Here is a 71777-nt window from a genome sequence, read left to right on the forward strand (position 1 = left end):
GATTCCTGAGTCTTACAACTGAATGAAGTTAAAGTCAAAGTGGTGAGAGTTTAGTGTTTTACCTCCTGCAGAGTCAGAATAGGAGCTGGAGGACGCCCCCCTCCTGTTAGGAACCTTACAGTAGGAGCCGTTTGGATGAGGAGATCCTCGGCGGATGACCTCAGACTCAGCCGGGGTTCATTGTGAGAGCCGCTCCTGCAGGACAGAGCGAGTAAATTTAGTCTCTGGCTATTCTTATCCGGGAGGCGGCGGTCCTGGAGAGACGGGAGCGCTGCAGGGAAGAGGAGGCGCTCGCTCCGTTCGGTCCAGCTGTGAAATCACGTAATTAGGACTGAGGCGAGGCATTACGCCCGGCCTAATTGAATGAGAGAACGCAGGTGATGACCTGCATGCAAGTCCGCCTGCTGCTTTATGAGATTTGGACGAATGGATTCATTCTCCTTAATCACATTATGCATTCTGCAAGCACTGTGGGATGCTATTAACTCTGCAGATTGAAAAAAGCAACACAGGAGTTAAGTCTGGATTGAAATAACTGTTTTGTTTTCTTTCCAGAACACGACGCGATGTTTGGAGTCCGGCGTTTTTCCTGGTGTTAATCTGGAGATTACAGCTTCCCATTGGAATATGTTCTGGATGAAACATGCATCAAGAGACTGTTGGAATCAATTTTAATGGATTATCTCAAGAGTCCACGGTTCCACAAATGAGCTGCTGATTTTATCTGATGAGGGAGACCATCGGGCCGGACGATGAAGCCTTCTGCCTGACAGGACGTTGTGGAAGTCCCTGCTGACCATGCAGGACGCTGCGAGGCCTCGGATGCTTGGCTTCGCCCTGCTGTGGGGCGTGATTCTCCTACATAACGCGTCCGTGGCAGCGTGTCCCTCCAGCTGCCACTGCATGGAGAAGAACGGCTTGACGGTGGTCCAATGCATGTCCCGCAACCTGGAGAGGATCCCCCCAGACCTCCCCAGAGACACAGTCGTCCTGCTTCTGGCGGCCAACCACATCACCCACATCCCCAACCACGCCTTCAGAGAGCTGCACTACCTGCAGGAGCTGGACCTGTCCAACAACGACATCGAGACGGTGGACATGGGCGCCTTCCTGGGCGTCTCCGACAGCCTGCTGGTGCTGGACCTATCCAACAATCACATCCAGAGCGTCCCCAAGGAGGCGTTCGCCCGGCTGCGGGCCAAAATCAGCCTCTCCAACAACCCGTGGCATTGCGAGTGCACGCTGCAGGAGGTGCTGCGGGAGCTGCGGCTGGACCCAGAGACGGTCAACGAGGTGATCTGCCACACGGCGGTGCAGGAGGAGTACGCCGGCAAGCCCGTCATCCAGGTGCTGGACTCAGGGATCAACTTCTGCAACTTCCACCACAAGACGACCGACGTGGCCATGTTCGTCACCATGTTCGGCTGGTTCACCATGGTGATCGCGTACGTGATCTACTACGTCAGACACAATCAGGAGGACGCCAGGAGGCACCTGGAGTACCTCAAGTCACTGCCCAGCAACTCTCAGATCAGCAAGGACTTTGACACCATCAGCACGGTTCTTTAACAGGAGACGACGGCTGGAGGAAGCGTCTGGATACGCCGCGATGGACGCAGAGTTCTGGGAAAACAGTCCTGGTGGGGTCACCACGAACCTTTTCGGGTTGGTTGAGTCTCCTGACATTTTCCACCAGTCATGATAAAGGCTCATAATCTCTGTTTGCAAACACAACATTCAAACCCACAGAGTATTTTACTTGGGTCACATTAATAATCTACTTTGACTCTTGGTGGAGGGAAAATCCAGAATCGATCTCAACCTGTGAGTTGAGGACTTTTCCCCGAGTAGCTGCAGGGTGTGAGGTTTTTAAAACAAATCAGTTGATATCAGGCTGTTGTCACCTGGAGGTCCAGGTCTGTTAGGAACCAGAACATCTGCTCCTCCTCCAGCTGCTGTGGTTCTGAGTCAAACCAACCTGTTCTCCTCCTGGCCTGTGGGGGCGCTGCACCAAGAACCACTGAAGGAAACGACCCTAAAACCTCTGAAGAGGTCGCCTTTCTAACCTGTTGGAGCTAAACCAGCTCAGTACTTGGTGGAAGCTAATGCTACCTGTAAATTCAGCCATTTTGAGCAGTGAGCACTGCCAGGTAATATGTTGGATACCTTACAGCACTGAAACATTAGCTCAAGGAAAATAAGCAGATGGAACAAGTTAGGAAAAAAAGTATTTTATTAAAGAACATAAAACATTTTAGAAAACAACCTCCAGTCCACCTGATGGTCTGGCTGTCGACTCCAGAAACAAAAGCTCCAGGTGTGTGACGGCGAAAGCAGAAGCAGGGATGAGCTCAGAATCAAACTCTGCTGCAGCTGCAACTTCCCACCAGGCGTGGAGCAGCTTTACTGTTATTATGGGATGCAACTCAGATCAACACTATCTGCCAGGGGCTCAAGCTGCATGAAGCAGTGCTTTAATCCAATATATTCCTAAATCTGAACAATTTATCTAATCCACTGTGCAACCATTATGTAAACGTTCAGATTGGCTGCCAGTCTAATTTATCAAGCTGTTAGCTCATCAAGCTAGCACAGCATGGCTAACTAAGATCAGAAGGTATGAGGCAGCATTTATGCTAAAGGGTAATAATTACCGAACATCTTAAAAGTTGATGTTTCTTTACATATTGAGTCAATTTTGAGTGATGTGTTGGCAAACGACACTTCATTGCACTTTATTGTTGCTTTTAAGTGAGAAACGTTTTGCAGGCGAGTGCTGATGAGGAGCAACATGTCAGGAAGATTAAATAATCTGATGACGACCTCAATGAAAATGTAAGAGCTGAAATAAATGCTGACGGTTCCTGAAAGAAGCTCAGACATTACAGCAAATGATTTGGGGAATTTATTGTGAATAAAACAGATTGTTGTGTTTTAGCTAACTCAGAAAGATGCTAATGCGTCAAAAACCAACATTTTCAATGTTTATCAGCTCTTATTCTGAAATATGACAAATAATCTCTGATTTCTAAACCAAGTTCAACCAAAATGTCTGTGTTATAACAGCTGGAGAAGAAAAGCACAAAATAAACCTTCCCATTAGTTATGATGCATTTTTACTGAACACATTTCTGTTGATGCTTTGATGTGATTGAATCGTGGAAGTGGAGGGGAAGGCCGGAGTCTCCCGGTCGCTTTGCTGCGGCTGATTTATGCCGCAGATGTCCCAAAGTCAAGGTGAAGACGATTTTACGAGCTACGCGCTAATTTATGGAGCCGCTCCAGACGCTAGCATAAAACAGCAAAGCTTGAAATAAAGCGGAGAGCTCTTAGAAACGAAGCTCCTCGTGTCCCGCTGGAGCCAACGGATCATTTACAAAAGCAAAAGTTTCCAGATTTTTTATTCTTTTTAATGCGTTTTGAAATCATTGAGATTTTTCATTGTTGGGTTTAGAGTAAATCCTAAACGTCTCAGAAACGTCTTTGCCAGGCTGGGATTTGACGTTTTAATGCTTTAATGTGTGGTAATATATACAAACGCTCTCCACAGCCTTGGACGTTTCCAAATGTATGAACCTGCTTAATTCCTGCATATCAAATATGTTGGACTTTTTGGACTTAGTGCATAAATTACAAGCAAACAGCTGCTGACCTGGACAACAGGAGGACATGATGGTTCTTTTACAGCTGCCACTCTGGCCACTTTATCCGCCTAAGACTCCATTTCTTATTTTTTACTGCCAATATTCTGTGTCCTTGTAAAGATTAATGTGGTTTTAGCTGCTGTTTTATTTCCATAAAGTGGAAATATGTTTATTTAAACATAAATATGATTTGGAGTCTATGCAAAGGAAGGATTTATTTGTTGTAGCTGCAGCGATGAGCAGATGTTTGGATCTGAACCGTTAATTTTATCACATTGTAAAAAAACTGATTTAGGAAAATGCCAGAAGAAAAGCTGGAAATCTAAACAAAGTGATTCTGGTCGCTTCACCTGCTGCTCGTTTGGCTGCAGAACTTAAAATGTTCATGTTGAGTCCAGAAATGCTTCAACGGTCATTCTATGGAGGACTCATCCTGCCAAAATTACCAGGAAATATGGAAATAAATAAATGTCTTGAATAAATAATTAACAGTCCCTGAAGGATTTAAATTTGTTTCCCAATCAAAGTCACTGATTTTGTGACGTAACTTAGAAATATTTGCTATAATTTTTCCTCCACAATCGACATATAGAAAAAAACAATCTGACGGATTGGGCACACAAACATTTATATTCTTTAATTTGTGCTACGTTCCACAGCAATCACGAACTTTAACTTGACATCATGTAAAGCTGGTTTTATAAAGATGTTTAGATATTGATGACTAATTATGATTATTTATGCCCAGAAGAGAAGGGATGTTTTTTCAACTTACCACAAATTATCTCTAATTTATTGATTAAACAAAATATGCAAATGAAAATGTGAATTAGTTGGAAAAAAGCCATCTGCTACTCTCAGTGCTAATGCGCCAGTAGCAGAGCTAATTTTTTATTTTTTCTTAACGTTGAAAACGTTTAGCGCGATTAGCTTCCACGATTAGCTACAGTGAGGCGAGTCAGGTTGTTTGCTAGATAAAAAACTTTACATCACTTCAATAAATATAAATATAACAAAATGTCTCGGTGCTCAACCCTTTCAAATATTAACCATGAAAAAAAACAGCAGAGCAAAAAAACAGAATCAACTGCAGCATTATTAGAAGTAAAATAAAAAAAAGATAAAATGGAAACAATATTAAAACTATAATAAATCAAATTCAGCAATAAATCAAACCACAGACGGCAGAGAACAAGAGAAGAACAAATACGATACTTAGGGGCGTCAGAAAACATGCAAATTATGTCAAAATTTAATTTTTGCTCCAGGCTTGTAGTCCTTTAAGAGAGATCTAATTTGAAATGATGTTAGCGCTTTAGCATTAGTAGCTAGTGCTACTATTTAGTATACTAATGCTAAAGGGTTAGCTCTGTAGCGTTAGCGGGTCAAATGTTTTTGATCACTGGTTCATGATTAGAGCAACTAACTCTTTAGTTAGCTGCTGCCTCTCCCCACCGGATGGGCAGCTAATCTGGAATGAAGCTAGTTCTTTAGCATTAGCTTCTGCTAAACACCATGTTGCTTAGCGCTTTAATGCTAGCAGAACTCATGTTTTTCATTAGTGCTTCAGAGTTAGAGTTATGTAATCCATCTATATTATATCCACCACTGGGATATAATTTGAATAGAAGTTAGCATTTTAGCATTAGCTAAACACCATGTGCTTTAGCGCACATTAGTTGCTAACGCAGAACTAATGTTTATGATTTTCCTGGAAAGTTTTCTTTGATTTGTGGCAAACAGATTTTTATCTCAAGTCTGTCCAAAGAATTTATTTAAATAAATTCAGATTTTTGTCTCAGATTTTGCTCAGACTTTTGTGGCTTTTCTTGAAAAATGGTTTCCTTCTTCCAAACTGTTAAACCTCCATGTCATTTTCTCTTTAGTCTGAATTATTTGGTTATATTACTGAAATATTTCAATATTGTTGAAACTGGAAGTTGGAAACGTTGAGTAAAAATAAAAACGGAGAAAATCAAAGCTGATTTATGACTTGATGAATAAACTCAAACATAAATTCCAGCTCATCGTCGTTTCTGATGTTTTTGCCAGGTGGTTTTAGTGTTTCTGAGGTCGTAAGCTGGGAGTTTTTGTGTCCAAGTGCCTTTCCTCTGGGTTTCTGCACCGCAGCACTGTGCACTGCAGCCATCAGAGGCGGAAAACGTCCTGAAACGTTTCGTGTTTTTGTGCTCCAACTGTACCTGCTGTCATGTGCCGACCTGCGGAGTTGTTTAAATAAAAGCAAACTAATACTTTATGATGAATCAACACTAATTTCACTTTCTGTATCCCGTCTGTCAGTCTGTGCAGTTTAAACAGTCATGTTACGTATTCTCTGCTTTTCTCTGTTAAATGCTGTCTTTGGATACTTTGTTATGTACGTTATAAAGTAAATTGACGTCTTTACAGACTTTGGCTGGTCTGATTATATCTGGGGAATGAAAGGGCTCCTTTCATTCCTGTTTTCTATTTATTCCAATAATTACTTTGTTTTTATTTTTGTGGACCAGCAAAATAAAAAGTTTCTCCAACACAATTCAAAGCCTGATTTCATTTTATTTTTGTACTGATCATCGTTTCTCATTTGGAGTCCCATGAAGTGTGTCAGGATTTTATTCAGCCTGATTTATGTAAATCCTTCAACAATGCTACGCTAACGCGCTAATCGCAGAGCTAACAAACATTTCCTGAAGTTAGTTTCCTCTTAATTTTTTAAAATAAACAAATTTACTTTGCAATTTAAAAAATAACCAATACTATGACAACTGTAATGTTCTCGTAATATTATGACTTTATTCTGAATTTTATGTTTTCTTAGTAATAATATTCTGTAAAAACAACAGAAAAAATAAAACAAGGACAGTAAAAATAAACAAATATCTAAATGCATTAAGGAAAATGTAAATATTTTATTTTGTAAAACTAACATTGACATGATGGGATGTAAATAAACTTATATTTTGAGAGCAAATAAAAGCAAAATGTCTCTGAAAGACGGTTGGGGAAACTAAATACCAAATTAAAACATTTCAAGACGGAATCTGAAACTTAATCATTGATTTTATTGAATTTATTGATTTGTTTCACTTTGAGCTGAATGTTGGGGGATTTATTGAGGTTTTTACCGTCAAACATTCAGAGATCACATTTATATTGTGAGTTTTTCTTTCTGTTTTGCCAGAAGGATTTTTTAAACATTTTCATGAAGATGAAGATCCAGTTTCAGCTGGTTCGTGTCTGAAAAACGGGTCAGAACCAGGATGATCCGAATGCAGGAGGTTTTCTCCATCCCTGATGCGCTTCAGCTGTAATTTCAGGTAGAAATGTAAAAATATATCCAGTAGTGCTTTTATTTCCCAGCAAACAGAGTTTAAAACACAAACTCGTTTTTTAAAACTCTTCGTTATTTTATCAGCCTCGCTCAGGCATCTCGTTTTTTCCCTCACTTGTTTCCACATTATGCTTCCGCCGCGACCCCAACATGACCCCAATTTGGAGACATTTTGCTCCTTTCAGGCGTTTTCTGAATGAGATTCTTTACTTTGTTTATTTTTATTGGAGGTTTTCATTTCTGCAAAATGCAGAAGAAGTTTTTATATTAGACAAGCTTTTAGTTTGAATCTTCATCGACTGTTTCTGCTCTTATCTGAGGTATTTATTGTCTCGTTTGTTAAACCTTATTATAAAATAAAGTGTTTTCTCTAAGCTGTTAAGCTGATTTTAACTTTTAAAACACGATGGAGGGACTAAAAAATGAGTTTTATGGGAATATAATATTAAATTACCAACATAACCACAAGCCGCTTCTCCTGCTAGCTGCTGCTAAGCTAGTGTGTTTGTTTTGGATGCATTTACCCAGAATTCCCTGCTCTGGAATCCACTTCCTGCTTGGATGCGCTTAGTGTTCCCATTCAAACCGAACCAGAGTTCACTCCAACCGAACCCAGACGGAGGTTTGTAGTTCGGTTGGCGTTCACACCTCACCAACCGAACCGGACTCTCTGGAGAGGCGGACCGGAGTCGACTAAAGCGGCTGAAAAGGAGGAGTGTAAAAAGAGATGAATAAAAATATCCTCGGCACCTTCCAGACTTAAGCTTTTGAAAATCTTGGATTATTTTCCTTCCATCTCGCATTAAACTATTGAATAGTAAATTGTTTTAATGCCGTGACGGAAACGCCGACCAGAACCCGACCTTGTAACCTGCATAGATCCAGCAGCTGTTTGTATCTTCAGTGTTTGACTTTATTTCCCATCTTTGCTGATCAGTTTTATGAATCGGGTCGTTCTGGGTCAACGGCAGGTTTGAACCTCCTAACTGGCTCTCGACTTGCTCTCTGTACATTTGTGAACATCCAGAACAAACCTGAAAGTAAAAAGCCTCACAGAGGCGTTCTGCTGGCCCAGAACCAGCCGGTCCGATCGATGAAACACTCATTACAGGGAGCGGGGCGAGCCTGCAGAACGGCCCATTCAAAGGCCAGAGGTTCCAGCGTAATTACAGCCTTTGCTCTCCTCTCTGCTGCTGGACCAGGTTTCGCTTTCTGCAGCTGCTTTGCTTTTACTAATGATTCTGGCACAGAAACGCGGCCGGTCAGCCGGTTCCGAGTCCAGAGAGCCGGTTTGCAGAGCAGCAGCTCGACGAGCGTCGGCCTCGTTAGTCGACACCTGGGACTGCAGACTGCTCTGCTCCAGGGATCCATGGAGAACCGAACGGCGACCCGACCCGACCCAACCTGGCGTCCTGACCCGGTGCCCCGACCCAGCCCAGCATCCCGACCCGGCGCCCCGATCCGACACCCCGACCTGACCCGGCGTCCTGACCAGGTGACCCGACCCGGCGTCCCAACCAGGTGCCCCGACCCAACCCGACCCGGCATCCTGACTCGACCCAGCGACCCGACCCAGCGACCCGACCCGGCGTCCCGACCCGGCGCCGTGACCCGGCATCCCGACCCGGCGCCACGACCCGGCATCCCAACCCGGCGCCACGACCCGGCATCCCGACCCGGCGCCCCGACACAACCCGACCCGACCCGGCATCCTGACTCGACCCAGCGACCCGACCCGGCGTCCCGACCCGGCGCCCCGACCTGGCGCCCCGACCCGGCGCCGTGACCCGGCATCCCGACCCGGCGCCACGACCCGGCATCCCGACCCGGCATCCCGACCCGGCATCCCGACCCGGCGCCCCGACACAACCCGACCCGACCCGGCATCCTGACTCGACCCAGCGACCCGACCCGGCGTCCCGACCCGGCGCCCCGACCCGACCCGACCCGGCGCCCCGACCCGGCATCCTGACCCGACCCGGCGACCCGACCCGACACGGCGTCCCGACCCGGCGTCCCGACCCGACCCGACCCGGCATCCTGACTCGACCCGGCGTCCCGCCCCGACCCGGCGCCCAGACCCGGCATCCTGACCCGACCCGGCGACCCGACCCGACACGGCGTCCCGACCCGACCCAGCGTCCCGACCCGGCGTCCCGACCCGGCGTCCCGACCCGGCGTCCCGACCCGGCGCCCCGACCCAACCCGGCCTGGTGTCCTGACCCGACCCGGCGTCCCGACCCGGCGCCCTGACCCAACCCGGCGTCCCGACCCGGCGCCCCGACCCAGCGCCCCGACCCAACCCGGCGTCCCGACCCAGCGCCCCGACCCAACCCGGCGTCCCGACCCAGCGCCCCGACCCAACCCGGCCTGGTGTCCTGACTCGACCCGGCGTCCCGACCCGGCGCCCCGACCCAACCCGGCGTCCCGACCCAGCGCCCCGACCCAACCCGGCCTGGTGTCCTGACTCGACCCGGCGTCCCGACCCGGCGCCCCGACCCAACCCGGCCTGGTGTCCTGACTCGACCCGGCGTCCCGACCCGGCGCCCCGACCCAACCCGGCCTGGTGTCCTGACTCGACCCAGCGCCCCGACCCAACCCGGCCTGGTGTCCTGACTCGACCCGGCGTCCCGACCCGGCGTCCCGCCCCGACCCGGCGCCCAGACCTGACCCGGCGTCCCGGCCCGGCGCCCCGACCCAACCCGACCCGGCGTCCCGACCTGACCCGGTGTCGTGACCCGGCGCCCAGACCCGACCCGGCGTCCCGACCCGGCGCCCCGACCCGGCGCCCCGACCCGACCCGGCGTCCCGACCCGGCGTCCCGACCCGGCGCCCCGACCCGACCCGGCGTCCCGACCCGGCGTCCCGACCCGGCGCCCCGACCCGACCAGGCGTCCCGACCCGGCGCCCCGACCCGGCGCCCCAACCCGGCGTCCCGACCCAACCCGGCCTGACGTCCTACTCGACCCAACGACCCGACCGAGCGACCCGACCGAGCGACCCGACCCGGTGCCCCGACCCGGCGTCCCGACCCAGCGTCCCGACCCAGCGCCCCGACCCGGCGTCCCGACCCAGCGTCCCGACCCAGCGCCCCGACCCGGCGTCCCGACCCAGCGCCCCGACCCAACCCGGCCTGGTGTCCTGACCCAACCCGGCGTCCCGACCCGGCGCCCCGACCCAACCCGGCGTCCCGACCCAGCGCCCTGACCCAACCCGGCGTCCCGACCCGGCGCCCCGACCCAACCCGGCGTCCCGACCCAGCGCCCCGACCCAACCCGGCCTGGTGTCCTGACTCGACCCGGCGTCCCGACCCAGCGCCCTGACCCAACCCGGCGTCCCGACCCGGCGCCCCGACCCAACCCGGCCTGGTGTCCTGACTCGACCCAGCGCCCCGACCCAACCCGGCCTGGTGTCCTGACTCGACCCAGCGACCCGACCCAGCGCCCCGACCCAGCGACCCGACCCAGCGCCCTGACCCAACCCGGCGTCCCGACCCGGCGCCCCGACCCAACCCGGCCTGGTGTCCTGACTCGACCCAGCGCCCCGACCCAGCGACCCGACCCAGCGCCCCGACCCAGCGACCCGACCCAGCGCCCCAACCCAACCCGGCCTGGTGTCCTGACTCGACCCAGCGACCCGACCCAGCGCCCCGACCCAGCGCCCCGACCCAGCGACCCGACCCAGCGACCCGACCCAACCCGGCCTGGCGTCCTACTCGTCCCAGCGCCCCGCAGCTAAATGTTTTGTTTGTAGCTAAATAGCTAAAAGTGAAATACATAGTGAGCAAACTAAATATTGGCTTTGGAATTAAACAGAAAGGAAAATATTAGCTTCCTACCTAAGCAAATTGCTTCAAACTAAATAATTAGCTGCAATTTAAATATTTAATGAAGCTGAATATTTAGTTTACAAAATATTTTGCTGTGATTAAATATTTAACTTCAAACTACAAGTTCAGAGCAAAGAATGTTATGATGTTAGCTTATTATTCAGTTACCAACTAAATGTTTGGCTCAAAGCTAAACATTTAGTTTAAAAACTGACATTTATAATTGGATGAAATGTCTTTGAAAATCGAGTCCAGTTCGTTTTTTTAACCACTGGTCAAATAATCCAAATGATTTCTGTTAATTTTTACAGTGCAACTTTACGAACGGACACAGATTACCTGCATAAAGCAACACAGCGTCAGATTTTACATGTTTTCCTGATATATCAAGTAAAAACATGCAGCTCATCTTAAACCTCAGCCTCTCTGAGTGACGTATTCGGAGGTCAGAGGAGAAAATGTAAATCTGTCCATAAAACAAGCCTCAAATACTAATGTTGCTCCAAGTATTAATGCGCAGGACTGAGCGTAACCCCACTGAGCGCCTCCAGCATCGACCCTGGCATCGCCGCTGCTGCATGCTCAACATGATGCTGCTCAGTTCCTCCTGCAGAGCTGCAGCCAGCAGAGGTCATGACCTCCAGAGCCATTAAACATGTGGCCACGTTATCCAAAGTAACGCAGCTCTGCTGTAAGCAGCATCACCCAAAATGCTGACACACTCAACATTTAACAAAAATTGGTAAAACAGGAGAATACAATCCCATAAGGTCTTTAAGGTAGTACGTATGGAATGCCAGTAGTGCTGAAATCTGTGTTGGGATTTGGGATCAGTGCATAAAGATGGAGACAGTTCTTGAAAAAGTGTTTTAATTCTGAATGAAAACTAGAATGTAATACATAAAATCGCCTCCATTATCCTGCCTTAGAGAAAATGTCTTTGTTATTTATTATTTCACTGTATTGTACTTAAACAATGGTGTAGCATAATGGTAATACGCTCGGACGTCTTCAAGACAAAGTGCCAGTTGGAATGAATATTGCAGATAATGTACCTAATAAATGTCCTGCTGTATTTTCAGTTTTATTGTCACTTACTATAAATAGTTTGTCTTTAATACATAAATACACATTTTGGTGCATTTCTGAAACTATCGTAGGAAGCCAAGTTAGCTTCTCCTAAGCTAAGTTTACCTTAGGAGAAGCTAACTGGGCTAAAGAGAAAATCCAGATTAGCGTTTTCATGGGGAGAAGTGGTGAAAATATTTGGCCGGCTGTTTTGTGGGTAACATGACTGATTCTTGTTGAAGCAAACGCAAACAGAAACCCAGATTTGGGTGAAGTTTGATAAAAAGTTGCTGCTGTGGTTCAGGAAGTGGTGAAAGTTGTCCCACAGAGTCGGGGAACTAATTATAATGCAATTCTTTTCCACATATTGATTCCTTTCCCCGTCTACCTGAACAAAGTAATTACGTTTAACAGTAGCGCCGAGGCTTTAATTCCCCGCTGAACCGCCGCCATGCTGGGGCCGAGTGAAGCCGCTGGCTAATGGCCGCTCTAAGTGACAGCCCCCCTGCTGGGCCCGATCCTCTCTGTGATGAGCTTACCGCTCTGCACCTCAACGAAGGCCGTAATCATTTGTGATTAACATGTAGAACCTGGTTGCACGTCGCCTCGGCTTTCCAACCGGTTGCCATTTGGACCTTCTGCAAACCTCAACTTTTCTTAGAAAGGAATTAAAAATGGTCAAAAGTTTTCAGTAAAAATTTTATAACTTCAGACTCTGTCTGACAACAGGAAGTAGGCTAAAGGATCTCAAAGCAGCACAATTTCAGATGTAAAAAGGACAAAATGTGAAAGAGTTGAAAAGCTCTGAGGTTTTGGGACTCAACTTTTATCCACAGAAAAATAAAATATTTACTTTTTAAAGTATTTTTACCATGTTGTTCATTCATTTTTAAATGTCAGTTTGAACATAATTATTTTATTACTAACCCAAATATGTAGCTTAGAAACTAAATATTTGGCTCTGAACTAAATAGTTGCTATGCTAACTAAATGTTTAGCTTGCTAACATATTTGATACATGTTTAGTTTGAGGCTAAATATTTACCTAGCAAGCTAAATGTTTATCGTCAAACTAAATATTTTGATAAGAGAATATTTAACTTGCTAGCTAAATATTTAGCTTGATAAATCTTTGGTTCTAAACTAACTATGTTGTCTCCAAATACTTGGTCTGAAGCTAAATATTTAGTCTAGCTACATTCTTAGCTTACTAACTGAATACTTGTAAGCTAAATATTTAGCTTGGTAAATACATATTTAGCTTGAAACTAAATATGTTGTTTGTAACTAAATATTTAGTTTGGAGCTAAGTGTTTACTTAGCGAGCTACATATTTAGCCTCAAACTACACACCTAGATTGCTAGCTAAATATTGAACTTGCTAACTAAATATTCAAAAGCTAAATATTTAGTTTGAAACTGAAAAGTTATTGAACAACAAGTAAAAATTAATGTTTTTTCCCTTATAAAAACATAAATTTTTAAAGCTAAAGTTGTTAATTTTTGGCTGCAGATTTTATAAACGTCACCCAAAAGCTAATCCCAGATTAACGGCTAGCATATCCATATCTGTCTTGGCGTTGTGTTCACAAACCTGGATTCTCCAAAAGGTGGCTGGGAAAACCAAACTCCTGCTTCGTAGTTGGTAATAATCAGTTAATTCAAAGATTCGATCAGCAGCTGCTGCTTTCACAAAGCAGACAAGCTTAGAAGGGAAAGTGAGGACTTTCTCTTTTTAGCACGATATACCGGCACGCTAAATCTGTACATATCCACAAAGAGACGCTCGTTCATCAAATATTCACAGATTATTCATTCAACACTTATTAACTTCCTCCACAGAAGCAAACGGAGTCCAAAGTTGAAAGGCGGAGGTTTTCCCCGGCGGTAAAAGACGTGACTGTTCATAGTTTGAGGCGGTTTGTGTCTCGCTGTGACCCCGGCTCGCCCAGGTTTGGGCAGCCAGCGCCGTTTGGAGGGCGTTGGTAGCAGGTGGCGAGGCCGCTGCCAAGAAAGGTCGCAGTTTGATTTCCTGAAATGGTGAACGTGTCCAGGCGCATCATCACGTCCTTGAACATGGCGACAAGCGACCGCATGTCAAAATCTGTCCAGTGTCATGGATCATCAAGTCCTGGATGGTTTCAGACACTCAGACTCACAAAAGCCACGATTCATGATTTAAAAACGGTGGATTGACGGTGCAAGAGAAATGATTTCCTAAAGCATGAATTATAAGTTTATAAGTGCATGTATCTAAGAAATGTTGCATCTGTTGTTGAAATTTGGTCTGAAATGACATTTGATTTTTGTTGATGCAGCTAATTCTTTGTCTCAGATCTAAAGCATGCTCATGTAAGTAAAGCATTAAACATAGTCTGGATTATTGTAATCTGCATTATTAAACATAATCTGGCTTTAATGGTTAAAATATTAGCTTACCCAGTAGTGGTAACACTTCCGCTAACCTGCTAGTAGCAGGGCTAGCTTTTGAGGTAATTTTTCGTTTAGCATGTTAGCATTTAGCTTCTGCTAACTTCATGATTTAGTGCTTTTGTGTTTTTCTTTCAATTGTAATTGATAAAATTGTTTTATTTTTACCTGCCAACTACATCATAAGCTACCTGTGAGCACACTGCTGCTAATGCGCTAGTAACACAGCGAGTTTTTAACTTGATTTTTGTACATTAACTTTTTAAAACATTTAGCGCACACAACTTCCTTTAACTTAACTTTAATTTAATGCTTCAGTGTTTGTATCACTAAGAAAAAGTGTAGCACACTTCAGTATTTTCTTTTTCAGGCTGATCATCTTTTTCTAGATTTTTTTTGTGACTTTCAGCAATAAATAAGTAAACAACTTTAATATATTGCAATAAAAAGACCATACAGGCTAAACTAGAAAAATATGAAAACATTAATACACAGACTACATATAAACAGAAAATGTGTGCAAAAAAATGTCTCACTTGGATGTTTTGCAGTTTTCTGTTCCATACAAACTTTCAGCCCCATTACACTGCAAAAACAAAATATCTTTGTGGTTTTGTATTTTTGTAAGTCAATAATTTAACATTGAAGGACAAAGTTCTAGTTGGTTTTGAGAAAAGTTATAAATTTCCAAATTAAATGACATTTTCCATCAATATTAAATAATTATTGACTAAATAAGCTCCTGAAAAGTCAATTTTAAAGTAGTTTTGTCTTATTTCAAGTATATAAAGATATTTTCACTAAAATCCAGACAAAAATACTTAGTAATATTTTCAGTTTTTGCAGAATAAACTTTCACCTCAGTTAGCCGCCTGCTGCAGCTAACAGCTAGCATCCTTTCCACCTCTGCGGGTCCATTGATTGATTATCCCAGTTGATCAGGACTGATGGCCTGGCACGCGGCTGCAACGCGTTCACATTCTACCAGCTGCATGAAAGGTATTGATTGGTGAGTGGAAAGTTTTTCCCAAGATAAATAATTTTCTAGCGCTGCCTCCAGCCCTCCGGCTCCAGCAGTCACTCCCTCCCTTCTGCGTTGATTAATAGCTGTCTGTTAAGTGCCTGTGAACGTTTTCCATACATGACTTCAGATTTTGGAGGGCACGGCTTTTAAATCAATACGGAGTTTCAATAACATGATGTCAGGAGCTGACAGGCAGCGTGAAGCAGTAAATCAGGCTTTCAGTGGAGGAGGTGACCCGCTGCAGAGCAACGGCTGCTTAATGGATTTTATAAAACAGGGACATTCAGACGAGGAGATGGGCGCAGGGGGAGAACAAAGCGCAAGACGCAGCAACTCGCAGGCGCTCATCACGCCACCAGGTCGGAGCCAGGAGTTTATCCTGGCCGAACATTATACAACCATCTACATGGAAGAAACATGGACCAACATTCACCTTCATTTGTCTGGACTTTGACTAGGACATTCAAAAAACTTCATTTTAGCATTTTTTTTTTGTCTTACCTAATTATTTAAATCTGCGTGACTGAAAGCTTTTTAAATTTCTGCTGCCAGAAACAGAAACACTTTACAAAATGTAAACTTTGCATTTTGTAAAATTACACTGTAAAACATTAACTGCAACAATTTGGTTTATTTAATCTGACATAAGAAAAATAACGGTTTATATTTCACTGCTGCGTTTTCACATTAGTCATTTAAAAAGGTCAGTTTCAAACTAAAAATTTTGTTTAACTTATTTTACCAAATATTTAGCTCCAAACTAAATAATTGGGTATTTAGTTGGTACCAAATGTTTACTAAATATCAAATTGGTAAAGATTTAGCTCTAAACTAAATATTTGGCTCCAAATTAAATATTTGGCCAGTAAAATATTTAATTTTCATTTAATCTTTTCATGTCTGAATGAAACGTTTTGTTTTTTGAAATCTGTCTGCCTACTTCATGCTGTCAGAAAGCTTCTATTTAAGGAACTTCTGAACAGATGTTAACGTATCTCTGTCCCTCCTGCATGTTTTCCTTCCACTCAACTTTCTGTCGTGTTTGAATACAACTCTGTGAGTGAATAAAAATCTGTATCTATATATGACTTTTACACTGTAAAAATATCAGTTCAGTCCATTTATTCAGTCCATCTACACTGAATTAAGTAGCTCAACTATATATAAATATGTCTACAATAATTTAATTTTTTGAGTTGGATCAGAACATTTTGTAACAAACTGAACCAAAACCCATTAAAATGAGTTTAAATTCAAATCTGGCCCAATAAAACACCCTGATCCTCACCAGTATGACGACACAGAGCTGCTTCCAGTACATTTAATCTGTAATCCTGTGACAGATTACAAACAAATCAATAAAAAACATTTAAACGTTCTTCAAAAATATCACTTAAAAACCTAATTTTTCAGCTTTTGTTGGAGATCAGTTTAATAAAAACCTGTTTTCTTTCTGAGTGTTTGATGATTCGGTGGCGCTTCGTTAAAACGGTTCGTTCGTTCAGCAGGAAGTGGCAGCCGGGCCGCGGGGCGCCGTTCCTGCTCCTTCCTGCTGCAGCGTTCCTATTTCTGTGGCCGACATCGCAGCGTCTCACTCCTGACACCCGGTTCTTCTTCTGCTCTGAATTATGCATCTGTGTCCAAGCAGCCCAAGGCCATGATGGGCTGGCGTCAGATTGAACCACCGCTGTGACCAACACAATGTCAGCGATGTCGGGATTTATGAGGCCGGACAAGATGGTGGAGATGAGAAATATCATCATCCTCAGTTATTACCTCCTTCCAGTGTAGGTGGTTTCATTCAGCATGAATCTGCGTTCTGTCTGGTTCATGAAGTGTTTTCCTTCAATATTTACTTATTTTAGGAAATACTGAAGTTCCACTGCAGATTATTTCACTTACTGAACAAAATTAAACACATTTTTCATCAAAAATAAGGAACTTCTGACCAAAAGGTCCCATTTCTTGCTGAAAAGTTGCTTGCAAATTAATTGTGCCTTATTTCAAGTGAACCAAGTATTTGTACTAAAAACTAGACAAAAAAACATTAGACTCTGTTTTGTTCATTTCTGTTTTGTTCTTTAAAATATCAGAATTTTGTTTCTGTCTGATTAAATCGTCATTTACTCAGACGTGATGATTACACGGTAAATAGTTACCTATGTTAGGACTATAATTAATTATAAGGTCATTGTATTTAGTGGAAGCTAAAGCTGCTAAACACAATGTTGCTCTTATTCTTCACTTCAGAATAAAAGCATGAATGTCTAAAGACTTGAAGAATCCTTAACAGGAAACTTCAACACAGACGTTTAACTTCATTCAACTGAAACTTTACAAAACATCCAAGTAAATTACAGCCTTAGGATAAATTAATTCAGGGGAAGAGAAATCCTCCAAACTTTTCCAAAGTTAGCAGAAGCGCTAAGCAAAGAGTTAGCAGCTAAGCTATCAGCAGATTCATGACCCGTTGGCATATGAAGTAGCAGATTAGTACTAAAGTTTTGCTTCAGTTGGTTTGGTTTCTATTTCTCTTCTTTTTCCCCAAATTACTTTCAGTGTATTTATATTCAAAGGAAACTTCATTTGAAAGTTTTTGGCCTGTTTAATGAACTGAAAATCTGTTTAAATCCGTCTCCATCTTGGCGTCGCCTGATGCCGTTTGAGCGTTTTAAGACGGATCCCAATAATGTTCCACATCTTAATGAAATTAACCGTCAGACTGCGGCGCCCCCTGGAGGACCGGAGGCCTCTGCTGTTCACCAGTTCATCCCAGTACGCTCTCGGCAGATTTCACAGATTTAATCACATTTAGGAAAAAACAATGGATCAACTTCTGTCTGTGCAGTTCATATAAAACAATCTGATCTGGTTCAGCAAAGACGTTCGTTTCAGACAGAACGGATTCTGTTTGAAGTCTTTGCAGATCTCAATGACGTCTGCATGCAAATTAACAGAATTTCTCACATAAACCAAACATGAGTGGAAATATGGTGACTTTTAAGAGTTTTAGCTCCACTACAGAGTTTCACTGCGATGTTGTCCTTGTCCCGGGACACAGCAGGGTCGATTTATTGACCAAAACACATCAGCCTGAACTCACACAGGAGGCTTTCTGCCTTCTTCTTTCTCAATTAATCAAACTTTATTTACAGTTTTACTGCAGCCAGGTGTAACAATGAGCTGCTAACAGACAATAAAAACCAGAGAACAGAGTCTCTCTCTCTCTCTCGACCAGCACAGAAAAAGGCCCAATATATATAATTAATATATATATAATTTGACAAGTCCATCGATTTAAAAATATACATACCAACCAGATAAATCAATCATTTATTTCCCTATTTTCCCCCAAACAGGCATGATTTTTTAAACTCGAGCAAATCTCATTTGACAGATGAAAACGTCTCCCTGCTTGTTCAAAGAAACTCCTGCTGGTTGTTTCCAGACCAGGTTAGTGCAGCGAAACGCTGGTGTTACTGCAGGTCGTCTCCACCTGCCCCTCTGAGTCGGCGCCAACGTTCCCTGGGATTAATGGGTTTTAAGGTTAGAAAGCGTGAAGCCGTTTGGACGGACGGGCAGCCGTCCTGAAGAGCGTGGCTCATTTAGCGAAGCAATAAAATATGAAACTCCCTGAAAGTAAATTCAGCCGTAACCCCCAACATGGAAACAAAAGGACTAATGATCAGACTGCGCTCCACGATCACATCTCCGCTTTGGAAACGAGTCAATCTGCTGCAGCGTCTGCATCCCACCAGACTGAATAATTTGTTTTGAAAGGAGAATGAAAAGTTAAAAAAAGCCCAAAACTTAATAATTTTGGACTGAAAACATTTGATCATCTTTCATGTGAGGTGGACAATCAGACAACTGCTGAAAAAACAGAAATGTGGTAAATATAGTTTATAGTTTATATTTTGATGCTTACAGAAAATCAAAACTCAAATCAGAAAATTATATCAGACTGCTACAGAAGAGAGGAGTATCTAATGGAAAGTTAAGTGGAAAGAAAATGTAGACAAACAGATAAAGCGTTAAGAGGAAAGGAAGCTTCAAGCCTCACTCATCGTTTTAGCAGTTCCTGAATTTATGCCCAATAATTGGAAAAAGTTTGACTGTTTCATTTTAATTTGTTTCAATTAATATTCAACAAGCTAAACGGAGAATCCACATCATCTCATCACATCAACCAGATAAATACATTTAACTTTTTCTCAGCAGTGTCAAAAACCACCAGATCTGGCTCCAATAACGTCACATAAACAATTAAATTAAAGGATTTCACTTAAATCACAACAACTTCCTGCTCATCAAATGATCTGCTCTGCTGCTGCACTGGAAACTGGAGTTACAAACCCTTTAGACAAAGTTTTGAAATCAGGGAACATTCATCCAATAAGAAACTGGTTCAGAGCAGTTCAACTGATACTCGGACAGAAAGATTTTTAAACGATTGATTTAGCTAAAGCTGTGTTAGCGTGGTAACAAAACGCACCTCTGATGGTCCAGAGAGTCCAGAAATGATTGATTTCTGTGGACTTTAACCAGTGGTGGGAAGTAACGAAGTACAAGTACTTCGTTACTGTACTTAAGTACAATTTTCATGTATCTGGACTAGGGCTGTTGTAAACGAATATTTTAGTAATCGAGTAATCTATCGATTATTCTTACGATTAATCGAGTAATCGGATAAAAAAAATTCTAAAATGAAATATTGGTAAATCTGGCATAATACAGGTGTTACTATCAGATATCAATATCAGTCCAATTTTTCATATTTGAGCATCCCTAACAGTTGCTTTTTTGTAGTTTAGAAAACTAACCTGTAACAATAATAGCTCACTTTCTAAGTTAACCAGAAGAAAAGTTATAGAAAAATCTGAAATTATATTGAATTTAATAACAAAGAGGCAGGCTCACAAATATGCTTATAAAAAATGTCTACAATCCAGCTTTTAGTTTATGTATTCATCTTCAGTGAGTTTAATAGATTAATTAAACTCACCTTGCCACCTAACCTGTCACGCTTTGGGTTTGAAAATACGGGAAATGCCGCCTGGAGTGGGAGGAGAGGGCGAATGAACGAACATGGGGTGGAGGGGAGGAAATAGACCAGCGGACTGACGAACCGTTAGACCGGGGGACGAACACGGGGGAAGCAATACGGGACATTTACGACACCTTCACTGGTCACACTCAGAAACTCATCTACCAGCCATGTACGATGCGCTCCGCCACCCGTTTCTTCAGACCGGGATATGAAATTTATTGTGCGGTTCGTCGGTAAAGCTACATTTACACGGTAAGCATCAGCTACTCAGCCGCCCGCCCTGTTCAGGCTATCCGCTCACCTCAGCGCTCTTCCCGCCGTTCGCTTTCAACCAGCAGCCCCGGAGGAGAAATGCTGCCGTACTCCAGGCATTCCCCCAGTCATTTTAAGGATGCTTATTGGTTCCCCAAAAACGATAAAAAGTCGGGCATTATCATCAATCAATAAAATCCCCACGGGCCAATCTTGAAGATTGGACTTTATGCCGCTGAGACTTAGCTTTTGTCAACAACTCAGAGGCGGAAGTGAGAGCTCCGCGCAACGCAAATGAAGTCCCGGCCGGAACACGGTGCGCTAACTAATAAAACATAAATTAACGAAGCTTCGAGGCAGGTAAATTTTCCTCGAGGAATTTTAGTAATCGAGGTACTCGAATCATTCGAGGAATCGTTTCAGCCCTAATCTGTACTTAAGTAGATTTAATAATGGGTACTTTCTACTTTTACTCCACTACATTTCTACTAAACCCGTTACTCGTTACATCCAAGTCGCGTTGCTCTTTTTGTCGTTAAAATGTGACGTTCAGGGTTTTAAGGTGGCGCCGTAAAATCCAAGCATAACGTGACTTAGTGTCTGTTGTCACCCATCGCCTCCACCTTTACTCGAGGTCCAAGACATGCACATGTCAGTTTCCTCTGAGCGCACGCTCAGAGCGTCAGTTATATAATAGCTGCATAAATCATAAGATATGGCGACATGTAAAACCAGCAGCGCTTCGCTTTCACAGACGGTGGGGAATATGTCCAACTTTTAGCGTCACTTGGAAGGAAAGCTTAAAGAAAGGTAAGATCTGTGGACGTGATGCTAGCAAAGCTAGCTGTACTGAGACACATGTTGCATCTGCGATGAATTATTGTGTGGAGGTGTTGACTGAGGCGTTCATATATGGGACAACGCTGTGACCAAAGTGCAATATAGTGATATGACATTCAGGAACGATCCGATTCTTCTGGACGGATCTTTACTAAGGTTGATGGGACTGAAGCCTCACTGAGAGCCGTTCTTTGTTCTTGAAATGCTCTGCAGTAGCTATTTTATTTCATTAAAATATTTATATTTATTTAATCGGCGAACAAATAAAACAAGAACGTAAGAATACAGAGCATGCTCATTGCTCTCGTCACCTGTCATGGTGGCAGACATGGAGGGATTAGAAAACAGTCGGTGCTCCTTCTGCTTGGTTATTTCTTGCTTATTGCGCATTGGACAATGCTCATAGTTGAGCGTTGTTAATTGCCATGTTTAATGGTGTGGAGTTGTTATTTCTGACATGAGCAATATGGCCAACCGCCCAGGGCGTTATTTTTTTTAGGGATGGCAGGAGACCTCTGCGGATTGTAGCACAGAGATGAGAGCAAAACAGAGTGAAATGAGTTTGAATTGATGCTGGTTAAATTTATTTCAGCTCTAAGTATTTAATATCTAGGTGTTTTTATGGGAAAGTGGATCTTTCAGATCAATTTGAGAAGCAATTTTGATAGGTGCACTTCATTTTATTGTGTCATGTAGCGCAGGGCGCTGGTCTCGGGTTCGGTGGTCTAGACTCCAACTCTGCTACGTGGCTCCATGTCCTCCTCTGCCAAACTAAACTATGTTACTGAGAGTAAACAATAAAAACATGCTTTATCTGTGGCATTGTTCATTAAAATGGCACATTTCTAATGTATTAAAATTAATACTATTGTATTAGGGATTAGGTAATGCATTCAGCAAGTACTTTTACTTTTAATACTTAAGTATTTTTAAAAGCCAGTACTTTTTTACTTTTACTTAAGTAAAATGTTGAAGTGGTACTTTTACTTAAATACTTTCTCCACCGCTGCCTTTAACAGCCTGGATCTGATTTTATCCAATAGCTAACATTCGTAAAGTGCTAGCTTAGTGGAAATGACATGCGCCGTAAACATCACCAGTCTTCTTGTCACCAATAAAACATCTTAACAGCCGAAACACTGAATTTCTTTAAAGACTAAAACCCAACCTGGTTATTGATGCTTTTAAATCATAAATGAAACATTGACCAACACTGTGATGTGTGAAATCTTTACAGCTTTTCTCAACTGTTGCCTTTGTGTTATGAACTTTGAACTGCCTTGCTGCTGAAATACAGATAAAATTTTATGAATCCTTTCCCTTTGTTTTCTGCAGCTGTCAGCCAGACTGACTGACATTAGCAAAATAAATTCTTAAAATGAAAACTGACATGTTTAGTTTTTGCAGCACTTGCAGTGAGAAACAAAGTGTTTTTTCTGATGTCCTCTCAGCCTCAGTAAATGACCAGCAGCCTTTTGTTTTCGCTCCATTTGGAGGCTCTAATAAACGCGGCTACATTCAGGAGAAACCTCCAATCAGACGTCGGGCTGCGCGCGTCTCCCCTCTGTGATGGAAAACTGGGACAAAAGGCCCGTTTGCCGCCGTATCTGTGTCTCCATTGTGTGCCGCAGTCGGACGGCTTAATGCGACCTCATGTCGGCTGCGTGAAAACACATTTCAGTGACAGCATGTTGGTTCATTCAGCAGGCTAATTAAAGCGTCCGATAGGGTTGTTCATCGGTTTGGAACGGAGAGAGAAACCTGCAGCTGACCCGTTTCTCTGCCCCATTTGGCACCGCCGCTCTGAAATGACTGGAGCCGAGATATTTATGTCAGAACCGAGCTGCTCAGGTGTTCCCTCAACGACAGCAGGAGGAAACTCAGGACTGACCCTCAGCATCAAGAAACGTCTGACTCACGTCCCTGATGACGTCCTAAGACGGAGAACAACGGCCTTTCTGAGAAAAATTCAAACATTTATGAGAATAAACTCAGTATTATGGCAATATTATTTCAACTTTCTGATCATTTTATTCTCATAATGCACAGTTCACACAAGTCTGAACCGGACGTTATCCACGCCATCTTGGTAGGCAAGCGCAGCGTAAAGCACAGCAGACCCAGGGCTCCCAGACCAACAGGAAAATGTGTGGACTCCCTTCGCCAACATGCAAGGAGAAGATTTATTAACAAAATGGCTGCTGTCGGGATCGACCCGTAGGAGGACAAGCTGCCTCCGATCTGAACAGGAAGAGTTCGTACAACATGGAGCAGCTTCATACGAAAAACGTTAACGGATTTCTAAAGTACGTACAAACTGTGTGTGAACTCTTTTCTGAGATTTTTGTTTTTAAAATACAAAATTCAAAAATAAGCCTTTTTTTGTAACTTTATTGAACCCTGATGAGGAACCGCACAGCATTAGCTTTAGCTGCTAGATAGCTAAGCTAGGCTGGTGGAATCAACCGACTCTCGCACTCTTTGGTCGCCTAGCAACAACCTGCTGGGTACCAGCGCAGCAGCAGTTTACGGTTTTAACTTCTTAAAATAATAAAATAAACAGTTTGGAGTGAAAACAGTGGATGAAACAGGAAATTTCACATCACCAGTGTGGCAGTATTTTAGATATTCCAGAAAACTAATCAATAATTATCAATAGATTGATATGAAACATCGTGATGCGTTTTGCCAGAGTAGAAATATTCATGAACTCACCGAATTTTTGTTTTAATACTTAATAACTTAGATAAATCAAGTGGGTTTTGACATAAAAACTAGTAAAAAGAAGTAAAATAATTTTTAAGAAGCCTTCCTGAGTGAAGATGGAGGCATCATCACCTCGTTTCCTCTCACCATGAACATCTGATGGTTCCTACAAATATCAGCCATGACCCCCTGCTGTGTCTTCAGCGCTAAGAGTTAGAATCAGATTTTCCTCCATTGTGAACTTGGAGGAGAGAGCGAACGCGGGAACTTTCAGGATGTTATTGTTGCCATGGAAAAGCCTCTTTACTTATAATACAGTGGAAAAAGATGATCCATTTCTAAAATAAATAAATGTGAGCTTTGCGTTCACAAAGCATTCTGGGAAAAAAGTCAAACCTTTCTGTTGGGAAAGTGGAGGGAAACTCTGCGCCGTGGAGAAACACACAGGAACGACGCTGGTCGTGGTTCCTGAATGTTGGAGCTATAAACGGTCCGATCTGAAAGAGGAATTATTTATAGCGACGCTGCGGCTCGCAGCCTCTTCCCATTATCCGACGGCCCGATCAAACCAGAACACGACAGCCAGGCCCTCACTTCAGAACCACCATTATTCCCCCCAGCCCTTTTCACCGGATACAAACCAGATTAGGGATCTAAGAAGTTTTTTTAAAGTAATTTTAAAAACCATAAAGTTGCTTTCATGGATAAAATTGATGCGGTGAGGCAGAACTGCAGTCATGCTGGGGAGATAAGGGCGAGGATGAGGAGTAGGAAGAGGAAGCACCGATAACTCCCCGACACTAATGCTCTGCGCAGAGCCACTGAAACACTGTGAATTAATAAATCTATGAAATGCACATTAAAAGTCTTTCAAATTCATCCAAAATGAAATCAAATTAACACTCAACTGTAATTAAATGTTAAAGACTCGATCTGAACCAACTACAGGAAATAAAGAGTTTTTGGACTTTACAAGCCACCGTACTCGGGCTTTACAGTAAAGATTAGCCTTTTGTAAAGTTACTCAGTCAAAATGAACAATAATCCATGTTGTCATAACAGGAAAAACAAGGGTTAATTTTTCAAAGTCAGTTCCACCATGTTTCAAACTAAATATTTAGTAGCAAGCTAAATATTCAGCTAGCTGTGAGCTAGCTAGCTCATTTGCATTTTCAGTTGAATAAAGTTAAACATCTGTTAAAGTTTTGGGTCTCGGGTAATTAGACTTTTACAATTCATTATCTTATTTTTGAGTCTGAAAGCCGTTTACACAGCAATTCCACTTTAGCATTAGCTTCTGCTAAGCAGCATGTTGGTGTAGCGCTTTAGCATTAACGTCCAACAAATGCCATGATGGTGTAGCATTTAGCGTTAGCTTGTGCTAAATATGATGTTGGTGTAGCATTTAACGTTAGCTTGTGCTAAATATGATGTTGGTGTAGCATTTAACGTTAGCTTGTGCTAAATATGATGTTGGTGTAGCATTTAACGTTAGCTTGTGCTAAAAACCATGTTGGTGTAGCATTTAGCATTATCTTGCGCTAAATAGCATGTTGGTGTAGCATTTAGCATTAGCTTGCATTAAATAGCATGTTGGTGTAGCATTTAGCATTAGCTTGCATTAAATACCATGTTGTGTAGCATTTAGCGTTAGCTTGCGTTAAATAGCATGTTGGTGTAGCATTTAGCGTTAGCTTGCGTTAAATAGCATGTTGGTGTAGCATTTAGCGTTAGCTTGCGCTAAATAGCATGTTGGTGTAGCATTTAGCGTTAGCTTGCGCTAAATAGCATGTTGGTGTAGCATTTAACGTTACCTTGCGTTAAATAGCATGTTGGTGTAGCATTTAGCATTAGCTTGCGCTAAATAGCATGTTGGTGTAGCATTTAGCATTAGCTTGCGCTAAATAGCATGTTGGTGTAGCATTTAGCGTTAGCTTGCGCTAAATAGCATGTTGGTGTAGCATTTAACGTTACCTTGCGTTAAATAGCATGTTGGTGTAGCATTTAGCATTAGCTTGCGCTAAATAGCATGTTGGTGTAGAGCTTTTCCACCTTGTCTGCTTGATGTTTTGATGAATTTATTCATCAAAACATCAAATGTTAAACATCGAGTCTTTAACATTCACAGAATGTCACCATGTTTGATAATGAAAACTTCAAACAATCGCTGATCAAACAGACTTTCGGTCTTCACAAGGAGATTTTCACACAACTCTTTCAAAGCAGACACCAAAATGTTTTTAATTTTGCCTGAGTTTATGTACATGGCTGAGGAAACATGGACGAGTTGAACTCTATGACTTTCAGGTCCAGTTGGGGTTTATGGGGTTTTATGTCTTTTTTCAGTAATTGGAGACGCATGAGGACTAAAACAATTGATTATATGTCAAATATATTTCACTTTGATTCTTAAATCTTGATAACTCTCATCAGGCAGAACTTTTATTCCCAGGAGTCCCTGATTGATTCTTCAGCTCTGTTTACCTGAACCTACCTGTAAACAAAACTCGTTGGATTTTCTCGTTATCAGATAAACACTGTATAGTTCTGGGATGTAATAAACGTGGATTGAAAAGTAATTTACTCGTTCATGCAGCCTCTGCACATTATAAAAATTAATTTCCATGACAAGTCATTAGGTGTTTGACCCAGATCCAGCTCTGATTGGCTCCTGGAGCCTCCTTCACCAGCTGATCAGGTGATGTGCTGAAATCGGATCATCCTTTTTCATGCTGCTCAGCGTCCTGGAAGGAAACGCTGAAAGGGAATTTAGAGCAGGTTCCTATTTTAGAAAGGAGGCTAATAGAAACAGGCTTTTAAGAAGATGCTGAGCTACCGACCCGACATAAAAGCTTCAGCAGTGCAGAAGTATTCGCACCCCTCACCCTGTTCCGAGCTTTACTGGGAAACAAAGTCCTGCAGAACTGTAAATAATAAGTGGCTTCTATTGTAAAGTGACACAGCAAAAAATTAACAGCAATAATTTGGGTTATTTATTTACCTGTCAAGAGAAAAAGGACCTGGGTTAGTTTTTAAAGTCATATTTTTACCGCATCATTCATTCATTTATGAAACGTCAGTTTAAAGCTAAATACTTAGTTTATAGGCTATGTATTAAGTTAGTGAATGAAATATTTCGTTAGGTAGCCAAATACTTGGCGTCAAGCTAAATGTCTAGCTAGCGAGCTAAATAGTTTGAAGCTAAATGTTTATTTTACAAACAATACATTTCATTAGCAAGTTCAATATTTTTTACACCAAACATATTTAGTTATTAAGCTAAATATTTAGTTATTAAGCTAAATATTTAGTTATTAAGCTAAATATTTAGTTATTAAGCTAAATATTTAGTTATTAAGCTAAATGGAGCCAACTATTTTCTTTCAAACTAAATGTGCGGTTAGCTAACATTATCAGAAGCTAATGCAACATTAAAGCAAATGGGAAGATAATGAATGGATGTTAAAGTGACTTTAAAGCATCTTTAAGTGTTTATAACAAACCATTCGAATGTTCGAGAAAATGTTTTGACCCAGCAGACAAGCTACCCAGGATGCATTGCAGCATATAAAACACGGTGACGGCCACGTGACCATTTATGAAAGCTAAACTCGTTCAGTACTGCTTGCTGTGGTGTTTTTAGATGTTTAATAAATGTTTTATTCAGACAGTCTAGTTATAACTACTGATTTGGAGTTTACAGTCTAAACTAACCTTCTGAGACTAAACCTGTTTAGTTCTGTTTGTTTCAGCTGGAAGCCATCAAACCGGCTCTCAGACGTGAACATTAATGGCTTCATCAATCATTTGGTGAAGGAATAACGTCTTTCAGACAAAGGTCACCTTTACATTAATGATTTTGTTCAGGAATGCATGAAAAATATTCGGACACCATTTCCCACGTTTTTAAACATTTCTGTTGGTGTAGTTCTGCTGAAGATGCAGATTCATGCCCTGAATACAGTTAAAGAGGAAAGACAGTCTGCTCCTCCCCAGTGTTTAAAAGTTACCGACTCCCTGCGGTGGGTTTAGACGCGTTGCGTTGACAATCGTTCATAAATCTCGGCCGAGTTAAAATGCAGCCGCGCCGTTAGCGGGAAAGCTGAGGGATAATGGAAAAACTCTGAGGAAGTGACAGCAACATGTACAGTTTCAGAAAGATTAATGGGAGAAACGGAGAAAGCAGCTTTGTGTTAATATTATTCCCAGCATGAACAACAACAATACAGTTTCCCAGGTAAGCTGTGATTCCACCAAAAGGCTCCACTGCCAACGTCCCTCCAGTCATAAAGCCTCCATTTAAAGCAGCTCCTCGCGGTGCGAATCGCTTCATGAAGAGAAATAAAATGTTTATTAAAACTCAATCAGTGGCGTTTCACCTGGAACCACTGAGACGCATTTATGAATCTGTAACCGGAGTGCAGAGCGACCCATCTGCAGAGGAGCCACAGAACCAGAACCACAGAACCACAGATCCAGACGGGCTTCATCATCATCTCTGCAAACTCCAGTCGGGTTTGAACGTCTTCCTCTTGAGATCGGATCAGACGGTTTGATGACATCAGCGGTGCGGATCAGATTGATTGATTCCTCAGAATAATGATTAAAATTATTAACCTGAGTTAATGCAGGAGTGAACGTGTTGCTGCGGATCGGCTCTGTGGACAGACGTGTCGATTTGGACTGACGGACAAAACAGGAGGACGGATTGAGCTCAAATATTAAACATCTTTCATCACAATCTCCTCTTGATTATAAGAAAATGTAAAAAGATATTTTATATTAATCACATTAAATTGTATTTTATTCCCACAGGGTTTTATGGATCTTTTAATTTACAAACTTTTTATTTCTTCCTTGCTACACTAGCTTGATTAAATTCACAAGCAGCCACTGAGAAACAAGCAACAAAAACAACATTTAAATTAATTATTTTATATATTTTTTATTTAAAAAAAGTTTTAAAAATAAAAGTTCTGATAAAAAAACTAAGGGATTTTTTTTGTTGCTTTTTTTTCTCTCGCTTTGCTGTCGACACAAATTGGACCAGAAACTCCATAATCAGGAAGTGGACTACAGCGCAAGGCATTCTGGGTAAATGCAACCACAACAAACGTGCTAGCCTAGCGCTAACAGGAGAAATGACTCGACTCAAAAGAAATCCTCCAGCCGCTAAAATCTGAAGCAACTCCATTTTGTAAAGACGTTGCACTCAGTTTCTTTTTCATGCTGTTTCCTTCAGTGGTTCCTGCTGCAGCGCCCCCACAGGTGAGGAGGGGAACTGGTTTTTAAAGGGTTTGGATGGCTTGAAACCGTGAAAATGAAAGAAATGTTGCAGTTTTGGACCTGAATCGAACCGAGTTTACCGGACTATCACATCTTAAACATCCTCAATACAGACTCTGATTGAAGTAGGAATTTATTTAAAACCTGTTGTGAATTTTGTAGGAAATTGTGCAAAAAGTACTGAAACCTTGAACAGGTGAACAGTTGGATTCAAAGTTTTAGAGACGGTCACCCAACAGACAAATTTTTCCCTAACGTGATTTTTATCAAACTGAAAGTTGGATTTTTCTTAATGTATTTATTTTTAGATGTCAGAATGAGCTGCACTTTTACTTTCTCCTGTTTTCCACTTTTTAAAACCATTTTTTCCTCCTTTCTCATCTCAACACATCTAATCCAACAGGTGTCGGTACTTCCTGCGTTTCCTCCTCGCTGACATTTTTCTGCCAAGAAGCTTCTTGTTATCCCTAAATAAATTGAATAAAAGTATTGACTGAAATGAAGCCCCAAAAAGCTTTCAGAGGCCGCATTAGGAGGAGTGAGTTGTGCTGTAATGGCATTTTACCTGATGTAACATCCTGTAACGTCTCCATGCAGGAACTCTGTGAGGGTTCTGGACTCGTACCGCCCTCTGCGTCCGGGCCGCCCTCGTTAACCTCCCGTCTCTGCAGGCCGCCTGTCGCCGCCGGTCCAGCTGGGTTATTTAGAAACGATTCCCAGCTGCAGACATCCAGTTTTAGGCCAAAGTCGTCATGAGCCGCCTGCCGCCGTTTTCGATGTGACCTGCAGGCGATTACAGAAAAACCATCAGGCTGTTACATGGACTTTTACTTATCCTGACCATTAGAAAGGAAAAATTAAGTACACCCGTTTATCTGCTCAGCTTGCTTTAAATCACTGCTTTTCAGTAACATTAAAGTCTGGACTTTGACTAGGCCATTGTAACCCTGATACTTCATTTTCATCCATTCTGTTGTGCATCTGCTGCCGAGTTCTGTTGACCCAGTTTAGACCAACTAACAACTAAATGTTTAGTTTGAAAATTAAATATTTATCTAAATATTTTGTTATGAAATGAAACATTTAGCTTCAAGCTAAATATAGTTCTAAGATATTTAGTTAAACTAAATAGTAAGCTAACCAAATAATTTGAAGCTCAATATTTAACTTGCTATTTAAATATTTATAAAGCTAAATATGTATTGAGTGAGCTAACTATTTAGATTAAATGAAATTATAGCTCCGTGCTAATTATTTTGTTAGTTTATTAGCTAAATATTTAGCTAACTGAGAATATAGCACTGAGCTATATTCAGCTGGAAAGTGACCCTAAATATTTAGCTAACCAACTAAATATTTATATCTAGTTTGAAACTGAGGCATTTATGAATGGATGAACTCTTTTGAAAGGCTAAATAATCCAAATTACAGCAGTTAGTTGTTGACTCTGTAGCTTAATGGCGCCCCCTGCTGTTGAACATCATTCCACAGATCTCGATTTTTCATTAAGGTTCAGGTTGTTGTTTCTAAAGCAAAATGCTGTTTGTGAACACTTACTTTAAAGGTAAGGAAAGTTTGGTAAACGTTTTCAAAGTTAGCAAAAATGCTACATTAGCATTAGCAAATTAGCCTTAGCGTGGCTATCCCTGTCATTGGCGTTAGATTTAAATAACTTTACGTACTGGTAAAGACCAGATAAGTTTTATTATGTCCAAATAGCCAAATCTCTACATTATAAAAAGAAGGTTTAGTTTTGTAAAATCCTGGGTTTAATGCTGAACTGGTTTTTCATAAATCTTATTTATCTGAATGCCAGGATTTAGCCAGCTCTCATTTCTCCAGCAGCGTTTTCTTCATACATTTACCCCGTTGTTTCAAACATTTATAACTCAGCAGGAAATAAATTATTAATTTAACAAATTTAACACTTGCGGTTCCGTTTAATCCAATCCCAAATGCACCTTTCAATAAAATCTCACTAATAAAATCAATCATAAATCTTAATAATCTTTATGCTGACTTTTTTCCAGCAGCTTTCAGCCAGAGCCAGCTCTCATTTCTCAGGCAGTTAATTTCACACAAATGATTATGAATGGGGAATTATTCCCAAACTAATAGATTTGTCTGGAAAATAAATGGAACGAAACCATTTATTTGTTTTATTAAGAGGAGCGGTGCAGCTCTGCAGCACTGTGTGCCTCAAAACAAGGATTAATAAAAGGAAAATAAGTTGGGGATGGAGCACAGAGGCGGCGGCATAGATTTCCGGAGTAAAAAGCCGGCAGATTTCCAAAATACTCCCCTCGGATGCAGCTATTTATGTGGAGAAATGAAGCATCACTGTATCTAATTTGTGGCAAATTGATCCTGGAGACTCGGCTGTCATCCATCCTCCTCCTTGTGTGTTTAGACTGCGATTTATTCTTCGTCTGAGGGGAATAGAGCTGGGAGGACAAATGTGTCATCTCACTGCCTCTCTGAGGCCCCCATGTCACACAGGAGCTGTGATGATGAAGGAGCCTGCCGAGGACGGATTCACTCCTGCGCTGGCATCAGAACCTGCTCTCAGCCACAACCACGTCCAACACGGCGCAAATAAGTTAAATAATGATGTTTAAGGAGAAGTGAGTGAAAAGAACAAGTAGCTGAGAATTTGAGTCAAACTGTTCAGATTTCTGATTACACACAATCATGAATCTAACATGTAAAAAATTTATAAAAATTATGTTTGATTATTTATTAAAAGGGGTGAAAGAATATGGAATTGAGCTGTTGTACCAAGTTTCACCACAGGGTGGCGGTGCTTCCCATGAGGCAGTTTGGTTAATTTTTATCTCCTGCTTCCTGTGCTCACAGATACATGAAGAACAGCAGAGTTTTCCTTTTATTTTGTTTAATGTCAGCTTATTAACGTCCACTGATCACACAAATGTGATTTATATCAATGTAATATACAACATGCTACTGCAGTAACCAGTTTTATGTACACTACGCTTTCAGGGCCAAATAACCGTTCTATTGTGTTAGCATTTTAGCGCTAGCATGCTAGCTAACCCGCTAGCGTAGCAGCGAACTGCTAACTGTTGGCGGTCATTGTGCCGGTGTTACAGAGGCAAAAAACTTTAAATTTCAACCAGAAATGAACACATCCAATGAGTAAAAATGCGTTTATCATGTTGAAAGTTCTTGAACGCAACAAGTCGTTTGTGGCAACGGTATTATTAAACTTAGGTCTAAAATAAAAATGTGAAAAGAAGCTGTGTAGTACTAACCCTCGTTTATTGTAAAGCTAATATGTAAATATATAAAACAGGACTCGGAACTTCTACCTGAGGAACAGGAGCGGAACAGCACCATGTTGTGTTTATTTTAGTCTCTTTATTAACCAAAATGGGAATTAACAAGCGATACACGGCGCAATCAATCCCGACTGCTACTCAAACTGGAGGCAATAAAAGGATTAAGATTAATGATTTTTAAATTACAAGTCATTAAGGGGTCATCCAGTGGGTTATTCAGTCAATAATACCTACAAACAGTCTAATTTACTCCACTGCTGCTGCTGAGAGATGGAGGAAAACAGACCGTCTTCCCACCTTCACCCTGAAAATAAAATTGCTTCACCATCTTTATGTAAACAGTATTCAGAGCAGAGGCTGGCTCAGGCTTTACAGGGTTTATTTTAGATACCTGTAGAGACAATATGAGCCTGGGAAGAAAAAGAATCCACACAAAAATGTGGAAATCTAGCAGAGTTTGGAGGAAAACAGGAAATGTGTGTGAAGCTGTTGTGTGAATTCAGAGTTCAGCATTTATCTGGCCAACAGTCCCAGTGGGGCCGGTCGCCTTTGGCTGCTCCACACCTGCACACAGGTGTGGAGCGCATTGAAAGTGGACCTGAATTATTACTTATTAAAATATATAAGTATAAAGAGAAAAATTAAAACTGGCCTGCGGCTGAATGTTAATGTTTAATGGAGAACAAACCCAGAGAAGTCTGCAGAAATGTCTTTATTTCCAGTTTGTCCCATATCCAAGCTGCAGGTCCTCCGGGTCGGACCCTCGGGTCGGTTCTGGTACCACAGTTCAGCCTGATAAAAGGCTGGGTTGCTTTTCCTCAACTGGCTGTCGCATTGCCCCCTCTAGTGGCCAAAACTAGACGGTTCAACAGCCATGTATAAATAAACGTTTTGTTTAAATAATAACTTTATATAAATATTTCCATGCGACATGTTTCTGGATGGAATAAAAGAAAAACTATTAACCTGTGACATGTAATAGTTGGTAAAGTTAAATTAAAAAGGAAAATGTATGGTGAGAATGAAAACATTTACATTAGCATAACATATTTAATTTTAAATGGAAAAATATAAAAAAGGCTTCGTATTAATGATAGTACAATATAAAACAGACATTTTTTCTTATTTTATATCATTTAATAACAGCAACAACATATAAAAGGAAATGACTGCTATAATTAGCACTGCATAAGCATCAACGTAGCACAGCCATGTCTGGTTTAATTTGATTCCAAATTACAATAATGAACAAACATGTTTAATTAATTAGTATTTCTATTAATGATATACAGTTATCACAATAATGATTTTTATTTACTTAATTATAAATATACAATATAATCAGCAAAAGTATATAAAATAAACTGTTAAAATTAGTGATATATAGTCATTACTGCAGCTTTGCCATCTTGTGCAATTTAGCCTCAAATGTGAAAATCATCACTATTTATATCTGTTCAAAATAATTAAAAGTATTTATATTCATGATATAATACATTATGATTATATTTTATATAAATATAGTATATCAACATGTATATTAATGTAAATGACATAAAATTACTGGTATTAATATCAGCTATATGAAAGCAATATTTTTATGTAAGAGACATGCACAATTTTTATTTAATCATTCTTTAATTTCCTACTTTAGCTGTTGCCTAATTCTAATGTAATCTGTATAAATAGATCTTATTTTTTATTTTTTTATATTTATATCATTAGTATTAAACATTATGAAGTTGTTTGGCATTTCTGTAACATTTCTTGTTTCTTGTATTTATTTGTCTTATTAGGAATTCAACACAATAAAAAATCATTTAAACGTGAAGCCGGTGGGCGGGGTGAAGGGTCGAGTGGGCGGAGCTTGCAGCTCAGTGTGGTTTGGGTTGTAGTGGGTAAAGCAGTGGATATTTTCCAGCCAGTGGATGAAGCCTGAGCCGTGGGTTTGGTCATGAGTGGGCTGTGGCAGTGGGTTCTCTGTGCGCTGGCTGTGAGTGGGACGGCGGGGACAAACGGAGAGTTGACGGGGACGGAAGGACGCCTTCTGCATGCTGATGAGACAAACTTCACAAAGCAGGACTTCAGGAAACAACAGCAGCAGCAGCAAGGCCTGCCAGGTTTGGAGCAAGAACTGCTTACAAATTTAAACATGTTGCACATTTTACAGCTCAATTATTTCCAGTTTAGATCAAATAAGTTTGGATGTTTTAATAATTTCAGTTAATTTTGTGCCATCGACATTAAAACTACATATCTGTATCAGATTAAGACTAAAATATCCTCCTTTGTTTGAGGATTTACTCACAAATCTACTAATCTGTTCATGAGTAAGAAGTGATGGAAAAGAGCCTATATGGCAAGCAGTTTTATCATAAAATAGGCTGTAATTTTCATAGAAACTCTTCAAACTCAACCGGTCCTTTAGATCAACATTTCTGATATGTCAAATATGAGGAAAACATTGTGGATGTCTGGAACTGAATTCTTTTCAGGTGAATTTAGAGTGTTTGATCATCTAATATTCTTGTAGACTGTTTAATTTGGGATCAAACTTTCCAAATCAAGTCATCATCTGTTCCACCTCCAGCTGCTGCTGTTCTCTTTCTCTCTGCTCCGAGTCAAAACAACCTGTTCCCCTCCTGGCCTGTAGGGGCGCTGCAACAAGAACCACTGAAGGAAACCACATAAGAACCTATGAAGACACTGAGAGCAACTTCCTTCTTCATGAAATGGAAACTAACGTGGAGAAGGATCACATTTTAGCTGTTGGAGGGTTTCTCTTTGGCTGAAACCACAAGCCATTTCAACCGCTAGCGCTAGGCTAATGCTAGTGTTTGTTTTGGTTGCATTTACCCAAAATGTCCTGCTCTGTCGTCCATTTCCTGCTTTTGATCCGCGTGGCGTTCGCATATGCATTCGAACCGCACCAGACTTCACTTCAACCAAACCGAAACAGACCAGAGTTCGATTTTTTACCAGAGGTTGGCCCTTAACATGAACCTTTAACAGTAGTTGGGTACATTTTAATTCAGCCTGAGAAAAACCTTCATATTTCATGTTATGCTTGATTAACAGGCAGGTATAAACTGGTCTGTTGAGGCCTCATCTACTTTAGGCACTTAAATCCCCTTTATTCCTTTTTTGAAAGTTTACAGTTTGGAAAATATATCCGAAATTCCCAATTGTAACATCCAAAGGAGCGTTTGTAGAAACGAATGCATTGAGCTTTGAAAAAAAACAATGTCTGAAGTTCAGTTTAACTATATGCTACAACTGCTTGCCGTAGACCTCATGAGTAATGGTTTCTCCATCTGTTTGTTTGCTCCATCAGGCTGTTGTGCTGATCATTTACAGTGCGATTCGAGTTCTTCAGCATTTAAAGATGCTAAAAACTGAACACCTTAAATTCCTGCAGACCAAATGTTCACCAGGCAGATTTACCATCTTGTTCGGTTTCTGTTTATTATTTACAGGAGTGAAAGCAATCCGTCCTGAACTTCTCCTACCAGGATTTGTTTTACAGCAGCGGAGCTGAAAGAGGGATTTGTGACCCTTCTTGCCTATCATGAGTAATTCATGCTGATGTAGGAGTGCATCGCCCTGCACCATCACATGATCCGCTCTGGACCGCTTGGACGTGAAGCCAAGCGTGCCGTTATCTCCGGCACAAACAGCGCCGCACTCCTCCGGCCCGGCTGCCGCTTCGCTTGGCGCTGCCAACTCAAAGCCCAGGGGAGGAAAGGACAGTCCAGTTCGTGTTTCTGAGAGATTAATGACCGAAATGTAAAAATACACACAGCATCGGGTGATTCTCGGGTTTAACGAGCTGAGAAACACAGCGGAGTCAAAGTGTTCGTCTCCTTCCATGTTTGTCTCACTTCAGTGTTTCAGAGCATCAAACCTATTTAGATTTGAGTCAAAGATAAATAATTACAACATGCAGTTTTTAAATGAATGTTTTGATTAAAGGACAGATGAATCCAAACCTACGTGGCTCAGTGGAAGCGACTGATCCACCTGTTAAAACAACTTCCTCCAGCCTTGATCAGGTTCAATTTAAATGAACCTTTGGCTTTTAAGTTATTTTAACAGTTATTAGAAAAAATCAGTAGTAAATGTCCAACCAGCCCACTGGGAAAGTCCTGACTGGCCTTTTAATGGGACATTTCCCGGTGGGCTTCTTTGGTTTTAGAGCTGCTGCTTAATTATTCTAATGATTCTTAAACAACATTGAACATTTAAATTCAAACCTGATGAAGTATTTGGTCTAGTTTACCTGTTACGACAGCGAACTCCTCCAGCTAACGGGTTGTTTTCAGATTTAACTCTTAACTAAACTGCACTTTGACTAAATGCTCTTTAATTAGTACAGATGTTCCCTCACACAGAGTCTTGAACAGATTGTGAAACTGAAATCTTGGACTTCAAAAAAGTGCTCCGAACATTTGATTTGTATGGAAGACATTTGAAATTAAATTAAATTATAACTTTGATCTGAGACATCAAAAGTCGTAATTCTGAGAAAAAAGTTGGAATTATGAAAAAAAGAAGTTCAGTGGTCCTAATCCTTTGAACAGTTATTGCCTGCATACAGCTGATAGGTTGATCTGTATGTATATTTATGTAATTGTGGGTGTATATTTCTATTTTTAAAATGACAATTTATAAACGTTTCATTTTTCCCCTCTCCACGGTGATTATTGATCAGGCTCCATAAAAACAATATTTCTGTTGATCTTTTTTAATTCCTTAATAATAAGCACCTTCATTTAAAACTGAATTTTATGTTGACTTGTATTGAGTTTAATTTAATCGGTTTGATGATCTGAAACACTGAAGAGTAACAAACATGCAATAATAAAATAATAATCCCGTTAAGGGAGCCGTCGTTTCTCATCCATCAGCTGAAACAATGGCCTCGTCCCAGAAACACGAGCCGGGCGACGCGGGTCATCAGAGATAATTCCCCGCCGGACCATCTGTCTGATCTGCTGGTGGTCGCAGCGAATCGACTGGTCAACACGTTTCTGTTCCCTCCTGCATCTTCATTTTCAATCATATGATACAAATGACAGATATCAACCCACTTTCAGCCACATCTTAGTCAAACATGATATTTCATCTTCTACAGTCGCTTCATCTCGCGGCTCAACTTGCCAAATGGAGGGATTATAGTAATCTGGCACCAAAAACAGTCTGTCTCAGATTTGGTGACCTGCCTCTTCTGTTGTGTTTGGTCACTGACGCAGGAAAACGCTTCAAAGAGACGTTTCCTCTCCCAGAACCGCCGTCCGTCCATCTGCAGTGGTGTTAGCATCTCTGCCAAATAGGCCTGTCACAATAACAAATTTTGCTGAGCGATTGTCTAAAAAATTATTGCGATAAACGATAATATTGTTTCAAGACCTTCTGACGCTGATTTAATGGAAATGACGTAATAATGCATGTGATTTCCTGGCATAGATACACTTTATTTTCATAAGAACACATAACACTGGAACTGATACTAAATAAACAAAACAACCAAAAACAAAAATAAAAGATTCTCAGTCTCCATTAACAAAAAACGTACTTGAATAAAAGCTAAACAACATGAAGCCAAAGTGGAACTGCATTCAACCAAAAGAGTGCAGATTATAAAGTCTGTATACTATATTGGCCTTCAGTAATCACTAGATTTAAATAGAGAAGACGGGCACATCCGACCACCTACTGCAGTTCACACTACACGATTTTTTGCCCCTATTTTCTCTTTATGACGATCTTAGATCGTTGGCCGATCTAAGATTGTTGCTGGTGATTTCGTAACCGATCATCCTGCAGTGTGTGGTGTGTTATGGTAGGTCGTCGTGGTCGCTCCGATCTAAATCAGGGTTTTCCCCGACCGGGAGCTTAACGCTGAATGTGACAGGTAGCCAATCAGAAAGCCGGATTCTCCTCCTGCTTTCTGAGGGGAAATTATGGAGGGGAATCACAAACAGCTGACACGGCACAACCCGGAGTCCAGCGGACATCGGAGATGATATGTGGAAACAACATTAATATTTATTCAACATTTCGTGCAAAGAATATAGAAATGACAAGAGGAGGAGTTGGAGCCAAATTGCTACCGCAGTTGATGAACCCGGTAAGTTTTCAGCTGTTCTTCGTTAACGTGACATAAATAGGTTATAATGATTTTCATTCAGGACTTTACGCTGACTCTAGCCACTTGCACCACAGGTTGATTCTGGTAAAGCATTCAGAGTCATCAACAGAAAGAAAAAAAGGCAGGAAGAGACGATAAAGCCGATAATTAAAATGAGGTCGATTGGTTTAATTTATCATGCGATTAATTGATTTATCGTTTATCGCGACAGGCCTACAAATGAACTGGCTCGTTTCTCACCGACACTGAAAACAGACGCGGCTACAAGCTACCGCTATCTGCTTGGGGTAACGATCGGGTCGAGTTTGGCCTGAAAGCTGATATGAAGCGTCGTGATTATGTCTGTAAACCTGTTGGCAAATCTTCCAGCAGCAGGATTAGGAGGGACTCTGATGTTTGTGATGCGACGGCGCCTCAGAAGCTGCTGTAAGCGAGCTTTAGCGCTTCATTAAGGATGAAAAATGGCTTCTTTGTGGCAAACTGCTGTGAAATTTGCAGGTTGCTTCAAAGAAACGTCTTTAAACTTCAAATCCCCTTTTAGCAGAAAAGGATGAGCTGCTTGCAGACCAGGAGACAGAAATGTCTTGCTGAGAGACAGGGAGTAATTACATGTTCAACTCTTATGATAAAAACGGGTTTTATACGCCATCAGACTAACTGCTCCTAAAAATCAGCTAAAACATCGTTTTTTGGTCGTTACGCACTGCAAACATAACGCAGAAATCTGAAACGCATACAAAAAGGGAAATGCAGCAGAAACAATAAAGGCTCCAACTACAGACAACAGAAGCAAAAACCTACAGGCAGCAAATGTAAATTGCTGCAACCGTAAATAAAATACAAAATAAGAGCAAGGGGGAAAAATGCAGCAATAAACTTAAAAAAAAAAAAAAAAAAAAAAAAAACCCGCTAGTATAAGAGCTGCAAACTCGATCAACACAGAAGTCCTCCAGACCACTAGGGGGAGTCGTGTGGCTACCATTTTAAAGATCTTATTAAAAATACACCACATTTGTTCGATTTCATAAATGTGTGGGGTTGGCTGACCTTCGAACTTTCACCAATATCTTCAGAGTAAAAGCAGCACAAACGTGCATCTTGTTTCAGTCTGGTGAAAGTTGCTGGAGGTTGTCTGGAAAAGTGACGTTCTGTTTTCTCTCGGCTCCTCCAACAGGCAGCAGCTTCGTCCTGCGGGTTCGGGTGAGCGACATGCTGACCGGGCGGCCGCTCAGCAAGGCGGCGGTGGAGCTTTTCGTCAACCACACCCTGCGCAGCGCAGCTTTCAGCGGCGGCGCCGGCGACGCCCGGCTCCACGTGCCGTTCCACGCTGGGCTTCCCGTCGCCGTGGCAACCAGCAAGCAGGGCTTCATTTCCGCTCTGCTGCTGTGGGAAACCAGCAGGAAACCCAGTGAGTCAAACCAAGTCCAGGGGTGTTCAAGGTGCGGTTCGGGGGCCATTTGTGGCCCCTGGATTAGTTCTGAGTGCCACAAATGTTTAAATCTTCTTAAACGTAAAATGTCACAACAAAACTAATTCTTTAGTTTTTTATTTTTTATCTCATAAGTTGTGTGACAAACTTCTAGAGTTTTTATTCAGACTTGGTCATGCAAAGTCATATTGGCCAAATGTGGCAAAATTTGTTTTGTAAAATTTATATTTTCATTGCTGTGAATAAACTAAAAACATTTTATATACATAAAAAATAAAAAATTAACCAAAAAAGTTAAATCAGTGTAGCACATGTTTTATTTATTGTTTTGCAGGTAAAATTAAAATAATTTACCTTAAAAATTGTTAAATTATTTTTTTAATTGTGGTGAGAGAAAAAATAAAAGATTTGGTTCCTGAAAACTTTGACTTCAGAATTTTGGACAAAATTTTAATTCATTTTAATGAATTAAATGAAAACATTTCTAATTATAGCTATAAAATAAGTTATTTTTAACTCTGTGGAACTTTTATCCCCATTTTGGAGAGATTTTTACATTTTTTAATTTAACTGTTAAAGACAAATTAATTTCTAGTGTGTAAAAGTCAAACAAAACTTAATTTTGTTTTGTTTTTAAAAACAAAACGTATTTCCCTCCCAGTCACTTTCTCATGTAACGTCCACATCCGTCCTGTGCCTTTTACTCAAATCAAACTTTGATTTTCAATAATTTATTACAATTGGCCAATAAAGTATTTTAAAACTGTTACCTAAAAGTTGTGTTTATTGCTCAGAATTAACCAAATTGTTTCTGTTTTTTTAATAAAGACATTTATTTAAATGAGGAAAACCTGAAAAACTTTTTGTACATTTTAGATCTGCAACAATTTTCACATTTCCCTCTCCAACAAAACAAAATTAAAATTATTTTTCTCATATGCATTTCATATGCATGAAAATATGCATTTCCTTTTGACAAGTGATGAAAAGTTTAGAAATCCCTGGTCTAGTCCAAGTCCTAAACTAATTATGCAACAGCTCAGTAGATTTTAAACTCTCAGCTGTGATGAATGTTACATAAACTCATCATCAGAAAGGGAACAAAACAGCGCCAACTAGTGGAGAAACACTAAAACATGAAATATTAACCACTGGAAAACTCAAAGCTACAAAATATGTAAAGAAACTTTTACCGTGTTTTTTATTCGCTATTCAGTAAAACTTTGCCTCATAACATCTCATTTCAGTTGGCCATGAGTTCTGTGGTGGAAAATATTATGACTTTAACAAATAATTTTTCACTATAGTTACCTCCTGATTTTAAGAAGACATGTACTATTTTACATTAATCACATCAAATGTAATTTTTTTAACTGTCCTTCTGGTTTTCTGCATGCTGAAAGGTTTTCTCGTCAAACTTTTCCGTTTTTTGCTCCCTAGGCTCAGACTGGCAGCCAATCAGAAAACAAAAGATAACATTAAAGTAAAATTTTACTATATTGTATTTAAGATTATTTTTAAAAGTCCTCTTTCCCTCCCTCCGCCTGTCGAGGCCCTGCAGCGCCCCCTGCAGGCTCCAGTGTTGAGTTCTGTCTGGCCTGTGTTTCTTCATTCCTGCAGTCTTTTCGTCGGTGACTCTGTCCCTGCTGGCTCTGACCCGAGGGAACGTCTGGCTGTTCGACGACTCGGTTCTGATCACCAGCAGAACTGCAGGTGGTGGAAATGTTTCTTTTGCTTCCCAGTGAAGTAAAAACATGAAAACTGGGCAGAAATGTGAAAATCTCTCCTGTTGAAGCTGCAGTGTCTCAGGCCACAGTGAGATTTCCTCAGCGGCTCCTGAACCTGACGCTCGGCGGGAATCTGACCGCCATCAGATCGTACCTGACGGTTCCTCGGCTGACCTCAGACCAGGGCGACTCGCTGAACACGCTGGGCATCGTGAGCAGCAAGTCAGGTACCTACTTCATCCCTACGCCACACTGAGCAGGTCTTACAGCTCAGAAAGGGAATTTAACACTTTAAGCACCTAAACTAAGCCAACAGTTTCATGCAGATAAAGTGTTTCATGTCTGACATATTTGTGTAAATTCATATAATTCTGCAATATTTGACCTGAAATTGTCTCAGTGCTGCCCTCTTTGGGTTGAATGGTGGCTACTGCAGTTGAATTTTTCTATTGGTTCTAATGGTTCTCTTGGCTCCGCCCACTTTGGTGGTATTTTTCTGTGATTTCACAACAAGCTAAGTTCTATTTAAAGCAGATGAATAACCCAGTAATTTAGTTTTAAAATAGTTTTCCATATGTTGGTTATCAACTTGGTTGTAATTTGTGCTTTAGCTTTACACAAATGCTATGTTGATATATCCTTTTAGCATTAGCAGAGCTAATGTTTAAGATTACCATTTCAGTCTTAGTGTAGCTAACTTTTTAGGGGCAATCATAGATATAAAAGAACAAAAGAGTAAATCTACACTAAAAAAACAACAAAAACGCAGAAATTTTCAGCTTAATTTTTTAGAAATAACTTGGAAATTTCTGAGCTCCAAAAATCAAATATTTGCTTTTTGTAACTCAGGAAATCTCCAAAAGTGAAAAATTTTACTATAAGCTATTTTCTAGAAAATCTGAAAATAATCTAAAGTTTTTTTCTCAAGTTTTTTCATTTTGGCGCTCAGAATTTAGAGATTAATCTCAAATTTTTTGAGTTTTTGATGGAAATGTGCTTTATTTTTCCATCTACAGTGACCGTCGTAAACCAAACCCCCTAATTCTGTTGAATAAATGAATTACGTTCTGACTGGCGTCGTCGTAGGAATCATTCGTCCTGACTTCAGTTTGATGCTCTCAGGATTTGTGAGCGTGGAGCTGAGTCCGGTGGCGGCCGTCAGTGTGCAGCTTTTCTCCGGAGACGTGGAGCTGGACGTCAGCGGCCCGATCCAGATCAGCCTCAACGTTCCCGAGAGCCGAGGGCTCCGGGAGTCCGACGTTGTTCCAGCCTGGTTCTTCAGCAGAACTGCTGGTCAGTCCTGATAGGTAAGCCCTCCACCGGACCAGCTGCATGCTAACTGGTTTCATGGTGATTCATTTCGCCGCAGGTGGATGGATGAGGAACGGACTGGGAAAGATGGCGCTGGTGGATGGGAAACTGATGTGGACTTTCACCGCTCCTCACCTGGGATACTGGATCGCAGCACCTTTGACCTCCAGCAGAGGCAGGTTTTCACTTCAGATGTGTTTGAGTCCTGCCGAAAGAACAGAGCAAGAAAAGACTAACTAAGGCTATAAACTTGGGGTGCATTCACACCAGCCCTGTTTGGTCCGCTTTCGTCCAACTCTAAACGTCGGATCGGTTGAAGTGAACTCTTCAGCGGTTTGAATGCATATGTGAACGCCAAGCGAACTAAAATCTGGAGTAATGTGGAGTATATTGGCAGAAAATATTTCTCACCATAAGGGTTTTCAAGCTGCGCTTCATCTGGTCCCTCATCTAGGACCCGTTCTCCATAAAAAGAGAGGGGAACAAAAAGGGTCTAAAAGCAAAATTATATTGATTTGAAGCTTTTATATGAACTGGGATAAAACTAGCTTAAGGATTTGTAATAAAAAGTATTCTGTGTAGTATTTGACTTATTTTATTAACTTTTTATTGCCTTTAGGTTTCTTTGGACTTCAGACTCTAGTTGACTTCGTCTCACAACATTGGTTTTTCCTGGTGGTTCTGGCTGGAGGAACGCTCGTCATCATCGTCTGTCTTCTGTTTGGACTTTTATGTTACTGCAGGTAAAAACTTTTATTTTAGTTTAATGCTCTCATCCTAAACATCACCACAGTTTTAGATTATTTATTGAAAGAAACTGATTTGGAAACATTTTCCTGATTTTGTTACCCATTTGAATTATTGTCATTTTGGTCCAAAAAAATACCAAAATTTCCACTAAACTTCATATTTTGGTCCCTCTGATGATGTAATTCTTAGATATTAAATGATAATTTCATCAGTTGCTCAAAAGTTTTTTACTTACTTTTACTTGAACAAAAATACGTCAAAGTAGTGCTACTCTATGATCTGGGTTTTTTACCCGCCTGTTTATCATAATAAATTGTAATTTCGGTTTCAAAGACATGAAGGATGAACTCAGACTTTCGGACCGCAGTAATCATTAGTTTCTGTGCGTTTTGTTTTCAGGAGGAATTTCAGTGAGATTAAACCGAGGCAGACGGCAGCCGTGGTGAGAAAAGACCAAACCACTTCCACAGACGATGAGGAATCGGAAACATCTGGACAGAACCAGAACCGGAACCAGAGCAATGGGTTCTGTGTTCCAGCGAAGAGCAGTGATGTGATCGCCAACCCCGGCGCTGTGGTGGTTTCGTTGGACGGTAACGAGTTGGACTTCATCGGTGCGACTTCGGAACAAACCCAAACTCCTGACGGTCTGTTCTTCTACAACCAACCCGTGGCGATCCTTCCCGCTCCGGCGGTTTTCCACCTGGAGGAGCATCCGGCCCAATCCGACTGGAGCCGGTCCGCCACGCTGCCGCGAGCCTCAAACGGAGCCGCCGCCACTGAGCCGCAGAGGAAAGAAAGCTTCACCCAGACTCTCCAAACCGAGGAGCAGCTCCGGACCGCTGACGGATCAGAACCAGCGTCCAGGACGGCCTTCGGCCTGCCGGAGTCGGCGTCAGTACCGGGAACGCTGAACAAACTCGCAGGAAGCAGACATTCAGTCCACGCCGTCACAGGTTTGTCTAAAGTGACGTTGCCCCAGGCGCCGCGGGCCTGGTTCGTCTCGCTGGAGGGGAAACCGGCCGCGGAGATCCGGTACGCCGGGTCGGAGCAGCAGAGACGACGGCGGACCATGGAGAGTCGAGAAACCAGTTTGGACTCCGGAGTGGATCTGAGCGAACTGAATCAGACGACGGGGAGGAGAGCGACTCTGGAGAGAAACGCTACGTTCATTAAAAACCCGACGAATAAAAACACTCAGCAGTGAAAACTGGATCCAATCAGGAGCTGCTGCAAGAAGACGGAGTCACAGTTATGAGAATAAAGTCGTAATGAGATTTGTCATTATGTGAACATGTGCAAGAATAAAGAAAATAGCAGGAGAATGAAGCTGAAGTATGAGGAGAATAAAGTTCTAATAACTATTTTTGTACGAAATAATTTCTAGCATCTTTAGCTTTGCAGCATTACTATTGCTGTAACTCTATCCTGGTAACATTGTGACTGTGCTCCTCACTACGACTTTATTCTCGTGATACTCTGTTCTCAAACAACCATTCTTGAATTTACTATTCTCATGTCATTTTGAATTTATAATACGAGGTTTCCCGTGATTTGACTATTCCTGTAATTTATTTTTAATAGTTCTAATATTTGTAACCGACTTCAGAGGTTCAGTTTACAGATTTTAGGTTCAGATGGGGCAGATTACACCTTTAAATCGCCTTAAAGCCCCAAAACACTTCACATCCATTAGTTCTCCATTCATAAAAATCAGAGTAACTTTTTATTTTTGAATAAGTTTGATGCAAATGTCTACTATCTACTATACTGTCTGCACTAGTGAAAATAAAAAGGGATTCGCTTTAAACCTTTGTGTCTGTTCATGTCTGTATGTATTGGTCTCAGTATAAAAGGTTCATATTTCTCACCAAAGTATTTATTTTGGGTTTAGTTTGTAAGAAAATATGAAGTTTTGTTTTATTATTTAAAATATAATGGTCGCTTTTACAGGTCATCTACTTCCTTTAGTAGTTTCTATTTTTCTTTTTTAAAAATGAGTCAGAAGTACCAACAACAGAAAAATGGCTTCTAGAAAAACTACCTGTACAAAATGAACGGGTACCACACAGATATTCTAAAAGCAAGATGGTGGAAAAACGACGGTACCTTTGTGGCCTCACACCTGCAGGTTGAGCGTCTCTCCGTGAAATGGCGGCGTGCAGAAAATCAAAAATGAAATCAAATGACGCTGCCGCGTTGTTTCCCATGCCAAAATTGTTGTTCACATTTAAATTCAACTTAAAATTGCTAATACTAATACAATATTATCGTTTATCGCAATATTTTTTAGACAATCGCTCAGCAAAATTTGTTATCGTGACAGGCCTATCAACAAGCTTCTTGCATCAGATCATAACAAGCGTCATGAAAACTCACAAAGGATGAGGATTTTCACCTCACCAGAATCCTTCTGAGCTAGTTCAGCATAGCAAATCAGCAGCTAATCTAAAACCAGCAGCCATTTAACACAACAAACTTAAAACTAACCAAACAAGCAGCCATTTTACATAAATCAGCAGCTAATTGAAACCAAACCAGCAGCCACTTAGCGAAAGCCAAAGCGTTTGGCGTCCATCAGCAGCGTTAGCATCCCAGCAGCTCCTACCTTGTCCGACGTCTTCTTGGTCCGGGATTTGTTTCATTCACCTTTGGATGATGAATCCAACAGATTCCCGCTTGATTGAAGTAACTCTCCATTTCTCTCCATTTCCTCTTCGGCGCCATTTCCCCCTCAAATCCACCTCCATCTGATGCTAACTCCTGGCGCGGTTTCTCCTTCGCAGGTGTTTCAGCCGTAGCTAACCAACATGGCCGCCGACACGCTGAGGTCGGGCCGTTCCTCGAAAAAACATCCGCAGAATATTAAAACAACGCCTTTTATAACCTTATCAACAAATTAGAATAATTTGTCCGAAATATAATCTACCGAAAAGTCCTCGCAGCGAGCTCAAACTGTGACGTCCAAAGAAAAACTAAGCGCCCTATTCTCTCTGCTATGATATCCGACCAAGTGCCTAATTGCCCACATTGAGTTGACCTGCGCACTAACAACCAAACAAATAAAAGTTTACCACTTTAAAAACAACAGACTTAATTTAATTTATGGATCCTCCAATTTAATTGAGTTTAAAGGCCCTATTTATTAATTTGTTACTTCATTTAAATGTTTTTATTCATATTGTTTAGCATATTTATGAATAATAATAATAATAATAATAATAATAATAATAATAATAATAATAATAATGATGCATGGTTTATTTACTGTTTTATGTGTTATACACATTTACTTAATTTTCACTTTAATACATGTTGTCTGTTCTATTTATATAAATATATATATATATATATATATTTGTTTTTTTTTATTTACTAACTTTTTATAGTTTTAGACCATGCAGTTAATTATTTTGATATTTTATTTATATACTATTGCATAGTTTTTTGTTTTGTTTTAATTTTTTATGTTTACAAGCTTTTATTTATATATGTGAGATTCTTTATTTTTCCCTTTTTTTAGATTTTTTTTATTAGGATGCTTTTATTAATTTAATTATGCATTTTATATATTTATTATTTACCAAATATTATTATTGTTGTGAATTTATTTATTAATAAAAAATTTTGCTTTAAAGGCTTTTACTTATGTAGATGAGATTATTTGTTTTTTATTATATTTTTTAGATGCTTTCATTGATTTACTTAAATCTCCTATTTTTTGTAATAATCTAATAAAATGTAGTTATTGCTTATCTATCAATAATCAGTATCTCCTTATGAAATTCCTCTCCACCTTGCTGCCGGTGAAGATGACGTCATTTGTTTATTACGCAGCTATGCAGCTCGCGCTCATGTTGTTTGCGCGCGTGAAGCCACGTTACCGGATCAGGTTACCGTTCAACCCAAACAGGAAGAAGCACGATTTCCTTTCTGAGAAACAGAAACTTCCTTCCTCTCTTCTTCAGACAGTTTCTACCGCATTTCCCTCTGAAAAGGTAACTAAACTAATGCTGTTGATGCTCAAACCGCTTATATTTGTTCTAATCGGGGGAAAAGTTCTCAGATGAGTTGAATTAATGAAAAACTGCAGGTTTTATTTCAAAAGAGGTTAAAGATCAGCTCAGCCGTTCAGCTTTGATCTGTGCAGGAGAATGAAAAACAGGAAAATACAGAAATATAAACTGTTAGAAGGTTTAAGTAAAAAACAACAAAGATGGAAAAACTTTTTTCCTTTTCAGAAGTTTTTAAATGAACACTGCAAAACAAGAATAGTTTATTCAAATGAAATAAAATGCTCCCATCTAATTGAAAGAAGTTCATTTATGATGTTTGTTTAACTGGACAACTTAAACTTAATAATGTACTTGGATGAATTTAATTAATTTACTTAATTTATTTAAGTCATTTATTTAAGTTGAATCTGCTTTGCTCTTCTTCTGGTGAAGGCGGAGTGTTACCCGCTGCCCTCTGGCGCCCCCTGCAGGACATGGAACGACTGCAGTCCCAGCAGGACAAACTGAGCCAGTGGCTTTCAGCAGATTCTGGTCACATCCTCGATGAGTGCGGAGACATTTTAAGTGTAAATGAACTTAAAAAGATAACAGGGCAGCCGAAGGAAGAGCAGATGAGCCTCCTGCTGAAACTGATCATTAGTAAAGGAGCAGACGCCTGTGAGGCGTTCACGGACATCCTGAGGAGGAACCAGGGACAGTACCATCAGCTGCAGCAGTTCTTCAGATCCTCCTCTGATGGTCGGGAGACGTCTCATCAGATTTAGCATTTAAACTTTATCTAGAGCCATAAATAAACAGGAATCTTATCAAATAAGAGGAAGATGATTGGATGGTTATTAAAGCCGTTACTGAGTGACTCTTGAATCGGATAGCAGATTTCTGATTTATTATTTCGTGTTTGCAGATTCGGCTGTTACGTCGATATTTGCCGATGAAAACAGTGTTGTGACCAGCAGAACGCTCCGTAATGTTAATACGAAATCTCTCACATGTAAAGTGGAAACAGTGAGCAGCCCAAGAGGAAATCCATCTGGTAGGGATGAATATCTCAGACACGCATTTCTCTGTGAGTTCATGTTGATTCTGTTTTTAATTTTCCTTTACTCAGGTCATTCTGCATCAGGCGCTCATTACACTGCAACAGGAGGGAGCGTCATCATTGCTGACAGGATAGACGGAGTCAAAGCTGGAAACATAAACTTCTCTGTGAACATTAATCCGTCTCAGGTCCCTTCAGGTAACGGCTCAGACTTTATCAACATCAGATCAGGTCATCTCCGGAGCGAGGTCAGAGTCACCCTGTTAGCTTTACAGAGTTCTGAGGGAAATTGCATATTTAAACAAATATTAGCGATTTAAACCCCCCGCCTGGTTCTCTGGGGAACTTGTGATGTTTTTGCCACCATTTTACATCCAGATCTGTCATAAATTCAGACGTAACAAAGCAGTGGAGGCACCGCCAGCTAAAAGTTGAACAAGTGAAAATGTGAAGCTCATTTCTAAGAAAAAACTTTTAATTTTCTTAGACTTTTCAAACTCAGGAGTTCCCAAGGTTTTTGTCAAACATTTTAAATTAATCTAAAGATGTTCAACTTTTCAAATTCAGACTTTTCAAAGTATTTTTCTTGAGAATTTTATTGGATTAATATAAAAAAATTCAGCATTTTTTTCTAGCAAGTTTTGAACTTGAGTTTAAAAGAGGGTATTTTCAGACTCAGAAATGGCCTCATCGTTTTCTTCTAGAAAATTTAAACGTTTCTAAGATTTTTAGCAGAAATTTATTTCCCTTTTTTCTATCACGCCGTCGTGTTTTTCCTGTTTTCCCTCCAGCTCCAGCAGGAACTGCTGACGATCTTTGCCAGGTAACAGACTCTAAAGTCCAACAAGAATTACCTCTGAAAACTCAAAATATTTACATTTTCATTGAACTTTTTTACATCTCTTGAACGTTTGCTCTGAATTTTGCAGCAGCCTGCTGGAAGGACGATCAAAGAGAAGAAGGTGAAGCTGATCGAGTGCCTGATGGCCGACGCCGACTTCGTCCTGCAGCAGGTCGACCAGAAATCCATCGTCTCACACAGAGAATACCAGAACCTGAGGTTTTCCTCCGGCCCACAGGAAACCGTCATCCGGCTTCTGGATCTGGTTCTCAGCAAAGGCCCAGGGAAAAGTGACGACTTCCTTCAGCTTCTCACAGACCCTGAAGTCCTGGAGACGTTTCCACCGCTCAGGGACATTTTGGACATTACAGATCAAAATTAATATGTTAAATATTATTTCCTGTTGAAGCTCCATTGTTAGAGACGGCACTGCACTGATCATATGTGTGTCTTTTTTAGGATGAATAATGATTTTATTTTAGTACCAAACACCGACTGGGTAAAATTAACCCTGTAATTTTATTAATAATAATAATTTTAACAGCAGAGCTGATTTTTCATTTCGTGCTTCAGCTAATGTTGAAAACCAGTGATGGGGACACTTCTGAATTTTAATGTTTTTAATTGAGAATGAACTACAAAATATTATTTAATGGTTTCCACATAAAAGATTTTAAATTGTTTAAATTTTAAATGTAGGATTTAAGTCATTGGATGTGATATTCATTTTCACTTTGAGCCTGTGGTGGCAGAATGTCAACATGTATAAATAGAAGTCTGTATTAAAAAAGCACTTTATCATTAAATAATGAATATTTTACACGTTGATTAGTCACGATTGTTTTTGCGATCAAAATCAGATTTTGTACTGCGAATTCACAAATATTCCCCATTAAGAGTCAACAATTTCAAAGATAAATTTAATTCAGTATTACTTCATCTATTTCATACTTTTTTCTTTTTTAAACTTATGATCAGCGATTAATGCAGAAGGCGGCACGTTTCTGTTGCAGTTTGACAGTTCCACCACCAGAGGGCAGAACTGCTCCGGGTTTGTTTTGGAGGCCGTTAATCGTGACGGGTATTCCTCAAGGATTTTCACAGATTTGCTTTCATTAACAATGCAGCTAATACACCATCAGTGGACAGTTTGAATTAAAAGCTCCGGTGGCTCTCTGACAGACATCCTTTTAAATTATTCAGGCTCGGGAAAAACGGCATCGCTGCTTTCTTTCTGCCAGTAAATATTGGCCGGAGTCGCGTCTCCAGTCTGGGACGGGATCTCGGGTTTCTGGCGGCGCACCAAGGCGCAGAAAGCCGGTGGCTGGAAGACGCGCTTGGAATGGAAACAGTCTGACGCAGTTGGTGGATCATAAAACAGCAGCAGGAGGACAACACTCTCACACCTCCCGCTTGCCTCACCGCCATATTTCTCCCTGACGTTTTTACAACTCTGAACATCTTTTTTGGAGCTAAAAACTCCCACATGTGCCGGATTAGTTGAGAGTCACAGGGAATTAGCTGCTTTCCCAGTGAAAACCTCCATCAGCTGCAGAGAGGCTGCGTTGGGTTGGTAACCAGCTTCACTCCAGAGTCTGATTCCTCTAACCGCAGCTAATGAGAGGCGGTTTCACCTCCGGCGCAGACGGAAACCCATCAAGCATGGATGTGTCCAACAGCGCTCAGCTGCGCCCACCCGGAGCTGATCTCCATCCTCCTCTTCATGTCCCCGTTTCCAGCCGATGCCGAAGCTGGAAACAGCAGCTGAACAGAGGCGAAACTGTAGAGTTATGGATCATTAACAAACATTTCTTTCTTTCTTAATTGTTCAACTGGCAGGCAAACTTTCAATCCGTCACATGGTAAAAGACAGCCAATGGTGGGCGCAGTTCCGCGGAGCTAATTTCTAAGTTAGCGCTTCAGCTAATCTTGAAAACGTTTCTTCCAGAGGCGGGCACACTTCCATGAATCAGCTAATGCGCTACTGGCAGAGCTAACTGTGCACCACTGCTTTGCTAAGGTTAGCAAAGCAGGTGCTTCTGAGTTAGCTAGATTTTCAGTATGAAGAAAACATCCAAAGCAGACGGCGTGTTATTAGGAAACACAGATCTGAGCGATTTCATCTGCTGTCTGTCAGGTTTCCAGCTACCAACTCATCAGAAATCATCTTGTTAGAAAAGAAAAAATCTCTGTACCAATAAACAGACATAAGCAATGGATACAGAAGCAACAAAGTCCAACCAAACCAATGAGATAAAGACCAAATCTATCTCAGTAGACCCAGTGGAGGCCCGGCGGTCCTGACCCGCTGACCCGATGTGGGACATGCTGCTGCTCTGCACAGCTTTGGAAACTGGAAGCCCGTCGGGCCAGACGGCGAACAGTCTGGCTGAGGGGCAGGCCGGATCCGTTACACGGGAGACAGAGCAGCGGTTTGTCTTAGAGCGGCTCGTCTCGAGCGTTGGTTACCGGCCGTGTCAGAAATCAGCAGCATGGAAAAAGGGTTTCATTTTCAGTTCATTCGAAATGCAAAGATCACCTTTCACTGCACCTCCAGAGCCAGTCGGCTCACACAAGCACAAACCTTTGATTCTTGGTTATTTAAAAAATAAAATTCAACATTTAACCTCTTTCCATGGAAGGAAAAATATGTTCTTAACCATTCAATGAGTTTGTGATGATATCTGGTAAATGGATGATTATTTTAGCAGCCTGAGCTACAGACAGGTCCACCAGGCTCCATGCTGAATCATACGGCGCCGTTTTGTGACGTTATGCAGTCAAAGTGAAATATTTTGCTTGTTTGTTAAATACTTAGTTTTGAATTGTGACATTTATAAATGAATGGACAGTTTAGGTTTCCAACTAGGCTTGATTTTAGCATAGAGCTGTGTACGCTCCCTGAGCTTAGTTAGCTTTGTTCTTAAGCTCAGGAAGCTATCAAAACTTAGTTTACTAAGCTAAATTATTAGCTTAGATAGGAAGCTAGCTAAGCAGCTAATACTTTAGTTTCAAACTATATTCAGTTAGCAAGCGAATTAAGTTTGTAACTGTGATGTTTATAAATGAATGAATGACAGTAAAAATATGAAAAATTAACCTCCATTTTTTCAGACCTAAAAAGCAAAAAAAAAACAATCTGCAAAGTGATTTGCTTTGTGATTGTTTATTATTGTATTTCCTGGTAAATAATCTCCATATGCACCGTGATTCTCATTCAGAAGCAGTTAAATATTACAGTCTGCTCCGTTCAGGCACATTAACCAAATAAACTCATCATGGCGGCGATTTTAACGTAGTTCTGACCCGTTCTGAGAAGCACTGCAGTGTGGAATGAAGATCTGGGCTGACAGCTTCCCTGCAGTCCTCACACACTTTGCCACTCTGCAGCAGTTGAGTGATGTCTCTTGGGGTTGTTATGACACAGGCCTCCGTCCACTGCATGCCCACCTGTGCTCCCATTGACCCAAAATAACAGCGCTTGCTGTAAATGGGTTCAGAAATAGCCTGAAGCTGAACAAGGACTGACATGGATACCCAGAGGGATGGAGGGGTCTTAGAAGTGAATTTTCCTCTAACACTAAGCTTTGTGACCAAGTAGGTATTATGACAGAGGGGGTTGCCCTGTCAACACTGTGATTTATCACTTAGTCCAACATTTAGAAGATAAAAATCTTTTTACACTGCAAAAATGTTTTATTTCGTTTCTTCTGTAAATATCTTACCACACTTGGAATAAGACAAAAGTAACTTTGAAGTAACTTTTCAGCAAGATATCAGTTTGTTTTAAGTCCTTAATTCCTTGGCAGGAAAGTGTGAAGTAGGCCAGTCATGCTAGCTTGACTTTGACAATCTTAGCATGTAGCTGCCCAACTCTGCTTATTTTCCTAAAAGGCACAGACTGTAGTGACACGTAACTTTTCACCAAGATATAAATACATTACGACAACTAGATACCAAGATCTGAGGGTCTCACATCTCACAGGTTAGAAAAAGTTTTCATTTACAAAAAAATTGGCAAGAAAGTGGAGTAGGCCAGTCATGCTAGCTTGACTTTGACAATCTTAGCATTTAGCTGTGCTGTGGAATTCAGTGTGTTTCAGTTAAAGCTAATATGAGGCTACAAGGTTGTTCTATGAAATCATGAACTTAGTTTTTCACACAGCTTTTCCTCTTTTGTCTGTATCTTTCAGAGAAATAAGCAGAGCCAGGCAGAGTAAGAGCAGCACAGCTTCACCATGATTTTACTCCAGTAAGAGTAAGCAAAGAAATGACTAAAGAGTATTTGGTAAAAAGTCTGGTCTAGTACTGAGTGACTGATCAAATAGTGGAAACTTTGGTATTTCAAGGATGAAAATGACAATCAGGCAAAATAATTTTTTCCACATCAGTTTATTTCAATAAAAAAACTTCAGAAACTTTAATAGAAACTGCAGGTGTGTCTGTTTGAGTTTTTGGTCAAAACATGTTTTTCATTCAGTGGAGAGAAAATCCAGAAATTTTACTCAAGTAAGAGAAGAGACACTTCAAAATAAAGTTACTCAAGTAAAAAAAATCCAAAATTACGTTTTTGTTTGTTTGTTTGTTTGTTTGTTTTTTAAAAATATATATATATATCTCCAGTAAAAGTAACTGGTTCCTATCCAGCTCTGGAAATAAGATGTCATTTGGCTTCATTATTCCAACCATGTGAGAAAAAAAGTGTTTTTCGTCAAAACTGTGGAAACCACAACCTCAAAGTGGCTCATTATGATGAAACTGAAGATCATAAAACAGGCTGATTATGAACATTTACCAGTGTCATTACAACGTCGTCACATTACTGTGGCTAATTTACTGCGGCAACATGGAGGAAAATCCATCTGAATCATTCCCATCCAGCTAATCATGTTTGGATGAATGGGCTTTTTTCTGAGGATTTATTTAAACCACTTTGTCAAAACAAAGTCATTATGATGTCTGTGGTGCAGATTGAGTTTCTCCTCCCTGTCATGAGAGCAGATCTCTCCTCTGCAGCAATCGCTTCCCTTCGAGGATCAAAGTGGCGGCTGGCTGGGAAGCAACAGGTAGCGTGGATGAAAACATGACAGAACATTTAAAACAATTAGGTAATTAAGGAATAAAGCAATCCAAAGTTGTGCAGACGTTAATTTGAACATGTTGCTTTTTGAAGCTGGAAGGCGTTTTGAGCGTCTGTGAGCAATAGAGAGCAGGACATGTGTGTTACAGGCCGGGCGGATCAAAGGAAGCTTTCAAAGCTCAAATAAAGGGAGGAGGGCAGAGTGATTTATGATGGCGGACGTTGAGCCGTTCACAGCTGACTTAATTACAAACAAACATTGGCAGGAACACAGAGGATCAGAGTTCAGCTGATTTCAATCGGCCCAAATGCAAAGCAGCTTTTTACAACGAGCTCTGGGATGGATGGATGCTAGCTAACCACCCAGCTAGCAAGCTAAATGGTTAGCTAAATGTTTAGCTTGCTCAGTAAATGTTGAGATTGAGCAGCATTGAATGTTTCTTTGAATTATGTGGTTTGCTAGTTTTGCTTAGCTAAATACCTAGCTCAGAACAAAACATTTTCCTAGCAAGCTAAATATTCAGTTAACTAAATATCTTGCTAGCTAAATATTTAGCTTGCTAGCTAAATATTTAGCTTGCTATTAAATGCTCAGTTTGGACTAAATATTACATTGCTGACTAAATATTTAGCAATGTAACAATTTAGTTTATAAACTGAATATTTGGCTTGCCTACTAAATGTTTTGCTTGGAGCTAGATATTAATTTAGACAAAGCTAGCAAACTATATGATTCACTGATTTAACGCAACTGGATTTCAACATTTAATCAAGCTAGCAACCTAAATGTTTAGCCTAATACTTAGCTTGCTAAGTACATATTTAGCTTACAATATACATATCTATTCACAAAGCAACAAACTTACCACCAAAAAAAACGCTTACCTACATTTATCTTGTTTATTTTATTAATGTAACAGTTAGCTTGTCATTATTAGCTAATTGCTTGCTAGTTAAATATTTACCTAGCTAACTAAATATTTATTTACCCATCTAATATTTAGTCAGCAAGCTAAATATGTAGTTCCAATATTACATTTGTAAACACTTCATTTGTAAATTAAATATTTCGTTTCAAACAGTGACATTTATAAATCGATGAGTAACATGGTAAAAATATGACTTTGAGAAATGAAGCCCCATTTTTTTCTCTTCTGACAGGCCAGATTATTGTCGTCAGGTTTTAACTGTGTAATCCATATTAAGGATTAAGAACAGGATTTTAGTGTTTCTGTGTTTGGATGCTGCAAAAGCGCAATAACTGAGAATCAGCAGCTGAATATGAAGCTGAATATGAAGCTGCAGCAGAAACGAGTCGCGTCAGGCCGGCTGTGTTTATTCTGCCTGACTTTCTCATGGCCCCTCGTCTGTTTGGCGATGCAGCAGCAGCATCACTAATGCCTTTCAACCACAGCGGCTTCAGCTGCGCAAATAAAGGGGAAGGAGGCTGCATGCTGGGATAATGCGTTCGGGTTGCCATGTTTGCGTCCTGACACCTGCGCGGCCTCAGATAAGGGTCAGAGCTGCGGTTCGGATTGCTCTGCCCGCATCAGCCTTTTGAGGGCGAGCCGGCTCCGCTTTATCTGCTGAACAATGAGCAGACAGGCTGCGCCGTGCTTTGGAAATGATTCAGATAAATCCTTCCCCCCGGCCACAGAGACGGGCTTGAACTGCAAATCAGAGGCAGCAGACCGGCGAGCGTGCGTACGTGCAAACCACGGCTCCAAATGAGATAATACGAGACTGAGGCGAAGCTTCAAATGTCAGTTTAATTGAGTCGAATAAAGCCGTTAAGGGTTGGAGAGGCCGTCTGCAGCGATGGGGTCCATGGATAAAAGGCTGGACGACCTCCTGCTGTCCCCTTCAGCAGCAGACACATCAGTTCACCATGCAGACTGAAGCCTAGAGCCGGAGGAAAGGTTAAAGACTGTTTTATCATGTTCTGGTGGCAGAAAACTCAGATCCTGATATAGATCAGGTTATTCTGATGCTTTTTCAGAGAAATCATGTATTTTTTGTGTTTTCTACATTACTACGGAGCTAAATTGGGGCCAAAATGTTTGTTCAACTTTAAAAAGGAAAAAAATAATAATTTGAAGTTGGAAAAACGTTTAAAACTGAACAAGAACAGATTTGAAACTGGAAAAAATAAAATAAAGGTTTGAAACTGGTGAAAGAAATTAAACATGAAAAGTAGTTTTGGAATTTTTTTCAGGTTCAAAACTTCTTCAGTTTCATATCTTTGTTCAATTTATTTTTTTAAGTTTCAAATTTTGTTTTATTTGTTTATTTTTCAGTTTCAATCTTTTGTTTTAATCTTTTTTCTTTTGAGCAAACTTCATAGCCCCAATTTAGCTCCATACCCGTCTACCTATGTTGAACTTTCTTATGGCGTTCTGTCACTTTAAATCCAAACAAGCTGCAGCTGGCCACGCCCCCAACTCAACATTTGCACCAACATGTGAAAATGGCTACAAACAGATGCGTAATTATGCAGCTGTAGCTAAACAATGTACATTTATGTTTATCATTGTGTTGTAGAAATGATATTCGACGTGACGCCAGACAGCAAAACCACCAATCCGAGCGTTAACTTCTGTAGTTTGTCATAAAACCTTACAGAATATCACTTTTATTCAGTTTATTTCACTGTAAGAATGGTCGTTTGTTGCTGCGCAGTCGGCTGAAAGTAGAAATTAGCCGTCCATCTTTTTTAGCAATGACCTCTACGCGACTGCAGGAAAAGATGAATTTAAGCTAATTTACTTTCTCGGAGTCAGACTGCATGTCGTGGTTCAGACTGTTTCGTCACGAACGTCTCGTATTATCGGTGAAACTCGGTGTGGAAATATTCTTCTGATGTAACGCTACGGTTAGCCAACGCTCATAAAACATGTCTGACCTCCAGTGAGCTCATTCTCTCAGTTAAGAAACAAACGATAAGGAAAAGGTTTTAGGTAAAATATAAACATTCCCAGACTCTGAGAAAAGCTGCAGCTGATTTTTTAGGATTGCTGGGGGGGAATGTTGCAACCCCAGGTTGTCATGTTGGTCGCAGCCTCTCAGGAACACTTCCTGATCCTGACATCCCCCCAAGCCCCCCCTGTGTCTGAACTATACCCTTTTTATCTCCGCACAGCAGGGGGCTGCTGGAGGAAAAGAAGAGGAGAAACAGAAGAAAATTCAATCTGAGTGCAAGCAAACTTCACGCTGAGCATTTTCTCTGGCCTTAGGCTCCGTTTTCCTGACAAACTGGATTTCTGGTGGATTTGGACTTTTACTCTGGTCACAATAAGATCAGATGGAAAAACAAACAAACGTATGTTGTCACAAGCTCATCATCTGCCACTAAAACTCAGTTTCATCGTCTTTTAGAGTCAGAAAACCTTTTGAAAGCGTAAAACTGAAACTTTGATCTGGTTTTCATATTTTTCAAAGCAGAGAAGTAATTTCCCACTTTCTAAAGCAAAACATAAGATGGATGCTCTCTTCAAAACATTAACAATACAGTAGACCAAAACAACCACACTCAGAGTAAACAATGGTCTGATTATGTGGAAAAAAGTGAGGCTCACATAAAAGGTTTTCTACAGTTTAGAGAACTGGGAGCGTTTATGCTGGTCCAGCCACAACTGGAGCAGAAGTTACAGCACCAACCAAAATGCCACCAGAATTTTTGTTTTTCAAATTCTGAGAGCTTTAAAATTCCCAGTTAGGGTGCCGGTTTGGTAGATCTCCAAGCTAATGCGCTCTGACACAATGTCTTACCCCCTCTTCCCCCTTCCTGACTGGACAAACCACCATGAAAATCTGTACATCCCTGAAGACTATTGCAAAAATAATTACAGAAGTCATTTAAAGAGTTCTACGATCAGTCACATTAGGCTTTATTCCAGAAACATTTATTTCAGATGTAAAAGCAATACTGTAAAAATACTGTAGGTTGTTTATGCTGAAATGCATCCTGGGTAGAAGATGTATGCTAGGTACAGCGCTAGCTAGCTTCGTCCAGCTAAAACGGTAATTTTTGCACCATTAGCTCTAGCTAATGGTGGTACCTCTAACTAATGGTGGTAGCTCTAGCTAATAGAAGTAGCTCTAGCTAATGGTGGTAGCTCTAGCTAATGGTGGTAGCTCTAACTAATGGTGGTAGCTCTAGCTAATGGTGGTAGCTCTAGCTAATGGTGGTAGCTCTAGCTAATAGAAGTAGCTCTAGCTAATGGGGGTAGCTCTAGCTAATGGAAGTAGCTCTAGCTAATGGTGGTAGCTCTAGCTAATGGAAGTAGCTCTAGCTAATGGTGGTAGCTCTAGCTAATAGAAGTAGCTCTAGCTAATGGTGGTAGCTCTAGCTAATGGTGGTAGCTCTAGCTAATGGAAGTAGCTCTAGCTAATGGTGGTAGCTCTAGCTAATGGTGGTAGCTCTAGCTAATGGTGGTAGCTCTAGCTAATAGAAGTAGCTCTAGCTAATGGGGTTAGCTCTAGCTAATGGTGGTAGCTCTAGCTAATGGTGGTAGCTCTAGCTAATGGTGGTAGCTCTAGCTAATGGTGGTAGCTCTAGCTAATAGAAGTAGCTCTAGCTAATGGGGGTAGCTCTAGCTAATGGAAGTAGCTCTAGCTAATGGTGGTAGCTCTAGCTAATGGTGGTAGCTCTAGCTAATAGAAGTAGCTCTAGCTAATGGGGGTAGCTCTAGCTAATGGAAGTAGCTCTAGCTAATGGTGGTAGCTCTAGCTAATGGTGGTAGCTCTAGCTAATAGAAGTAGCTCTAGCTAATGGTGGTAGCTCTAGCTAATGGAAGTAGCTCTAGCTAATGGAAGTAGCTCTAGCTAATGGGGTAGCTCTAGCTAATGGTGGTAGCTCTAGCTAATAGAAGTAGCTCTAGCTAATGGTGGTACCTCTAACTAATGGTGGTAGCTCTAGCTAATGGTGGTAGCTCTAGCTAATGGTGGTAGCTCTAGCTAATGGGGTTAGCTCTAGCTAATGGTGGTAGCTCTAATTAATGGTGGTAGCTCTAGCTAATGGTGGTAGCTCTAGTTAATGGTGGTAGCTCTAGCTAATAGAAGTAGCTCTAGCTATTGGGGGTAGCTCTAGCTAATGGAGGTAGCTCTAGCTAATGGTGGTAGCTCTAGCTAATGGTGGTAGCTCTAGCTAATAGAAGTAGCTCTAGCTAATGGTGGTAGCTCTAGCTAATGGAAGTAGCTCTAGCTAATGGTGGTAGCTCTAGCTAATAGAAGTAGCTCTAGCTAATGGTGGTACCTCTAACTAATGGTGGTAGCTCTAGCTAATAGAAGTAGCTCTAGCTAATGGGGTTAGCTCTAGCTAATGGTGGTACCTCTAACTAATGGTGGTAGCTCTAGCTAATGGTGGTAGCTCTAGCTAATGGTGGTAGCTCTAGCTAATAGAAGTAGCTCTAGCTAATGGTGGTAGCTCTAGCTAATGGTGGTAGCTCTAGCTAATGGTGGTAGCTCTAGCTAATGGAAGTAGCTCTAGCTAATGGAAGTAGCTCTAGTTAATGGGGTAGCTCTAGCTAATGGTGGTAGCTCTAGCTAATGGTAGTAGCTGTAGCTAATGGAAGTAGCTCTAGCTAATGGTGGTAGCTGTAGCTAACACAGTAAACAGTAGATCACAAGCTGGTCCCGTTAGCTTGTTTCAGCTGATTTCTCGTGTTTACTGATGCACGAGTTTGTCTCAATCAAGACGTTTTCGTGAAACTCCGCAGCCTTGACTTCTTGTGTTTCGTTTACAGACTCTGGCATCATCGGCCCATCATGCATTGCTCTGGTTAAAAAAAACAAACAATGGCGACCTCTGTAGGTGAAAAGTAAAATTAAGATATAGAGTTTTTGAAGCAATTATGAAGTTTTATGCATCACATTGCATCTTGGTTTGTTTTAAGTCTGCTGATCGTAACAACTGAACCGTTTTCTCAAAACATTTTTGCTTTTGATTTAATATCCAGTGGGAAACTAATTAAATCTAAACTTGAAATCATTTCTACAGCCAGCTGTGTGGTTTCCTGATCTCTGCCTGACGCTGAGTGTTGCCTTTCTGCAGCGCGGCCTCAGAGGAAGCGGCCGGTACCGGAGCACCGAACACATGTGAGCGGGTCAGCGGTCGCCATGGCAACCCGCCACGAAGAGTCAGCATGGCCGCCAACGTTTCAGGTGCTGACAGCTCATTTCAGACATTTTTAGAAACTGCTTTGCTGTGATTCCTACTTCTAAATGCAGGCTCTTCCCTGTTTTACTGATTTTTTTCTTCCTATTTTTCTGTCAGCGTAGTTAAAGCGAAAAAAAAAAAACATCAAAAAGTTTCTTTCATGCAGCTTTTGTCTGCTGCTTGTTGTCTGGTATTTCCTATACGGTTAAAGAAATGCGTTTCTCCTCTGCTTTCTGTTGAGCTTTGTGCTCTAACATCTGGACCTGATTTTACAGGGAAAGCTGGACCTGCTGCACTTTGATGAAGAGGCAGAGATGAAGAGATAAGTCTCTGGTGAGAGACTAAGTCCTTGAACACGGAAACCATATTTTGCTTGTGGATAGTCAGGAGAGTTTAACTGAAATTCACATTGAAAGCATGGGAAAATAAGAAAAAGTACATTAAATGGTTGAATCTTACCTTAATCTGTGAAACTGGAGAATATTTTTGCAGGTTTACTGAAATAACGACCGGATAAATACAACCTCAACAAACGAGCTAGCCGAGCGCTAGCAAGAAAATTGGTTGCCAAACAAAAGAGAAATCTGACGCCACTCCGTTTTTATTTACATTTTGTGAAGGAAGTTTTAGTGTCGTCTCCTTCAGTGATACTTGGTGCAGCGCCCCCACAGGCGAGGAGGGGAACAGGCTGCTGGCTGAAAATGTAACAAATGTTGGTTAATCGAACCGAGCCAACTGGACTTTCAGGTGACTGAGAAAACTACGGCAGCGTGTTAGAGCCGCTGCTGACAGAAAAGGAGGACTACATTTTCACCAATAAACGCAAAAACTTAAAGATTGGTCTCAGAAAAACAATACAGTTCTGAACTCAGATAGTCACAACAAAAAGAAGGACATTTTTAGATTTATCTAAGAAATTTTCCAGAAAGAAAACTTGGAAATTTATGAGATTGAAAAGTAGAAAATTTGCTCGAACAAAACAGAGAAATTTTGAGAGACATTTCTGAACATTTTTAGGAAAACTCAGAAATTTTTAGATTAATCTAAGAAATTTGCTTGAATAAAGACCCTTCACAGTTTGAAAAGTCAAAAATGTGCTACAGAAAAACTCAGAAATTTTTACATTACATTTTTTTAGGAATTTTTTGAGCTCCAACAGTCAAAATTTTGCTAGAAATTTTACAGAGAAACCTTGGAAATGTCTGAGCTGCAAACGTCAAAAATTTGGAAATTTTCGGAGTTTGGCGCAAAATGGCATATTAAAAACATTGGTTTGGCAGTTTAGGAACAAATACTGTGATGCAATAATTCAAATAACATAACAGGGAATAGAGAAAACTGAACAACTTCTAAACAGATCAGAACCAGGAGAAACTAAATGAAAATGTCTGCTCTTCTACAGACTCCCAACATGCAACAAAATGTGTTTAAGGGCTAAAAAGCGTCTCTGTCCTGTTCAAGCTGCTCCATGTCTTTATTTCTTTATTTGTGAGTATTTTTTCATGCCGGACTCGATCACACCCAGCAACCATTCGCTGCGCTCCGTCCAAGTTGGGGCTCCAGGGAACATGAAGTCGGCCTGCTGACACCTCCAAAGATTTGGCTCAACTCGCTGATTAAACGGGGAGAAACCTGGGTGTGGATTCACACGTTCAGGCTGATTCTAGGAAATTAATCTGGCAGCCTGCAGGCGGCTCGGCCTGAACTGTTTTTAGTTTTTCCTAAATGCGTGAAAAGAGCTGAAAGCATGAAGGTGGCAGCGCCGATAAGAGCCGGTTGTTTTTAATGCTTTAATCTCTTTGACATTAATCGGTTCATTTATGAATTATTCAGCCCATCAGACACTGGAAACATGAATATTTTCCTCCCAGTTGTTTGTTTCCTCCATTTCTTGACCTCAGTTCTTTCCGTCATGAAGTTTATTTACGTAAAACTCATAAACACATGACTTATTTATTGCTGATTTCTTCTTCTCCTCCCATGATTAAAGCCTCCGTCGTCAGTCTTCACCTTCCCTTTTTTCATTTTAGGATGCATTAACATGAACAAAGCGGGTTTTTGTTTTCTCTGTCTTGGAAGTAAAAACACGCGTCTGGTGAACCTTTTGCAATCCCACAGAAAAATCTGCGTCCGTTTCCTTCCTTTCCTCTTCGGTTTCCTGCATTCTCCAGAGATTGGGTCTTCAGCCCACCCCGAACCCAGTTTCCCAACGCTGAGACGCGCTCACGCCCCGGCGGGCGGCCTCACACACTCCCTCACTCAGGCAGAAAACAACAGAAAACAGGAACTTCAGCTTTATACAGTTTCGTTTGCTATTGTTCTGTCCTGTTTTTCGCTCCGGTCACTTTGGGTCAGGACTGATTATTCATAAAGCGAACCTCACCCAGCACAGCTCTCACTCTGAGGGGTCAAAGTTCATCTCAGAATGAATAAACTACACGGCAGGGGTGTCCAAAGCGCGGCCCGGGGGCCTTTTGTGGTTCTTGGACTGATTTAAGAATCGTAGAGGTTTGTTTATTAAACTTATTTTTAATTGGGGGAAAATTATTACCAACAAATTTCTTACAATGGAAAATGTTTGGAACAATACAAAGTATTTGTGTTTATAGTCTAACCTTTTACAACACATATTTAAATTTAAGACCTTTTAAGACATATTAGGACCATTATGAATGAAATTTAAGACCTAGCTCTTCACAGAAATTAGCAGTTATCCATTATAAACACAAAACGCCAGCTAGCTTGTAGATAGTTAGCAGTAGCCTCAACTGTCTGAAGTCACAGAATGAAATAAATTTTATGAATTTAAGATATTTTCAGGTCTTTAACTTATTAACATTAATTTAAGACTTTTTAAATGGATTTAAGACCAAGATCTTCACAGAATATGAATAAATGTTGTCCAGCCAACTGATATTAAATGAGCATTTAATGCCAGTAGCTAGCAGATACTTAGCAGTAGCATCTTCTGCGTGTGACCAAAACTTTGGCCTGACAGAAAAGTCCTGCAAAAACAAAAAATACATAGAGTATTTGAGATTAAATGGTTGTGCCAAGAGCGCCGTTTATTTTCTCTGGAGCTGATTGGCTGAGATAAGAACCCTGTAGGTATTAATTAGCCTCTGTGGGGACGGTTTCCACTGTGTGTTTATTAACGTATAATAAACTGTAATTAGCTGTTAAAATAATCAGTAATTATTATTATTGGTAGTATAAAACAGTTCAAAGGGCTGATTCTGATGGAAAGGGGTCGCAGCGAGTTATGGGGCTTTAGAGCTGCTAGTTTCCATGGAAACGACTCGTTTTCTTGGACCAACTCACTCTGATTGTGAAGTTTTGATGTAAGCTGATCTCAATACTTCCAGGTTTCATCCAGTGGAGCCAAACTCGGTGCTTTAACTAGGACGGTTTGTAACCGAGCCGGAGTTATGACTTCCTCTGCTTGCTGCCAAGTTTCCCTTTTGGACAGAGAGAATATTTCAGGACTTCCCTTTTCTGGTCCAATCCTCCCACTGACAGCGTTTCTGCTGGATGCACCTGTTCATGCAGCTCAAACTGCTGACTGCTGCCATAAAACATGGACTTCCTGGAGCTACAGACATCGCAGCGAATTCATCAATTCAGCCAAAAACGAAAATGGCTGCCATGAGTAAAGCTACACTATAAAAATAACAGTAATAATTTGGGTTGTCGTAAGAGGAAAAAATGGGGCTCACATTTTCAAACTAAATATATGATTAGTAATTAAATATTTAGCTTTATAATAAAATATTTATTTAGCAAACTTATTTTTTCTCTTCACCTTTAAAAACATTTAGTTTGCTGCTAAATATTTAGTTAGCAAACAAATAATTTAAGTTAACTAAGCATGCTAACTAAATAGCAAACTTAGTAAGTTAAGTTTAATATTTAATATTAATTAATAATAAATATTAATTTCACTACTAATATTAGCTAAACATTAGCTAACTAACTAATAACAGGTCTTAGTTTGCCAACTAAATAGTTTAGAGCTTAATATTTAGTTTTCAGACTAAATATTTAACTTATTAAGCTTGCTTGTTAAATATTTCGTTTGACTAGATCCTAACTAAACATTTAGCTGCCAAGTTAATTAAGCTAAATCATTAGTTCAGAAACAAAATATTTAGCCTATTTAGCTTGCTAACTAAATGTTTGTTTAGTTAGTTTGTTAACTAAGTTTTTAGTTTGTAGCTAAATATTAAGATTATTTGGTTTGGTAACTAAGTATTTATAACTTGGTGAAGAAGGAAACTTCCCGTTTGTTTCTCTTATGACCGGCTGAATAACCCAACGTTTTACTGTTCATGTGAATCCTAGAAACTTTCAGCAATAATAAACTTTTCTGAGAGAGCTGTCGACTCCAGACGACTCACAAAGTCTCTGATTTCCACCGCTCTGCTTCTCTGCTGCAGCAGAATCACAGGAACATTTTCCCGTCTGATTCTGCAACGTTTTGGTTTCCTCCGGTCGACATGCGAGCCATAAACACTTGGAGGTCCGTCCCTGAAACTGTGCCTGAGTGCTTCAAGCTGCGTGGGTTGGCCTTTTTCCCCTTTATTTCATAATGCGACATTATGAAAGCTGATTATGTTCAGAGAGTGAAGTGTCACTTGAAGGGAGCTGGCGGTCATGTTGTTAGTCATTGTTTTGATGAGTCATTCATGCACCAGAAGAAGAGAGTTCTGCGTCAGACAGACAGCACACTGAGCTGTTTCCATCGTTAGCCAGATTCAGCGGCTCGCTCCCGTACTCCAGCCTGACAAGGAGCAGAAGAAACTTCTCATCATGAATTACATCTATAATTCTGGTATTTAGGATGAATTTGGTCTAATTCTGTTTACTTTTCAGCAAATTCAGATGGTTTCCTGTGTGCAACAATCATTAGTGGATAAAAACACCCAAAACCTGAATAGTACTTACCCAGGAGTTGGAAAGGAGGCAGAGAGAGAAAGAGGATCACATCCCCTACTCCAACATCTTTTCCACCATCAAGCAGCAAAAGCAAATGAAGTGGATTAGCAGAGCTGGACATGTTACAGTGGGATATCATCCACTCATGACGGCAGCATGTTGGAGCAGCTCTGGTATTTTAGCTCTGATTTTTATTTTTTCTACTTTTAACAGTTGGTATGATGCGTAACCATGGTAACAAGGTATTGCTTTTACAACTGGCAGCAGCTAATTAGCATCTCGGAAGCTCAAATAATAGCTGAACTTTAACTCCAAATCCCAGAGGAGTTGAAAAGGAAGCTTCATGGAAGAGAGAGAAGGACCCTGGTTCAAAATGGCCGAGCATCTTATCCCCTACTCCAGCATCTCTCTAACCGGACGCACTAACAGATTTAAAGAGGAATAGCAAAAACAAATAGTGGAATATCATCTCTGCTGCCTGGAAGTTGAGCTGCTAGCATGTTAGCATGAGGCTCACACAACAACAGTCTTCAGTCAGAGGCCTCTCCAGATTAGTTGCGAGACTGACTGCTATTGGAGCTCCTTCCTGTGTACAGCGTCACCATCAACAACAATCGATTTGAAGATACTTCAACATTTATCTTCTTTTTGGGATGAATTAAGTATTTTTCATTGCGCTTGGTTGAGTTATTTAGTCAGTTGTTTTTATGTTTTGCATTTGGTCTGAACATCTTGAAACGCCTCCTCCGCTCGGTGTGTCTCGTCCTTGTTGCTCAGTGCATGAATATAAATGGATGTTTAGGTCTTCTTTCTTCTCATTTGAGGTTTAAACACAGCAATAAAACGTTCCCTTTCCCTCCCTGCTGTCTGACGCAGAAGCCCAGCGGCACTCCCACACTGAAGCAGAGCCGAATTCAATATCGTTTCCTTAATTACGTTCAAGTATGAGCGAAGGGCAAAGAGGGGCCGGGGATTTCAGTAAACAACCGCTGACTGTTTACACAGAAGTCTTATCTGAGCGATGAAATGTGAAGAAGATTACTGCGGCTGCAACAAGCTGAGAACAATCTGTGCAACTTAATGACGAATAGCGATAATAATCAGAAAAAGAACAAAATAAAGTCTGAGAAGGACATGAAGACGCTCCTTTTCTGTCTGATGTTAGTTATTTCTGCAGCTTAGATTCTTTTCCTCATGACATTATTTACCATGCATCATTTTTCTTCCACTTCACTTTAATTCTTCACTTGCATTTTGTGGGAAAATTACAGAAAATCCCAGTAAAATATTCAAAATACTGAATTTGTGGTTCTAACATGACAAAATATGACAAATTAAAGTGAACATTTATGCAATGTAATCTCATTTTTTAAATTAATTTGATTAAATTCCCTCTGAAGGCGAGCCAGAAACATGCACATTTAAAACCTCTTTGTTATTGGGGTGTACCGCAGGGCTGTACTATTGGACCTCTGCTTTTTTCACTCTCCTGCTTTGACTAGGACATCTGTTTTCATGTAGATGATATTCAGTTAAACCTCCCTTTGAAAAACATAAAACACTCTGTTAACCAATGATCAGAAACTGGTTTCTGATCATTTTTAGAACAGATTTTCAGATTTGGGCCAAACAGCGTCACTAGAAACCCAAATACAAAATGTTTGGCATTTGGCAGTGGCAGCTGTGAGCTAAAACTGTGCTTGTGTGCTAACCAAACTAATGGTTGTTGTTGTGAAGGAGCTTTTAAAATAAATTTGATTGATTTGATTTTTCACATCAAATTTTCTTTTGAGTCAAAGTTAAGTTTTTGAATATTTGGAAAAGCTAAAAAAAATTTACCAAACCAGTTTTCTCTGCTTGTTTCTTAAATTTTAGAGCAATAGTTACAGATATGAATATTTAGCTTTGAAATTATGCAAATATTAAGGTTACTTTGTTTAATTCTCCTCTTTGGGGTTCATTGGTAATGTGATACTTTAGACCATCGCTCATTTTCCCTGCAGCCGCACTCCAACAGCAGACAGGATGTTTATCTATTAGACCTCAGGATCTGTTTCCTGAGGATTCAACCTTCAGCAGGCCGCAAGTTTCTGTTTGCTTCCTGTTAAAATACACAATAGCAGTGATTTTACACTTTAATCTCGCATGAAGATTTACTGGAGAGCGCTTAAAAAACTTTTATGGAGGGTTTAAAGTGAGAAAATCTAGATGATAAAAAGCTAGATATTTGTAGTTGATTGTAATTTAGTTAAAGGGAAAGAAATGACCAAACTGAAAGTCTGTTTTTACAGAATAAATTTGCAGCAAAAAAAAAAATTCTAGAAAAAAACCCAAAAAAACAAGGAAATTTCTGAGCTTGAAAAGTTGAAAATTTGCCAGAAATTTTTTTTGAAGTTTTGAGATTAATCTTAGAATTGTTTTTAGAAAAAAATATGACATTTCTGAGCTCCAAAAGTAAAATAATTGCTAGAAATTATTTCGGGATTAATCCCAGAAAGTTTCTAAAATATATATGGAAAAGTCCAAATTTTTCAACTTTTGAAAGTCAGAAATTTCCATGTTTTTTCTAGAAATTTTCTGAGGTTAGTAAAAAACAGACTTTTTTCTAGTAAATTTTCAACTCCTCAAATTCTTGAAAATGTCCGAGATGAGGTTTTGGAGCATCCTGGTTTCGGCTGTTCAGGTGCGTGTTGCTGATTAATCCATGTTTTCTCTGCAGCTCCTCGCAGAGAAAACACGCATTTAAGCGCAGAGTTTCTGCACAATCGCAGGAAGACTCTCGGTCCAGTCAGCGGCTCAGACGAACCTTTCCTGTGTGTGATTGAGGAGTCGCGGCTTGTCTTGATGGGAGACGTCCTGGACGCCTGTCTGCGGGTACGGGAGCCGAGAGGAAGCGGCTGGATCCATAAACATTCCAATCTGAGCAGCTGAGTGACGGACCGGACCGGACCGGACCGGGAAACCATGCTGGGTCTTCATACGGCAGCAGCAACAAACCGCGACACAGTAAAATGAGAAAATTTTCCTGAGAAGTTATTTTAGATGTTTTTAACTAGCTAAAAATTCGAGCTAGCTAAAAATTCGAGCTAGCTAAAAGTCTTAAAATTTTTAAAATTTTAAGACTTGAACTCTTAAAATTGAAAATTTCTTGTGAAAGCGAAAGAGTTTGGCAAAGAAATCTCCCTAATTTAATATGTCAGATGGGACAAAGTCAAGAAGTTGAAAGTTTTTCTTATTAAAAATACAAAATCATTTCATTCTGAATTTTTATGTTTACTTGCTCGGTAATAAAGTAAACATACAATATTTTAATAAAACAAAGTAAAAAGGAACAAATTATTGTAGGGCTGAAAAAGAAACTCGGATGTTTGTTGTAAAGTTGGGGTGCCCAAAGTGCGGTCCAGGGGCCAAATGTGGTTCAAAAGTGATACAAATTTGTCCAATCTAGCAGTTTTTTTCCTTTTAAAAAAATTGACATTAATCTCAAAATTGTAATTTTTTTTCTGCCAAATTTTAAACTTTTCAAACTCAGAACTTGTTTTAGAAAATTTCTGAAATTAATCTCAACATTTCAGATTTTTTCAGCACAAATTTACGGCTTCGTAATATACCATTGTAAAACCAGACTTCAGGCTTCGTAATTTCTTCTCTTATTAAATTACAGTAATCAGTGGCAAATATCTAGATTTTTAACAAATATTCCTGTTTTAATGGGATTGTCTCAGCCTAAAATTTATTTTTATTTTTTTATGAAGTTAACGAGTTTATTTCCGGTTGTCTTCTTAAACCTTTTCCCGGTGGTTTTCTCAAGATAACGAGTTACTCTCAAGTAAACAAATTTTCTTTTCTGAAGATCACAATGATCGGTGTGTTAAACCTGATTCCACTTTTAAAATGCGTGTCGTTGTGCCAGAGTGAGAATTTAACTCATCTGGAGAAAGCCAAGCTGAAAATGTCCGCTCTGGGCTTCCGTAGGGTCGTAAAAAGTTCTGTTTTATCGTTGAAACTGAAGCGTTGTTATGAGATCCAGTGGGACCGGCTCCAGCTGAATGTTGGGACTCATCCAGCGTCGCTGACAGATTTAGCACGAAGCTAAATCCCTGAACCGCTGGTGTCAAATCCAAGGGCAAAGGAAGTCCGGCTGTGCTGTTTACGTTGCCATGGATACGCAGCCTGCAGAGCTGCAGAGTGTTTTAGCAGCACTGCTGTCTGCAGTGCAGAAACATTAAACATGCAAACTATTGACGGCTGACGTTGTCGCTGCAGGACAGAGACAGACAGCGACAGCTCCTCTGTCTTCTCTGTCCTCAACCCGAGCCGCCAAACAGCCTTCAGGGCGAAGAGCATTAGGGATTCCCAGAAGAGCTGCAGGCTGCATTTAGACCGGCGCACGAAGAGCCGAATGAGTGAGGCAGAAAGCTGCTGACGGAGGATTTTACCTATTAGGAAACAAAATGGAGGCCCTGAGCCGGATGGAAATGTTTACATTCAGATTTCATAAATCCGGATCGGAACTTTTTTAGACACAAAAACACAAAATCTTTTAGTGAAAATATTTTAGTGCACTAAGACAAACTGACTTCAGCAAGATGTAGAAGCTTCTTTTAAATCAATCGTTGGTGGATTATTAAAACATTTTTCTCATTTTATAAATAAAACAATCTTTTAAACTTATTCAATAAATACTGACTTAAAAAACTCTAAGACATTGCTTGTTAGCTTTGTCTTATTTCAAATGGACTAAAAGATATTTGCACTAGAAGATAGATAAAAATATTTGATAAGACTTTGTGTTTTTGCTGTTTTCCCACCTGATAGTTTTGATTTTAGTCTCTTTTCTCATTTCCACATCCTGTCAGGAAACCGAGTCCACCGTTAGCGTCATGCTAATGGACTCCTATCTGCAGAAGCGAGGCTCTGATGTAAGAGAAACGGCTGCAATAATTAAAATAAACTGAACTGTTTGTATTTAATCACCAGTGACTCTGGAGAAAACATGTTGGGGTAAAATGTCACATCCGCCACAGTAAATCCCTCCCAGTGTTTCCCAGGAATCTGAAGAGGAGGCAGCAGATTCTCAGATATCTGCACCTGTCAGAGCAGAGCGGAGGTACAAACGGGGAGAGGGGGCAAAAACAGAGGCTGGGGGTATAAATAAAGTATAAATAAATAAAGCAGTTGCTGTTTTAGATGGTGTGGATAAACCCAGGATAAGAAAAAACAATAATTAGGAGAATAAAATAATAAACAATGAAGTCGCAATAATACAAGAAAGAATTTGTAGTATGACTAGAATAAAATTATAATAACCCAACAAGAAGTCAAAATATGAGAATGGGCACGGTAATATGTAAAATACAGTTGCAATAATTCAAGAAAAAGTAATATTACCAAAATAAATGTTTAATAATAGAAGAATAAAGTCATAACATGAGAAAAAACTTGTATAACAAAGTTGTAATATTTAAAGAATAAAGTCATGAAAGCACTAGAAAAAAGTCGCCTGAAGATAAAGTCGTAAAATTAACTGAATAAATTTATAATTTTTAAATTCCTACAGAAAAAAAAAAAAATTAAAATGA

At 40.6% G+C, this 71777-nt stretch overlaps 3 protein-coding genes and 2 long non-coding RNA genes across 5 annotated transcripts; 4 read left to right on the forward strand and 1 right to left on the reverse strand.

Annotated features, from left to right (window-relative positions):
- Positions 1-760: 760 nt before the first annotated feature.
- Positions 761-1569, forward strand: LOC106917790 (leucine-rich repeat-containing protein 3-like). The gene has a single exon (XM_088003989.1). The coding sequence runs from the start codon at positions 799-801 to the stop codon at positions 1567-1569; it is 771 nt and encodes a 256-aa protein (XP_087860115.1). The 5' UTR covers positions 761-798.
- A 5117-nt stretch (positions 1570-6686) lies between these two features.
- Positions 6687-47244, reverse strand: LOC148160973 (uncharacterized). Its single transcript, XR_015762122.1, has 3 exons — positions 46736-47244; positions 30026-30243; positions 6687-6949 (listed from the first exon to the last, which is right to left on the reverse strand). It is a non-coding gene; the product is annotated as an uncharacterized LOC148160973 (long non-coding RNA).
- On the forward strand, positions 34705-45910 carry LOC106917787 (protein FAM171B-like). Its single transcript, XM_014987017.2, has 8 exons — positions 34705-34879; positions 40085-40318; positions 41960-42052; positions 42135-42293; positions 43189-43359; positions 43436-43552; positions 43997-44120; positions 44527-45910. Exons 1-8 carry the CDS (start codon positions 34714-34716, stop codon positions 45332-45334), a joined length of 1872 nt encoding a protein of 623 aa, XP_014842503.2. The 5' UTR covers positions 34705-34713; the 3' UTR covers positions 45335-45910.
- A 293-nt stretch (positions 47245-47537) lies between the features above and the next one.
- Positions 47538-50851, forward strand: LOC106917789 (uncharacterized). The gene is made up of 6 exons (XM_014987025.2): positions 47538-48125; positions 48576-48881; positions 49048-49176; positions 49252-49380; positions 49974-50005; positions 50112-50851. The coding sequence occupies exons 2-6, from the start codon at positions 48617-48619 to the stop codon at positions 50403-50405; spliced, it is 849 nt and encodes a 282-aa protein (XP_014842511.2). The 5' UTR covers positions 47538-48125; positions 48576-48616; the 3' UTR covers positions 50406-50851.
- A 10197-nt stretch (positions 50852-61048) lies between these two features.
- On the forward strand, positions 61049-61724 carry LOC148160974 (uncharacterized). The gene is made up of 2 exons (XR_015762409.1): positions 61049-61265; positions 61536-61724. It is a non-coding gene; the product is annotated as an uncharacterized LOC148160974 (long non-coding RNA).
- The last annotated feature ends 10053 nt before the right edge of the window (positions 61725-71777 follow it).

Source organism: Poecilia mexicana, unplaced genomic scaffold (genome assembly GCF_051168715.1).
Source record: "Poecilia mexicana isolate PSO_F unplaced genomic scaffold, ASM5116871v1 scaffold_2, whole genome shotgun sequence".
Lineage (NCBI taxonomy): Eukaryota > Metazoa > Chordata > Actinopteri > Cyprinodontiformes > Poeciliidae > Poecilia > Poecilia mexicana.

Bases quoted from the DNA above. Each gene is read 5' to 3' on its own strand.
- LOC106917790 (XM_088003989.1), top strand. From the start codon at position 799: ATGCAGGACGCTGCGAGGCCTCGGATGCTTGGCTTCGCCCTGCTGTGG.
- LOC106917787 (XM_014987017.2), top strand. From the start codon at position 34,714: ATGAGTGGGCTGTGGCAGTGGGTTCTCTGTGCGCTGGCTGTGAGTGGG. The intron at 34,880-40,084 runs GTTTGGAGCAAG...CTCCTCCAACAG, and splicing joins GCAGCAGCAAGGCCTGCCAG to GCAGCAGCTTCGTCCTGCGG. The intron at 42,053-42,134 runs GTGGTGGAAATG...CTCCTGTTGAAG, and splicing joins GATCACCAGCAGAACTGCAG to CTGCAGTGTCTCAGGCCACA.
- LOC106917789 (XM_014987025.2), top strand. From the start codon at position 48,617: ATGGAACGACTGCAGTCCCAGCAGGACAAACTGAGCCAGTGGCTTTCA. The intron at 49,381-49,973 runs GTAACGGCTCAG...TTTTCCCTCCAG, and splicing joins TCCGTCTCAGGTCCCTTCAG to CTCCAGCAGGAACTGCTGAC. The intron at 50,006-50,111 runs GTAACAGACTCT...TGAATTTTGCAG, and splicing joins CTGCTGACGATCTTTGCCAG to CAGCCTGCTGGAAGGACGAT.